Source organism: Camarhynchus parvulus, chromosome Z (assembly GCF_901933205.1).
Source record: "Camarhynchus parvulus chromosome Z, STF_HiC, whole genome shotgun sequence".
NCBI lineage: Eukaryota > Metazoa > Chordata > Aves > Passeriformes > Thraupidae > Camarhynchus > Camarhynchus parvulus.
In genome coordinates, this window is record NC_044601.1 from 34171688 (window position 1) to 34243776 (window position 72089).

At 38.3% G+C, this 72089-nt stretch overlaps 1 protein-coding gene across 2 annotated transcripts; it reads left to right on the forward strand.

The window, feature by feature from the left end:
- Window positions 1–16771: 16771 nt before the first annotated feature.
- Window positions 16772–46873, forward strand: LOC115915567 (hippocampus abundant transcript-like protein 1). 2 transcript variants are annotated; one of them, XM_030969058.1, is made up of 12 exons: window positions 16772–17014; window positions 28660–28755; window positions 31834–31896; window positions 34127–34254; window positions 35117–35231; window positions 36195–36413; window positions 37488–37601; window positions 38165–38236; window positions 40742–40854; window positions 41744–41841; window positions 43613–43770; window positions 45293–46873. In XM_030969058.1, the coding sequence occupies exons 1-12, from the start codon at window positions 16826–16828 to the stop codon at window positions 45494–45496; spliced, it is 1569 nt and encodes a 522-aa protein (XP_030824918.1). In that variant the 5' UTR covers window positions 16772–16825; the 3' UTR covers window positions 45497–46873. The 2 variants fall into 2 exon arrangements, with proteins under 2 accessions (XP_030824918.1, XP_030824919.1); XM_030969059.1 differs by having other exon boundaries at window positions 40814–40854.
- The last annotated feature ends 25216 nt before the right edge of the window (window positions 46874–72089 follow it).

Sequence of the window (72089 nt, forward strand, 5' to 3'; positions counted from 1 at the left end):
CAAGAGACCTGAGCACTTCTTTGTGTCATACATGTAAACAAAAAGTTATTACTGTATTAAAGCGCATTTTATCTCAACATTAGGAGCAACTAAGTGTACAATTTAACTACAACAACAACAAAACAAACAAACACACAAAAGGTGACAGTTGGTCTGGCATGCAAGAGGATACTCACAGCAATCATTAACTCCCAACTTTCCTTCAGGGCAGTTGCTGTTTCTCTGATTGCAATATTTTTATAGATTATCTTCTCCTGCCTTACTATTAACCTTTGATTTATAGAAAAGTGATAAATAACACCACAGATGTACTAATGAGCTTCCTGTGAGAGAAAGAAAATACAGATAGCATCTGGAGTCAGGTGAGAGTGGGGAGAGGGATTTAAGCCTGTTGGAGGGATAAGGGTACAGGAGACAATTATAAACAAAATGTGTTTGCTTAAGGGAGGTCCATACTGGTGTCCTGCAGTCACTGAGTTGTTCAGCTGACAGCACTAAGCCTCCACAGTTTTCAGGACATGTTGGCTTGTGCTTCCACCAAGAGGAAGAATTAGTGTCCTCAGGGGAATTCCTGAGGCTGCAGCCTATAAATCATATTAGTTTGTACAAAATGCCAGGTTCAGTTCTTGGGATTCTTAGGGATCTTGGAGGCAAGTCAGGTCTACCGTGACATAAAGTGTACATTGTGACATACAGCATACATCTGCCATGTTAGCAGAGAGAGCGCACACTTGAAATATCTATGTAGAAAGGGTATTCTTTGTAATTTTTTGTGCCAAATGGTACCAGACTCCCTGACTCTATTTATAAAAGCAGCTTCTGTAATGTTGTTCCTTTTTTGCTTCCTTTTTTGGAAGGCAATAAGTCATAAATGTTATCACTTTGGGTATAGACTGCTTCTTCATTTGCTGCTTGAAAATGGTTACAAATGCCTGGTTTTGTTTGCTCCCCTGCATTTCTTGCTATGGAAGACTGTGAAGAAGAATACTTAGAAATAAACCCTTGAAACAGCAGTTTTATTCCTGGAAAAAAGCATTACCATTATTCATTTGTTATTTGAAGAGGAAGCAGCATGGAGCAAACCTGAGCTGCTGTATCATTTATTACATGACTCTGTGAACTGCAAGTGGGGAAGGGGAACGTGTGCAAAATGTCTGCTTTTTCCTTTCTCTTTCGTTATACCTGTGCAAAATTAGAGAGGACTCAAATTCTGTGCAGGCATGAAAATGCTTCTGAACTGACTCTAAAATATACACATACTTAAGCAGTTCTGTGACTGCTTTGGTTTTTGTCCTTTCTCAAGCTCAGAAGACAAGACCCAAGACTGCATATTCAAAATAACAAAAACTCCAAAAGAGTGTGAAAGAGAAACAAATATTCATACAAGGGGGAATTCTGAGATCTGATATAGGTGTAAATACACCTGCAAGGGAAATAACTGACTCCACCAAAGCTTAACATTATCTGTACTGGAGGCACATATTCTCAACTACAGTGTTTCTCAGAAAGTGCTATAATAGGTTATACCACTAGAATTCACAATTTCCCTGTACCTGGAACTTATATAGCTATACTTGATAAGTGTGCTGTGAATTTACCCATCAATTTTTATTAATTACATTGATTCTTTAGAATGCTACTTGTTAATCACTGTCTGCTAGTGGTAATTTTTGTCTGGTGAGTATTTTCAGAGCAATTTTCTTCCAAGTGAAAGAGTGATTTCAAAATAATCAGTAATTTAAAGAATGGTATTAAAATGCCTGAAAAAGTTTGAAAAGCTGAAGATGTGCTATTGCAACGTATTTATAGGATCATGAACTAGAAACTGAAAACTGGAGCCAGTTATTTTCTGAACAGGATGTTGGAGTGAAGGGGTGAGCAGCAGTAGCTGCTATGATAATTCCTCTTGTGGAAAGCTACCAAACACTGTTCTACAGTGCCTGGGTATATATGAATCTGACATTCAAAGTAGAATGCTGTAAATGCTTCAACCTCTAGGCCTTTACAAAGAAATTAAATGCCTGTTATAGATAATATTTCATTATTTTAGTAAAAAGGATAAAAGGTGAGAATTTAATTATTCTTTTTAATCAATTACATATATGAAGGGTCGGGGATATACACAAGTCAAAACATTAACAATGGCTTTTCTACTACTCATATTAAGTAGAGAGAAACAAAAGTTTCTCTCTACTTAATATGAGTAGAAGAAACTTTTGCTTCACACCAGAGAAGCAGAGGAACAGCAGTGTCATCAAAAGATCCAGTTAAGTGGCTAAGAGTAATGCCAGCTGAAATTTCAATAGAGGAAATATCTGGTATGCAGTTGTATACATTGGAATTTTGATATTCACAATTTCTGTTTCTTGAACAAAGTCAGGCTTAAGTAAATATGTTCTGCCATCTTGGCATTTTTCATTTACTTCAAATTGACTGTCCTATATTCTTTAGTTATCTGTTACATTGTACAAGCTGCTGCAAACTGTTAAACTCCTATAATATAAAGCAAGCAAGTAACACCCACTACAGTTATGGTTGATCTTTGATTTCCAACCCCCACATGTAGCCAGTAAATGAATCTAAAATTATTTAACTCAACTTAAATGAAGTAGGGTCTGTGTTGATAAAGGTCAAACACCATCTCCCTTTTTCTGTTTAAGTTTGAAGTCTTGCATTTGAGTTTTTAGCACTGGCACCATAACTAACCTGCCATTTTCTGCTGACAAGGATTCTTCAGCATTTTAATCTGGTAGCATTTTTTAATAATATATTTCTACTACTAAATGTCATAAACAACACAGGAGAGAAGCATGTATTTAGTAGAAATACTTTTAAAATATAGAACAACAAAAATTAAAACTGTTCCATATTTGTTGCAAACTGGATCTCACTTGGTGAAGTCATATTTTAATAATGCAATTTTCATTACAATTCTTGTCCTTTGACTACCAACTCTTCCTGAGATCTAAACTCTAGCACACTGATATATGTGTCTTTAAAATATGGCATCAATGTTGACCTCACTGCATGCCTGAAGCATCACTGAATGTGTTTTTCCCTTGCAGACTAAGCAGAGAAACAAGAACTTAGAAAAACTTCTTACTAACTCATTTCCCATCAGAAATCAGCTAAGTGACCTTCTGAACATCTAAATAGTGGCTCTATTTTTTTTAAGTACTGCTGTGAGCCAGCAAGGTTTCCCACGTGGCCACTGTATGGGTTCTCCTCGATGGCAACATCCCTCTTCAGACTGAAAGCATATACCATTTTGATATACAAATGGGTTTACTGGTTCCCTTAATCCTCCTCATTAATTAGTCTGACACTATTATAAAGATAATTTTCAATATTGTCCCACAGATTGGCAGACTGTAGACTATGATCTGAATCAATCTGATTAATTTATCTGATCAGTTCATTAATAATAGGAATATTCAGCTAATCCTTGCATTTTGTGATTAAATGAATTATTTGTGACTTTGCAGCAAGTAACTACTGTTTTAATTAAATCAGTAAAAGGATGGTTGGAATTATTAATGGTTTAATTGGATAATGTCTCTATCAGTGACAGAGAAAGGATGATCAAGTTTACCCTCAGCAAATTTGCAGATGATACTGAGTGTGGTGCAGTTGCCACTACTGAGGAATGAGAAGCCATCCAGAGGGACCTGGAGAAGCTTGAGAAATGAGTCCATAAAGAAACTCACAAGATTTAACAATACCACATTCAAGGTGCTGCACCTGGGTCAGGGCAACTCTCGGTATCGGCAGAGGCTGGGGAATGAACAGACCAAGAGCAGCCCTGAGGAGGATTTGGGGGTGCTGGCGGGTGAGAGGCTGGACATGACCCAGCTACCAAGCTAGAAACCTCTTTTGCTGGAGAAAAAGACAGGGTTCAAATACTGAGAGTCAGTGAGGCAAAAGTGAAGTAAAAAACCTCGCACTCTGTTATTTCTTCTTTTTTCATCCCATAGTCTTCTCATTTGTCACACCTGTTGTTTACACTCCTGTTGTAGCGACTGACTAACCATGGGTTCAATATAAAGTCAGAAATTCCATTCTCAGAATTTGAACTAAATTAAAACTCATACCATGTCTAAGGAAGGAAGATGTTACATCACTTCCAAAAATAGAGTTTTGGTAAGTTTTAGATCATTTTTAAAGATGCTTGATTTTCCAATGCCCCTTACTGGAATTCGCAACATTTCATATTAGCAATAGGTTACTCTTAATTTCCCTGCATTTCTGTCCTTGCCCATTTCCCCCCTTTTTTTTTTTTCCTTCCAGTGGTTTTAAAAGATAAATTTCATTTGTCATCTTTTGCATCAAAAATTGTAGCTAGAAATTATTTAGTATTAATCTAATTCAATTAAATTCATTAGAACAAGGATAACCCTTGACATTCCTATCATCATTCTTAAAATGTAAAATGCAAGGCATTTCTATAAATACTAATTAAACTGATGTAGGAATTAAAGTGTTCTAAGCATAACAAAACCAAATATATGGTACAAGAACATTGATGTAAATTTTTAAATAATCATAAACCAGACAGCATCAAAAATTAATTTTGTCTTTTACCTTCAGTTTATTTTCACTAGATTTTTGTGCATGCATTTTTTCTCTTGGTTATTACTATATTTGATGAATACTCATTTGAGAAACTTCTCTTAAAACTGAATAGTAAAAAGGATTTAAGAACAATTATTAGAATATTATTACTTATATTCAATGTAATTATTTAGTATTGACTTCAGGAGAATTCAAACCCAATTATATTCAGTATCCCCATGATAACCAGTTTTCTTTCACAAAAATTAATAAATAAACACATCTCTGTTCCAAACATTTCATAGATTACAGCACCAATGACATTCCTAATGCCAAATTAAGATTATTTGTGGTATTTTTTTTCTTCTGTAACTGCTGTACAGCAGCAGATAAAATGCTAATGAAGTAGTGTTAAGGACAGAAAAGAAACAAACAAATTTCAGCCACTTAAAGATACGAACAGTGGCAACACTGCCCCAAACACATCAATAATTTACTCATATAAAGCTACTATAGTTTGTGCTGAGTGTAGAAATGGTCAAAAAATCTATCGGTGAACTGAAAACAAAAGACAATACATTCTAAGTTTACAAGATTATGATGCCAATTTGAACAATTAGGAAGCAAAAAAAAATTGCTCCTCCTCAAACTAGATGAGAAAATAGTCTTCCTCTGAAGCTATAACCCCATCTAGTGGGACTTCTTTTTAATAGCTGATAGGATTCGATCTTTTCATTACTCTGAATATTTTGTGTTAGTAAGGACTACCAAATGAAAGTGGGAGATTCTCAGGTTTTGTCTTCTCAAGATTTCTCCTTAAAGGATTCTGTCTTTGCTATTTTTATGATTACCTCATCAATTACAAAGGGTTGGCACAGGAAGGAAGCTATCTACTGTATTATTTGGATAAGCTCTAAAAAAAACTTAGTGCAAGACTGTGGAAAAAACATGGTTTATGAGATATTTGATTAAAAGTAGAAAAGTACAATGTAGACATAGTGTTGGTCAATGGTCCTCAGAGTACCTTGCCTGCATGAATTTCACAGTTGTCTTCCCTCATTGAAATGAATAAACCGCAAGGGGACCCAAGAGCATAAAAGAACATAATGGTACTGCAGTGAATGTTGGGGACTAGGATATGATGAATTTAACCAAAACAGTAACGAATTCTTGCAGCATTCACAGCTAAATTGCAGCATGAACATATTCTATGGGTTTTGCTCCTTGTCTTTAATGACACAAAGAAATTGAGGAGTGAGATGGCTCATAGGCTCTAAACTCTTCTCTCCCTGGGAACGATGACTATAGAGAAGGAAGAGAGTGGAGGGTGTTTCTGGTCCCTAGTACTTATAGTTTACCACATTACTGTAATATATAGCTCAGACTCAGGGCAGAAACCATGACAAGTGCCTGTGCTGTAGAATAAGCTGGCCCAACTCTTGCACACTATTTTGCCATTGATAGATGCCTTCCTGTTGCTTTATTGACAGCTCACTAAGTAAGGCTATCTTCATCAGCACCCTGCCAAGACAGAGAACTCTCACAAGCTGCAGGGATTGCTTTCACAAACTCTGCTGACCCAACAACATCATCTTCTGCATTCAAATGATTCTGTAATCTTTGGTATTCATTTGATCAGTAATTATGGTTATCAGCACTGACATATAATTTCTCACCAATTTTCATAAGAGCACATCCAGTGAAACAAATGGGGCAATTATACTTTACTCAGACCAGCCACTGCATACTTGGAAAGTTGGTCAGACAGTGGAATTGTAGTTTCTGTTTCAAAGGCTCTGAGTCTGTAAGACTGTCAAGACTTGAGACTTAAAACTGAAGAGCAGATATGTAGAGCTACATCAAACTTCCACTTATCCTTCTTCAGAGACAGCATGTACTTATGCAAATAATGGAAAACACAATCAACAGCAAAGGGACTCTGACAAACTCCCCCACCTTTCTGCAGCCAACAGCTTGGAAAACTTTGTGCTGATTAATAGTTCTTGAAAGAGTTTTACTCCATCAACTTGTATAATTATCTTTTAAACAGTTTGTAGTTTTTTAACCAAAATATCCTGTGCAATTTGACTAGAAAAACACTTGCTTCTGTTGGTTTTAACTTGTTTCTTGATAATCCCATTTAATGCCTCCTTTTCCTTCCTAACATTCCTTCATTCCAAACAGAATATCAAGCAATGACAGCACTTTCTCCATGACAGTCAGGATTTTATAACTGCTGTTGCATCATTCCCTTCCCTCTGTTATCTCTCATATATGAAAGCCATTCCCTGACTCTTTTGTTAATTACTTCTTTTTTGAGATGAGGATACAACAGCATAAAGACTTCATGGATTCATTACATACTGTAGTATTTTCACCTTCTTTCTTATCTAGCTAATTCCTATTATTTTAAAAAGGTAATTTTCATTTTCAAACACTGTTGAGCACAGAATCATGAAATTGTTACGGTTGGAAGTGACCTTTGGAGGCCATCTAGTCCAAATGCCCTGAGGCAGGGTCACCTAGAGAAGGTTACAGAGGAATACGTCCAAGTATTCCTTGTATTTGGAATATTTCCAGAGAGGGAGACTATGATCTTTTGGGCAGCTTGTTCCAAGTGCTCTGCCAGCTTCAATGTAAATAATTTCTTCCTCATGTTGACATAACACTTCTTGGATTTTTTGTCTAAGGCCTTACCTATGAGGATGTGTTGTGGTGTGTTGCCATTTTCCTAATTTCAATTGTACTGGTTTAGTTCTTTGTATTGTTATTTGGTCTCTCCTAACCCCCTGTTTTGAGAGTGGTTCTACCCAGGTTGCCCCTCCCCAGGCGCTCCAAGTTGCTCTCGGTCAGCTGGCTCTCTCACCCTGATCCCTCCAATCCCAGTTTCAAGTTGTATTGTCTATTATGTTGTTCTCCTCCCCTTCCGGTCTGCCCATCACTCTCCAGTCCAGCCCCACTTCCAGAGAATTCTCCCCTGGCTGGGGAATGATTGCTGCCAGAGCTGCAGACCCTCCTTCACCCCTCCTACTGTGTACTCCCATTGGTCTCATGCCGTGCCCATTGTTTTGCCTGTCCAATCCTTGCTGCACCCTCAGACTCCTCCCCTTCCCTATTTAAGCTGGCTGTGCCCAGCAATCCTTGCCAGATGCTCTCTGCTGTCCCAGTTGTTGTGCTCTACCTGTTGGATTAAACCTCTGACTTCTGCTACATAGAGCGTCTGCTCGCTTCCTTCGCATCCGTCAGCCTCGTTGGTCGGCCTTGTTTTCCCTCCGCCCGAGGGTCAGGGTGTGAAGCTCCTCACCTCTGCCGTGGGGAGTCACAGCCCTAGGCGGCAGTCTTGCTGAGCCTGCCTCTGTACCAGAGCTGCTGCTCTCTGCTACGGACTGCCGTCCCTGAGGAGTGCTGGTTGTGTGCTGTCTTCCTAGCCGGGATTTCAAGTGGCAACTCCAGCAAGGATGTTATAGGAGACACTGTAAAAAGCTTTGTTGAAGTCAAGGCAGATTATATCCACTGCTTTCCCCTTGTCAACCGATCTGTCATGTTGTCATAGAAGACTATCAGATTTGGGCAAACATAATTTCCCCTCAGTGATCCATGCAGTTCTTAGATTCCTAATAACACAACTGTAAATCTGTATATTTATGACTACTCTGCAATATTAAAAAAAAACAACAACCAAACTGTACTTGAAAATTCTAACCCAAGAGCAAACCACAGACACAGGCATGTCAGCTTCCAGCCTGCAAGAGTTCACTGGCTGTGCCCTTGCTGACTATAAGCTCGTCTTACACAGGACACCCCAAACAGCAGTAAAAGCCATGCACAGCCTCCTGGGATAGAAGGGATGGGATGGGATGGGATGGGATGGGATGGGATGGGATGGGATGGGATGGGATGGGATGGGATGGGATGGGATGGGATGGGATGGGATGGGATGGGATGAATCAGCAGCTCTGAAGCAGCACAGCTCACCCAGTTGCCATAGCATCATTGCCTCACCTACCCACAAGGTGTTTCCCAGTGATGCTGAAATCAGCCAGACAGAAAATTTTCAATACAGTTTTAAGTATTAGAAAGCAAGAATTCTTTATTGCAGCATGTTGCTCACCTGGGGGATCCTTCCTCCATTCAAGTGTTGGATGAGCAGAGATTTTATCATACAGACTGATTACATATTCATTAGCTATTCCCACTTCCTTGACTTTATTTGACATAGTCAGACCTATTATTGGATGTTCTTATATGATTCTCTGGGATCTGTCTTCAACATCCAGTATCCTTCTCAGGTGGCTGTTCCTCTACCACCTGCTTTTAAGCACATGCTTTGTTTTGCCTAACTTCTACTTTGTCAGACTTACAGACATGAGCTGGCATCCTCCTAGCATTTTGCATGACTTCTGTTTCCCTAAGTTACATCCATTCTTTATTTCTCCAACGCTAAACAGTTGTGTTCTGGGGTCCTTGATAAGAGTAAAGGTTGTACTGTTTTACTATTCTTATTGAGTGAGTAAAATGTTGTTCTAATGTCCTTATCAGGAGGAGAGAGGTCAATCTGACCTGGTGCTTGTGCTGCCCTTGCTTTATTCTCTCTGTCCGTGCTTAGACATTTCACAGGTTGAAGGCAGCAACTTTACTTTGATCCCTGTGTAACACCGCTAGATCTCTGAAAGCAGACTAAGATATTGCAAGCAGTTTCCTGTGTAAATGTAAAAACTGAATTGTAAGGGAGATTTCTTTCTCTTTTCTGTATTAAAATAAGAGGAAAGATGTGTGACAACAAACAAATGTCCAAATACAGGTATTAAACTTCTGTAAACTCTTCCATGAATATTATACATGACATAACACCAACAAAGTTTTAGAAACATGTCATTAAAATAATAAAAAAGTCATATTTCTCTTTACATAAAAGCATTGTGCTCTACATGACAGTTACCAGTTTCTACCTCCAAAAAAATACTACTTTCAAGTGGAGAATATTTGATCTGAATCTCCTTTTAACCTCAGAAAAACAATTGCAGTGAATCCAATCACAGTGCAACTTTATGTCTGCCTAACCCAGGCACATAGCTCTCAATGAATGCCAAAAGAATTGGACATGCTTAGTTACAAGGCCATACTCAGCATCTTCAACTTGGCTATGACCACAGTTGCACTGTGCACCTCAAACAAGCATGAAAATCTTTGAGAGAGCAAGGCTTATTTTACATGGGCTCTAATTTCTACTAATCACAGGTAAATCAGTTTTCCTGTCCTTCTTCAAAGAGCCCAAGGTCTGCAGATTTCTATTTCTTGTCTGCTCACTTGTGCAGCTACATATATGTTAATTTTTTTCTGAAACCAAAGCCATTCAGTGCCTAAAACGAATGTTCTTCATGATTAATATATGCAAGAATGGAGGATTTCATTACAAACACTCCAACCTTTTTAAAAAGTGCTTCAAATAAGGTTGGTAAAACCCCTCCATAAAGTAAGATGGCAGCAGTCAAGTTTCCCAGCAGCCAATTTGCACAGCTGCTGTACTCCACTGCAAAAGGTCATGTTAACCTTGATCCTCTGTACTTCTAAAAGTAGCTGGCAGCATGATTTCCTATTCAAGATGGCATTATCTCCCATACTGTGAAAATGACAAATGTGTAACTTTGGTGGTTTTGATGTGCTTGTGGATTGAGTGCTGTGGCAACTGTTATCAGACACCATGTCTGAGATTTAGTGCCACTGAACACCTGAACTGGGAGTGGCTGCTGGGGTCAGCTGCCAGGGCTCTGTAATGCCCAGAGACCACTGTGATGCTCTAGGGCCTTGACCTGGCTTGTGAGGGCATTGAAGGAACCCAGAGCCCTTGGATGCCCACTCTTGGGAGAGCAGCTCCTTCAAGAGACAGCATCTTCCCTGGATGCCCCTGGCAGGTCTGTGGCAGCACATGCCAAAGACATCAATGGAGATTCTTTTGGAAACAAGAACACCAGTTTCCAGCCTCCCAGAGGGTCGCCCAGCCTGCAGATGAAGGCTCTGCAGAGGAGCAGCTGGGCCTGGCCCAGGCAGAGTGCTCAGTGGAGCAAAGTTACCCTGCAGTGGCAGCAGGACAGTCTGGAGAAGGAGCTCCTACAGCAGGAGGGTGAGGACAGCTTGCCTCCCTGACACAGTCTTGGTAGCTCAATGACAGACCCAGGCAGGTGAGTGCCAAGGATAAGATGGGATGGCATGGGAAAGGATTTTTTCTGGAAACCCGTCTGAGATCAGCACTTCCAGCAGTCCTCAGGGGTGACAGCCTGTAGGTTGAGCTGCGGCTCTAATGTGGAGACTGGCTCCCAAGGCTGTTGCCTAAGGCGGTGACTCCCCACGGCCAGGGTGGGAGAGTTTCACTGCCTTGTCCCTCGGATGAGGGAATTCCAGCCACCCAACGAAGGCCGACGGAGAGAAAGGAGGCAGCAGACACTCTCTGCAGAAAACGTTGGAGGTTTATTCCAACAAGGGGGAGGTGAACACGGAGCAGCAGAGAGCATCTGCCAAAGGCCGCTGGGTGCAGCCAGTTTAAATAATAAAGGGGAGGAGTTGAAGGGTACAGCTACATTGGATGAGGAAAACAATGGGCAGAGCATGGGACAAATGGGGACACACAGGGGGAGGGAGGAAGGTGGGGCTGTGGTCCTGGCACCAATCACTTCCCAGCCAGAGAAGAACCTTCTGGAACTTGGGCTGGATTGGGGAGTGATGGGCAGTCCACAGAGGGAGGAGTGCAGCATAACAGACAACATAAACTGAGCTAGGGATTGGAGGAACAGGGGAGAGAGAGGGAACTGACAGGGAGAAACTTGAGCACCTGGGGAGGGGCAACTTGGGGCAGAACCATTCAAAAATAAGGGGGGTTGGAACATACCACATAATGATACAAAGAACTGAACCTGTACAATTGAAATTAGAAAAAAGGCAACGCGCTGCAACAATGAGCCTTTCAATTCCTGGGGCCAGCTGCAGTGCCATGTGGCTGCAGTCCCATCATCTCTTGTCCCAGAGGCTGCCACTGCCATGTCCCCAGCAGACATTAGCTGGCGGAAGCTAGGCAAACCATACAAATCATAGAATCACAGAATAGTTGGAAATGACCTCTGGAGGTCAACTAGTCCAACTGCCCTGCAAAGGCAGGGCCACCTAGAGAAAGTGACAAAGGAATGTATACAGGTGGATTTGGAATGTCTCCTGAGAGGGAGACTCTATGACCTCTGTGGGCAGCCTATTACAAGTGCTTGTCCAGCCTCAATGGAAAGAACATCAGGAAGAACTCTTTGAGAATTCCTCCCTCTGTTGCTTCTCATCTACCAGGTGAATACATTTCTTGACCTTCGGCAGCTGGAGCTGACAGGCCTGGAGGGGACAGAGACCATCCAGAGCATGCAGAAGGTGCTCAAGCATGTTGAAGCCCATGTCTCTAAGTGAGCCAGGGACCTTGGCTGAGGAGGAGGATTTGGAATGCAATATTGACAAAGAGCTGTCCTATGAGAGGTCTGAAGAGAACCAAGAATGTCCAGTGCCCTTGAAGAGGTGGGAAGACTACAGCAAAAGCCAGGTGTCCTGAGATGTGTTGGAAGACCACAGTGGCCAAGACCTGTTTCAACATGAAGATGATGAGGGCACAGAAGCCTTAGGAGGGAATTATAAGTGCTGCGGAAGGCAAGGGCAACCCAAGTTCTTGTTAGAAGATTCTTTGTGGTGAAACACCACTGAATAATTAGTGTTTGTAAATATGCACACGTAGAGTTTATTACAGAATGTGAGAAATGATACTCACTGTTAAAATTTCAAAGGTTTATTAAACCCTAACACCACGAGACCAGCAGCCACGTGCTCATTGACAAAATTGATGTTCTGCTTTTTATACCCTCCCAAAGTCTTGTCAGTCAACTCCTTCTCTGCTGTCCATTGGTGGAGATCACTTTCTTACAACTTGATTGGAGGTCAGGTGTTGGCACCCCGTGCCTCCAATAACAAGCTCTCCCTCCTCTAAATGCCCCGACTAGTGACAAAAATACAAGGTGGGAAGGGAAAGAGGACTGTGGGGAGAACATATACAGATAACATAACCATCATCTATAAAACTTTTTTTAACATACACATAATATTAATCTCTTAATTGTGAGAGTGAACCATTTCATTACCTATTTATAACATAGAGCAATTTGGTTGCAAAGGAAAACAGCTTTGTAGCAGTTTTGGTTAGCATTATCTCTAGTAATATGACAAGGAAGCATTGCAATATGAAAATGTGGCGTCACCCAAGGACATGCACAAGAGAAAAGAAAGAGAAAGCACAAGAATGTGAAGAACAAAACAAAACAAAAAAAACGGGACAGCATAAGAGTGTGAAGCTCTCACCGCCCATAGGCCCTTCACCAAGACTTGGTTGCTGAGCAATCTCAGTCAAAGTGGTGGTTGCAGAACTGATCTGTTGTGTGCTGGGAGAAGTACCAAAAAACCAGTAAGGAAAAATCCGCAGGAAAATCTGCTGAACATAAAATCGATTTGGTTTATAGTCAGGTTCAGGTGGGAACCTCCAGGTGCCCAGGTGCCTGCCTCCAGGGCAGGGAGCTTCATGTCATTTTGTGGATCACTGGACACTTAGGAGCCTTTGACACCTTCAGAAAAAACTCAGCTGCCCAAGACAACATGGGCGTCCAAGACTGCACAGTTTCCCTGCCAGTGCAGTTGTGCCAATTATGGCCCATTACAGCCCATCAGCCATATGACCCTTAGGCCACATATGAATGTCCCTGGTACTTGGGGAGGTATGGGTGCGGGTGCTGAGAGAGGAAGGAGGGGAGGGGAAAGTAAGAGGAGAGGCAGGGGGCATGGGGGGGGATGGTGGTTTTTGCAAGGGAGGACAGCTTAGCATGACAAGAGGCCCCATCCCTGATAGGATTATTTCCTATCTCACTCACAGCCTATCAGTCACTCTCAGTCTTATCACATCAGAGCTTAGCTACTACAGAGTCAAAAGCTCAACTCTTACATCTTTAAGCTGGGCTTCAACAAAGCTCCCTGGTTTCCACAAGTGGGGAATGTTTTGAGCCATTATCCAGTAGCCTCAATTAAGTTCTGTCTCCCACGGAGAGGCAGTAGCAACCCTCAGAGCATATCCCTGCTGTGGATGGTCACAAGGACGCAAAGGATGACTCAGCCGCATCCAAGAATTGAGCATTGCCCCAGCAAGGGCAGGCCTGGCCCAGCTGTCCCACAGAGCAGCATCCAGCTCAGGGCAGCAGCATCACACACACCAATGCTGGCCATACACCGTATCTACCACTCCTTGGGAAGAGCCCTTAGTGCCATCCAGCCCCTCCGCATTACAGCCCTGCTGCCATGACAGCAGCAGCGCTCCCTGTTCAGGAGGGCACTCGGGACTGTGTGCAGGGTGTCTGTTGGCACCTGAGGTCCATGAGAGCAGCAGTGCCTGGCTGCCAGCACTGTGCCAGAGCCTGGAGATGACTGCTCCGAGCACCAGCAGCGCCAGTCTGAGAGAGCAGCACAGGGCAGCATGGCATGGCTGAATGTAGGGACAGCACCTCGGGCATCCAGCCATCCCAAGGGCATCCTCCTTGGCATACTCTTGGCCATGATTTATTGTGATCAACATATGATTCATCTTCAGACAATTTTGTTAATCTGGGACTTCATTCTTTTGGTTAAAAATACTTTGTTCAAAGAGTGTTGCAGGTGTTTCACACTTCACAAAACCTCACTAAACTATGTGAAAAAAACCCATTAAATCTGGTTCATATTTTTCCATGAATATTTTGTTAACATTTTACACTTTTTCTTCAGTAAAACAGGCAATTTAACTCCATTAACTCAAAAAAATGGATTAAAATACAAAAAAACCTTGCAGGTACATAAGCTGAGATAAAGTATAGTTTTAAATTTCAGAGAATATTTTTTTTTTCTCTTAGCAAGCAACTAGCTACTGCCAGATATAAGAATTATCTCAGAAAATTATCTATGCAGTTTCTAGTATCTTTTTGAAGTAGAAGTAGACTTAGAAGTCTACAAAACGAATGACTAATCAGAATTCTTTACCCCTGGATGACCTGTCTTCACTTACCAACACTTTCAGCTGACATTTCAACAGTCACTCAAGTTCATTGTATTTTTACAACTCTTTATAGTTTTGATTAAGCTGAATAGCATTCTCTAATAAACTCTGTCTTTATTATTAATGACTCCTCCAGATAGCTTAAAAATATTGCTAAGAATACTCTAAAAAGCATAGGGCACAGCACTGGGAGTGTTATAAATGATCAAATCGGTAGCCAAATTTATAAAAAATTAACAAAGATTTATTAGATCGATAGCAAAAAAATAGAATTTTGAAAGAGCACCACAGCCTCAGGCAGTGTCAAACCCGGGTTTCGGTGCTGGGTGAACCAGGATCCGACTGACAAAGTGACAGCGTTTCCCCAGTGGTTCACCCCGAGTGCTTCAAGCAGCTAGCTTATATACAGCTTACTCGGCCTGAGGCAGGGATGACCACACGTTTCTTTGCGTCTCTTCACATGTAGAACTGAATCCATACATGTGCAGGAACAGACAAAGGTAGGTCCAGGGGTCCAGACGAATGTCTGAGCATCTAGGCAGAGTCTGTATTCCTATGTAGCAGAGTGACACCAGTTCCTGAGCACAGTAGATATAATCTTCCCAGGTGCAGACCTGGTGAGTAGCTAGCAGTCATGGTCCAGGAAGGCTTAGATGTAATCTTCCCAGGTCCAGATGCCAGGGAAGTCAGCAATCATGGCCAGAACGGTCTCATTCATATGTTAACAGACCCGATATTATCTCAAGGTTGTCCAGGAACTGACTGAATAAAAATAGGACTCTGCTCCCAGCCAGAGTGGTCAAAGATATAACTTTGGACTTTTATAATATTTTATACATATATAGCATGAGTTATCTCTGCCGTATACTACAGGAGGAATTGTACTAGTAACATCTCTTCATAAACTCAGTATTTATTCTTTTGCCTTTTTTCCACTTATTTGGATAACCAGCTCCTAATAAGGATTATGTATGTAGCTCAGCATGTGAAAAAAACTGTTCTAACTTTAAATTCTGTATGCAATAAGGACATAAAGTAGTTGACGGGTCAGTTGAGCCCAGATCAAGTCATTACACCTGATCATTTAATAGTGGTTTGTATATAAAGTGGATTCAATACTTCACTGATATATGTAAATATTTTAATGGTGAAATTTTTAAAATACAATGATGAATTTAAGTAATACATGGTAGACAGGTTTCTTGCTGATACATCAAGCTTATAAATTCATACCTTTCTGACTGAGGAATCTGTTTGAATTTAAAAAGTTCTCATCCCTTGGAAGCCTCAATACAAAAACCAAAACAAACCAACAACAAAAACCAACACTGAAAACTGTAAAGGGTAAAGTCCCTTGCCTTTCAAGTCAGTAGAAAAATGGTTAAGTCTTGAAAAGAGCAAAAATATTGTTATATTTCATGGTGACTATTTTTGAAGAAATGAAAAGTTTTGTAAGAGCTTCTAGGCTACTAAAACAAACAAAAAAATGTAGAAAGCAAGCATGAAATTCTACACGCAGTTGGCTTGGTCTGGCAAGGAAATGTAAAGAAAATATGTTGATTTACTAATCCCTGTATAATAAGAAAAACAATTTTGTGCATCCATTTAGTTCGCAGTAACTTGTTACTGGCTGAGCGAGCTGTGGGTGTTTAGCCTGGAGAAAAGGAGGCTCAGGGGTGACCGTATCACTCTCCATAACCACCTGGAAGGAGCATGTAGCCAGGCGGGGCTCGGCCTCTTTCCCCCAGCAGCCTGTGACAGGTCAAGAGGACACGGACTTAAGGTGTGCCGGGACATTTAGGCTGGACATTAGGAAGAATTCTTCACAGAAAAGGGTGACTGGACATTGGAATGGGCTGCCCAGGGAAGTGGTGGAGTCACGGACCCTGAGGGGGTTTAAGGGAAGACTGGATGTGGCACTCAGTGCCATGGTCTAGGTGACAAGATGGAGTTCGGTCGTGGCTTGGACTCGATGACCTCCGGGACCCCTTCCAGCCTCGCCGACCCCGATTCCTGAAGGGAAGCTGGCTGCCGCGCGCGCCGCCGTTCGAACCCGCCTCAGGGCCGGGGGCGGTTCGGCGCGAGGGGGCGGGGCGCGCGGTCACGTGAGCCCGGCGGAGGCGGCCGCTGCAGCCGCCGCCGGCCCGGCCCGGCTGCTCCGGGAGGGGCCATGGTGGGAGCGACATGAGCCCCGAGCCGGAGCCGGAGCCGCCGCCAGCCCGGGACCGGGCGGCAAAGAAGGAGGAGGAGGAGCCGCCGCCACTGGCGTCGTCGTCGCAGCCGCCGTCGTGGGAGGGCGGCGACGGCGCCAGGTGGGGCGGCTGCATCATGCTGGGCAAGAGGGTCGGCCTGACGGCGGGCGGCTGCGGCGCGGTGAGTGCACGGTGGGAGCGGGGGCTCCGCCGCGGCGGCGGCGGCTGCGTGCGGTTCCTGCCGGCCCTGAGGGCGGCCGTGCGTTGCGGGCTGGGCCGGGCGGCCCGTGGGTATCAGCGCCCGGCCCGGCCGTGAGGGGCGGCTCCCCCTCACCTGCCTGCCGAGATGTTTCCGGGAGCGTCCTCCCCCTGGATGCCTTATGGAAGTTGAGGTGCGGCGGGTTCTTCGAGTCGGCCCTGCCCGACCCTGACAGCCACGCTACATTCTTAACGAGTTTTGTCCCGGGCGGAGTAACTTGAGTAACAGCACCTGTGAGCAGGTGGCTGGAAATAAGTTTTCTTTTAAAATGTATGAATCCGAGGTGCCAGGAACGTAAAACTTAAGTTTTCCTTAAGAGCTCTTGGAGATGCTCCGTATTGAACCTTACCACGGGGTTACCGTATGCAGTTTCTATAAGTGGGCGTGCTTTCTGTTTCGTTTCTTCACACTAAGCGCTGAGATCTTATGCAAAAAGAGGAGCTGGACGGGAGTGAGTGATCCGTGCCCTCGGTGCAAAGTTGCGTTTGTAAATGTGGTAGTCGTGCCTAATTGCTTTCTGAAGAAAAAGGCTTAAGCCTTTCTCTCTGTACGTCAGTGTGCTCACAAGGTGCCTTTAAACCAGCTCAGAGGTCACGTTCCTTGAGCTTTCTGCAGTAGATGACAGGTGACTTGTTTCAGGCAGGATGGTACTGGCTGAGGCGATACCACCCATCCTGTTTTGTTGGAGTTAACCCAGCGGTCAAGATGGAGTAGAAGAACCCAGGGGAAGTCACAAAGTAATAAAACAGGTGATTCTGTCACGAACAGTTTTTGAAAGGGTACCGGTGCAAAACAAGGCAATGCCTTACCATGCTGAATCTTTTTCAGCAAATTGAAATCACATACTTTTTTTTTTTTTGCATATGAATTGCAAGCTGTTAAGAACTTTTTTTGAGGTATATTTATGTTCATGTGTACCTGAATAATTTAGTATTAGTTTGCTCACAAAGTTGAGTGTGCTGAAAGCTTTGCATGTGCCAAAAGTTATAAAACAGTGTTAGGTTTGTGTCAGGGAGTCAGCATCTCCTTTGTGTGTTACCTGTCCTCCCACAGATAAACATCTGTGCTGTCAGAGAGAAGATAGTGGGCTGTTTTATGTGAAGGTGAAGAAGTATTTTTTGCTGTTATATTTAGTACATTAACAATGTAGCATTAATGTGGAATCATGGTTAGAACTGAAGAATATTAAAAAAATTCTTGAAACCATCTGTTTGATAGACATACATTCTTTCTGCCTTACTTGTATTTAATGAAGATCTTAAGGTATTTTTAGTAGGTGATTAATGCAGAGAAGATGTAGAAAAATGTTCTGTGGAATTCATTAGTAAAGTAATTTCTTTTATGTAAGTTAATTCCAAAATGACAGCTTCACACTTCTTATGGTGTATCTCTTCTGTATTTGAGTCTTTCAGTTGTCTTTTAGAAATGGTATGCCCTTCAAAAAGCAGGTTGGACTCTTCAAGAAGTGCAGCTGGTTATCTGCTGTATGGTAGAATTGCTGTTCAGGTTTGTGTGCAGTATCTCCCATTAAAGAGTAGTTTATATGGAATCTGAAGTCAGACTACACTCTGAAAGAGTTTTGAAAAGTTAATGTTTTAGTTAAGAAACAGAAAGTTTCAGTTTTATCAGCTCAGAAGATGTGGTGAAAGAAACAGAGGATAAATCTCCTAATTATATAGAAGAAAAATAGTTGAATTTTTTGATGTATGAACAGAGGCTAGGAAATGGAAGGTACAGGTAGGGAAATTTAAAAAGAAATCAAATAACTGATTTCTTTCTCTAACTTTGAAAGGTAAAACTCAAATGGAAATTAAATCTATAACTGACAAAGGTGCTAACCCATTTTTTTATTAATGGATGGGTCTGATAAAGTTGGATTAAGTGTTAAAAATGCTTTTGAGTACTTATTATATGTTCTTCTGTAAGTTTGAAAATTTATCTTCAAAATGACATACATTCTTAATTTGGTAAAATGATCTGAGGTTTGGTTTTCTGAGTGTATTTTTTGTCCTTTCCCTCTTAGTTGTGCCCTTGGAGGACTTTGTGGTCCTCTAAAGCATCTCATGGGCTCTAGCCTTATCTCGGTAGTGCAGTTATATCATGTTAGGGTCTGCGTCTGTTCTTGACTGAACAGTCTGTTCTGTAATTGCAGTTCCTGCACCTCCCTGTGATTCTCACATGGTTGTCATATTGCTACAACTCTCTCTAGCCTAGACTCTATTGAAAGAGCTTATTCACAGTAAAATATGAGGGACTGGATCATGGCTTTAGATGTAGTTGCAGAGATCTGCTTGATTTCAGTGGGAGTGCATCCCAGGCATTTGGAAGAGGAAGCTTGCTGCTTGGACTGCTGCTGAAGAAATAAATACAGAAGTGAATTTTTTGTGAGCTGCTTCTTTGGTCTCTGAAGAATGTCTTAATTTTGCATTTTTATTTTTACTGTTTTTTTGTATCAGATCAGTAAGACAAAGTGGAAGAGTATGACCAAGTCTGTCAGGTTGTGCAAGGTTTTCTCCTTTTACCCCTCCAACTTGGGTGTAAGAAGCTTCTGGTTTTGGATGTAGCTGTAACTAACCTCACCTTGCTGAATGCATTGGCTTCACTGAATTGAAGAGCTGAAATACAAATGCTGAACAAATGACTTATGAATTGAGTTACTACCCCAAAATTAATAATATTTAAACAATAGTATGTTTAACTAAATTCCAACGGAATTAAATAATTTTTCTTGGCTGTGTTACCATGACTTCAGTGAGCCTCAGAAATTTAAGGAAATGATGCCATGGGACATTTTGTTAGCTCTTGTGCAATCTTGTTACATCTGAATTATGAATGCTGGTAGTATAAAGCTTAGCATGACATTCAGAATAATTGCACTGCACACTTCATTTCTGGGTAATGTATTGTCGGTAAAATGTCACACTAAGGAAACTGTTCAGCAAAATAGTGTCATACTGTCTAAATAAAGTGCTTTTGGGAGAAATCCTAAACAGAGTGTGAAATAAAAAGTCACACATCTGTACCTCTTTGAGAATTAATCAGATGTTAGTTTCATGTTCTTGGACACTGCAAAATGTCACAGCTATTATGAAGCCCAAGACCTTTATATATTTTGGAAAGATAATATAAACATTCTGAACTGTACATCTCAGAATTTTGCCAGCCTTTATTATTTAAATTTTATGTTGCTTTACATAGTGAAGCACAACTATATGTGCCCAAAGAATTACATATTCTTGCCCTTAGTGCTAGCAGTTTTCTTTTTTATACTCCATAAAAAATACAGCACAGTAAAACTAAGGCAGCATGATTTAATATTATGAGACTTTACTGAAAGAGGTCTGAACTCAGTAAGCTGGTTTCTTAAATTTCTTGCTTGTAGAATTTAAATTATATTGCTGGTGGTAAAAACATAGTTTTAGTAGTTCATTTGTCAGTTTGGATGTTAAGTCCTTTGTGGAGCACTGTTTTCTCCCACACAGGTTATTTTTACTGTTAAATCTGAATAATTAGAGATGAACGATATTACATTCTCAAGATTGCCAGTGTAATTCTGAGTCTTCCCATCCTTTTAGATTGACATTAAGTCAGAACTGTTACCAGGAATGTTTAGCTGTTCTGTTTAAAAACAAATCATTCTGGTTTATATTTTTGCTGAGACGGCACTTCTGCTGTTACAAGTCTACTGTTACTGATGCTCTGGTTTGTATCAGTGTGAATGTTGTTGCATTCCAAGAGAAGCACTGTAGGCTAGATCAGTAAAAAGTTAAATTATCAAGTCATAGATATATAATTAGTCATGAAGATCCTAACCTAGCCTGTTCGACAAGGAGTTTGAGTAACTATCTGCACAATGGAGAAGCTTGTGAATTAACTAAACAGCTAGGGCTTTTTAGGGGAATTTCTCAGTGTTGTACATATTTCTAAGTTTTACAAAGAAAACTTAAACAGATAAATTGGCTTCCAACTTGCTGAAGTGTAATATGCTGGTTATATGTTACTTCTGTATGAAGTATTTTAATGAAGCAATGAGGTACTGTCTAGAGTGGAGCTTTCAGAATGTGGCAGGATGTATGGCAGTTGTTTTCTTGGGTGGTCTTCCTACCTCAGTGGCTTCAGCAATGAGGACTGAACCAGAAATGATCTTCATGCTTTACGTGCCTTAAAATATACCTGCTTCTAAACTTGTCCAGCCTAAACTGAAACAGAAATGTGTTCCCGGCAGGAAATACAGTATGGCATGACATTTTAGACCTTAAGAATAGATTGTGTAAAGTGCCACTTACTTGCTTGTATTTTAGTGTAAGGAGGTGGTGGTGAATTTTTTTTAACACCCTTTGTGTCATGTCACTCCCAGTTCAATGAATCCCATTTGTACCTTTCTGCAAATATTTTTATTGCAGTTTGGAGGAAGCTGCTTCAGTGTTCCACCATATCTTTGGTAGTGTTCTTTTTCTTTCTATGGGCCTCTTGTGCTTCTGTAAAATAGATTATTCAACAATGAATATTGCTTAAAGCTTCTGAATGAAACAGTCATGGGATAAGAGGAGGATCTTTATGTAGAGCTAATATAAATGGTCAGAACATCAGAGAAGAGGATTAGCTAGGCAGACACATCACATGTTAATGCAGTAATATACTGATAATCTTTTTCCTAACAGGGGAAGTTCTTTTGAACATGTGTTAGTAAGCCAATGCTGAATGCTAGACTCATTTCTTTCAATGAACTCTCTGTTTCCAGGATCACATTCCTATGTTGTAATCATCTTATGTGTGGAATTAAAATTGTTTCTTCTTGCTTGCATTGCTTAAACTAATATACATTAATTTCCATCTGCCATTTAATTTGTTCTATACATTCCACAAACTTTTATTGTTCTTTGCCATTGCCCTCATTGCCCTATAAATCTTCCGAAGTGAATTGCTTTTTGTCATCAGTGAGCTTCGTCACTTCACTTTCATCCTTTTTTACAGCTCACTTCTGAATGCGTTGAACAACATAGGCACTAGGACAGAGCAGTAGGAGTCATCTGGTAATGTCGCTGTGCTGTATGAACAGATTGCAGTTGGTTTATTTTTTTTTTCAATTGTCCTGGGGTTTTTTTTGTATGTGTTTTGGGATTTTTTGTGGTTTGAGGTTTTTTTTTTGTTTGTTTGTTTTCCCTATGTGTGTGTGTGTTCGCTTTTCTTTTCTTTTCGATTCCTGTGGAAAGTTTGCCTGCTTTAAGAGCCTTTAGTGAATATCTTTGAGTGTGTTTACTGAATTTTTGAAAAGCTTATTGATGTGATCTGCCTTATTTATACATGTGCTTTTGAGAACTCCAGGAACTTTTTAAGGCACAGTTTCTCTTTGCAAAATCTTCACTGGCTTTTCCATTTTGAATGAATTGTTGTTCTGATACTCTAGACCTGTGCAATATGATTTAGCCTAGCTTTCTGTTGAGAAAGTCTGTTATGATCTTCCAGTCTAGATACAGATCTGCTTAAGGTGTTTGTTTTGCAACTGAAATACGAGTTTGGACAGTGTATAATCTGAATTAGTTATGATTTATATTGCAGCTCACGAGACATACCTAAAATGCTGTACTGGATTGGAAAGCACATTCATTTGTGTTCTATGTATTTTTGCGTTGAATTTTTGCTAGCAAAAATTCGAGGAAGTAGAGCATTTGTGGCGAACAGTTGGAATTAAGGTGGATCCAAAATGCTTGTGTGTGAAAATGAAAGGAAATAGTCACTAGAAAGAGACAAACATGCAGTATCCCCAGAAAACTACCTGGGTAACATGTGGAAGAAAGAGAATCCATCATGAAGTGAGATGGATTGATGGCATAATACTTGTTCAAGAATAAGCTAAAATTATTAAATAGTCTTGTAGTGAGACGTACCAGGAGAAGTTTGCATTTGAAATGGTTGTATTTTGGGGGAAGCTAATGAAATAGTAATGAAGATAAGTGTGTAAAGGGAATGAATAATTTTATGATTTGTCATGAACTTCAGAATCTGAATGATTTATACATGAAAGCATGTTTCTTGGAGTGTTTTACTGATTCTGTTAATTCAGTTCTTTTTTCTTGAAAATACCAAAATTGACATAGCGGACTGCAGTGCAGGTGGTAGTATGAAAAATGACTATTTGAATCAGTTAATTTTTGTAGTGGAAAATATTTCTGTAGGGGCTTAGAAAAAAAATTAATTAAACTCATACTAATTAATTTGAATGTTGTTTTACATGTTGTAGGACAGTGAGTGCTCTTTGCAAAGGTATTCTGTACTGCAAGTAGAACAAGCAACTAGCAGAATCTCTTGAGGGACCCTAGTGCTTGGTGGGAAGGAATTTCCCAGGGGATGGTGTAGGGGGACAAAAGCAAGTTCTGGTGGTTTTCAATTCAGAAGTTAAGTTTGAGTTTGATTGTTACCTGCCTGAAAGATAATAGGACTATGTTACTGAAAAGGTACTTTAGGGAGATACCTTCCTCTTCAGGACAGGATCAGCAGTGAGGCCTGAGCAGGTTGCCCAGGGCTTTTCCAGGTGTATATTGAAACAAACCTTTCATGTCCAGCTCTACTGCTTCACCTTATGGGAGGAAAAAAAGCCTATTTATCCAGTTGAATCTTTTGCTTAATTTGCCTAGCAGGACTGTGTGGCCCTCATCAAAACAGAACAAATTTGAAAAGGGGCTCTGGATGACTTCAGAATTTGAACAGTGAAAAGTGATTTTGTTCTGAAAAAAAGCATATTTCGTCAGAAAAATAAGCAGGCATTCTTGAAATTGATGTTAAGGTACTTTTGCAGGCATTCAAACAATTTTAATTATTACATTATAGATTTGAATTAACAGATAACTAGTTATCTAAAAACTGTATGAATAATAAATACTGCCTGTTCTTAGTTTGTTCTGCAGATCTAGGACTGGCTATAAGCTTGCATTTTGCTGCAGAGTATTTTAGGGTGAATTGTATTAGCTGTTCTTCAGAATCTCTTAGATAAGGTATTGTTACTAATACTAGAATGCATTTCCCTCCTCCTTTTCTGTGAGCAATTATTACCGACTGGATTTATCATTTTGACATTCTTTCATGGATTTATGAATGTTCAACAGCTGTTTCGCTTTGAAAAAATGTTGTACTGCTTCCCAGTAGTTATCCCAACTTCCTTCAAATTAAGTTTCGGATTTACTCTGACTCCAAGAAAGGCAGAAGAAAAAAATGATTTTTTAGAATTGGGCAGTGGAAAGAGGCATTGAAGGAGCAAAATGTAAAACTGGAGAAATAACAGATGTTTGGTTAGAACTTTTAGGGCTTCAGATTTTACAATGATGGCCCAAAACTTGTATTGTTAAGCATTTGAGATGAAGTAATGTTCTGCTCATTAATGATTGTGCAAGTATAAAACCTTGACGAACAGCTGCATTTGAAGGCTGTTTTAGTAATGTTCATACATAGTTTCACAGCCCACACACAGTTCTATCATGTTAAGTAGAAAAGTATTTTTTACTCATGTGAGTAGAAAATAAGCCCTTAACAATTTTAAGGCTTTTCTGAGGATACTTAAAACACTTTCAGTTTTGAGGGCAGTAAATGAGGCACGCAACTTCTGTGTTGACCCTATCTGCATTATTTCTCAAATCCTTTAAAAATCTTTTTAATCATAAGGAGTTCAGTAGGTTGTTCCAATACTGTTTATTCAAGAAGCCTAAAGGTCCTTGTACTTCAAGGTTTATAACCATTTTTTACTTAGTCAAAAGTTCTTTGTGTAAATTTCATGAAGTTTTGTTGCAGGGTGTTTTCTCAATTCAGAAATGAACCTCACCCAATAGTTTTGATACAGCTTTATGAAAAAGGCAAGTGTGAAATGTTTTAGAAAACTCTTTGATTTTGAACTGAGTAAAGAGTTTTCATTGAATATTTTTTTTAAAATCTGTGGACCAGGCTGTGTACATGATCAATCATAAACTATTTCGGTTTCTTAAAAAATAGTTTGATGCTTGATTAAAAATTGGAAGCTTCTGTGGTAGAGTTTTTGGGAGCTACAGTAAAGATGAACATTCAGAAGTAACTGTCTTCATCAGTCCATTTGATAATGTCAGTAAACTTTCCTGGTTTCATGATCTTAATTTTCCAATGCAGCCCTTAGCACAAGATTTTTAATTAATCTATGTATTTAGGACACTGTAAAGAAAATGGAAAGAAAATAATCAACTATAGTCAAAGTGGATCATTTATTGGTAGTACTAGTATATTTGACATAGAATGCTTGTCTTAGTTTTAACAGGTACACATTCCTTTCAAGATCTGAATTTTAGTTTTCCAGGTCATGACTTGAATCCAAAAGGCTGTGATGTTTTCTGTTTTTTTAGTAGGTCAGTGCAGCTAACTGTAAGCTGCATGCTGCTGCCAGAAATGATTAGCAGACTGTTTTAATCTCTTGTCTTTGAGTGTGTATGTCCATAATTTTTCTGCTAAACTATAAAGGTCTCAGATCAAATTTGCATGTAATAAAAACATTATTAAAAAACTCCAAACGCTCCAAAACTTCATTTTTCATGGCGTTAAAAATGTTTGCCAAATGCAGACCAGATATTTATGATGCGGCAAGATACATAGCAGTATAAAGTTGTGAGGGAAGTAAAGTGGAGGCAGGGGTGTCCCTTACCTACTTTGCTGTAAAATTTGCTTTTTTCAGAGGAAACTGCTGTGGAAGGGGTCTTCAGACTTCAGTGTAATTAGTGTTAAGTGCTAGTCTGACTGACAGACATCTTGGCAAAAAAAATATTCATAAAATTGTTATCTTATTACCTTTTATAGAAGTACTTGCAGACTTATATGAGGAGGATATTTTCTTTTACCCCCATAGCCTTTGGAATCTTTGCTATTTAGAAATTAAAAATTGCATGTTAATAACTCTTGAAAGCTTTCCAGAGATAATCTTTGATCTATGATATTGCTTCCCAGGAGAAAGAGAATTATTTTCTTCAATTTGTCATGCTTGGAAGCAAGCTGCAATGTAGAAAATACATTGAATCTTACTAACTAGAATACACTGCTGCTGCAGGTTTTGATAAACTGATGGATCTAAAAATTATTACAGATCTATGCATTTACTGTTTAAACACTAGGAATTTCTTCACAGTTTTTACTATAGACAGTTAGGTTAAATCAATCTTGTAATGCAAGCATTTTCAAAATGTGTGATTTCTACCAATTTGATCAAAAGTTTTTGAGCAGGGGAGAAACACCAAAGGTGTCCGTACTCTACCTTCATCGTAGGTTATCTTGACTTTTTTTTGTGTTCAGTGGGACATCCTGAGTTTCATGCTCGCCCTGGTGTCCACTTGCTGAAATGAGTCAGATTTTTATTAGATATTATCAGATTTTATTTGATATTTATCACTGGGTAGTGTCCCTTTAACTGAATTCTGCATTATTAAATTGCACTCTTCTCTTGGAGTGAAGTGGCCTTGGATTGGCTGGAAACACTGAAAAACAGTCTTCTGCCGGACAGTTTCTAGGACAAAGGCAAAGAGTAATTTTGGAACACAAAAGCTATGTAAAACAGTTACTGTGCCAGGGGGTAGTCAGAAATTAAAACATCATGAATGTTTTTGATTGGAAGGAACCCCGAAGATCATTTAATTCCAACCGCTCCACCAGTGGAAAAGATTCCATCCACTAGGGAAGTTGCTCAGGGCCCCATCCAGCTAGCCTTTAACACTTCCGAGAACTTGATGCAGTGCCTCACTGTTGAGTGAAGAATTTCTTCCTCATACCTAGTCTAAATATCTCCTTTTTTTCTTTTTAAGCCATCCCCCTTCTCCTATCACATTCTCCCCCCAAAAAAGTCACTGTTCCTTTTTTAAAAGTCACTTTTTTTCAAAAGACCCCTTCAAGCAGTGAGAGGCCACAGAGGTCTCCCTGAGCCTTCTCTTCTCTTCTTGGAGGGTGAGCAACCCCAGCACTCACAGCCTGTCTTCATAGGAGAGATGCTCCAGCCTTCTGGTAACTTTGTGGCCTCCTCTGGACCCACTGTAACAGATCCATGTCCTTCCTGTATTGATGGCTCCAGAGCTGGACACAGTGTCACAGGTGGGGTCTCATGAGGGCAGAGTAGAGGGTCAAAAATCCTCTCCCTTCACTTGCTGGCTACTCGTGTTTTAATGCAGCCCAGGATGTGGTTGGCCTTCTAGGCTGTGAGTGCATATTGCTGGCTTATGTCCAACTTTTCATCCACACTAGCCCCCAAGTTCTCCTCAGGGCTGCTCTCTCATTCTTCTCCCAGTCTTTGTTCTTGTCTGGGATTGCCCTGACCCAGGTGCAGCACGTGGCACCCAGACCTGTTTTACTTCATGAGATTCTTGTGGGCCCAATTCTGAAGTTCGTCCCACTCTCTGTGGATGACAGCCTGTCTTTCCATTGTCTCAGCTGTACTGCACAGCTTTGTGTCATCTGCAGTCTTGCTGAAGCTGCGCTCTATCCCACTGTCTGTGTCAGAAGTGAAGATGTTGAAGACCATTGGTCCCACATTAGAGCCCTGAGGGACACCACATGTCACCAGCCTCCACCTGAACACAGAGCCACAACTCTTTGGCTGCATCCATCTAGCCAGTTCCTTATCCACAAAATGGTTCACACTTCAAATCCATGTGTCTCCTATTTGGAGGTCAGGTTGTCACATGGAGCTGTCTTGAAGGCTTTACAGACTCTAGCTAAATGATGTCTCTCAGTCTCCTCTTGTCCACAATTGCTGTCACTGCAGTGAAGCCCACTCAATTGTTCAGCATCTCTGCTTAAATCTCTTTCAGGAAGAAAGCAAGCAAGCAGCAGTTCTGGTTAAATGCACCTTTCCCAAGAGTTCTGTCCATTTAATCTAAATAAAAAGATTTCATTAATCTCATCTAGGATTAAATCCTTTGATCTTGAATGGCAGCAGTTTCACAGAATCATGAGTACTTTGATAGTTTGCTAATTCTTTCTGGAACTGCTTGTTGACCAGTAGAATAGTTCCTCAGTCTGAAATCTGTATTTGCAGACACAAGCATAGAATCAGGCGGTCAGCAATCAATAGGAAACGGTTGTACAGATGACATAAGCAGCTCCTTATTTTCTCATACTTTGGCATTTTCGAATACAAAAATTGTTGCTCTTCTGATTATGTACATTGTCATGGTTTTGTTGAAGCCGTGCTGTGATCTTAATTAAGTGAATGTGTCTTGTCACTTGTGGAGGAAGCATGGAGAGGTATACCATTTGTCACCTTGTTGTGGAAGGGTTGTGAATAATGCTCAAGTGGGAGAAAGCCTAAAGGCATGTTGGAGGTGAGAGCAGTACAGGACAATGTCAGGAATAGGGCCAGTAATTCTTTTCAGTCAGCAGGTGTTCAAGGGAACAAACTTGAAGTTCCCTAGAGATCTTTAATTGTTTTGTAATACAAAACAATTTCTCCTCCCTTGTTTGGCTTATTTTTGTCATGCTGAAAAGTGGTTATGCTCAAAACATGTTTGTAAGAGATATTTGCACGTGTAGTGAACTGGATGTGTACAACCACTGCATTTGTTTTTCTTTCTTAGCAACAAAGTATTGGTCGGCCGAGTGTATACCATGCAGTGGTGGTCATATTTCTGGAATTCTTTGCCTGGGGGCTCTTGACAACTCCAATGCTAGCGGTAAGTATCATTCATCAGCTGTTGTCATGGTATTGACAAATGTTAATTTGCTAATTTCTAGGCATTTTGGGTTTAATTTCCTTTATATTAATGCATATCTCATTACCTCAATTCCAGAAGTCTAAGCAGCTGAGATCTGGACTGCTGAAAGACTGGAAGATAAAGAAAAATAAATTAATTCTGCTGTACTGCTCTTTAGCTCTTATTTGCCTTTTAGACTAACACCAGTTTAGTCTATTGATTAAAGTATCTCTGGAAATTCTGGCTTTTTCAAGACTTCATAGTTCAATTAATCTTCCTGTTGTAACAACTGAATAAACTATGCAAGCCTTCATTAACTATGTATACTCCCATGGGCTGACTGTTTTGTCAGCATTTAACTTAAAGTGCAAAGGCATTCATGTAAGAAATTGATTTCATAAGTATTTATTATGTTCTGGTTATTTTCTAGATGAATAGATAATTTGAGTGTTTGGTAATAGGATATGAAGCATTTAATTTGAAGGCTTGGATCTCGTTCATTTTAGTGGGGCCTGCCTGTGGGCAATTGCAGGAGGTCTACTAGTCCAGGTTTTCATTGCCTTATACTTGAGACCACTTTGAATGCATGGCAAGCAAAGTTTTGTATGATTGAAGGAGTTAATTTTTTTCCTTCTCCGAACTCCAAGTAAGATGACGTACATAACTCTTGGAATGTGTTTGCCTAAGTTTTCTAAAGACAGTCGCTGAGCTTCTTAACTTAGTAATAAAGAAGTTCACATAAACAGTTGACACATTTCCATAAAGCAGTTGTCTCACAAAATGACTGTCCTCTCATCCTGTCTTGCTGGTGTCAAAATATAGGGAAGCTTACTGGGTGGTCTTTCTAGTATTTTCTTTTTCTTTGCTTTTTTGTCTTAACCAAGTGCTCAATTTCAACTTGCCCAAGTTTGACACTTCTCATTTAAAAGGATAAATATGGAAATCATGATTCTTACAGATTTGTTAACCCCCACCAATTTTAATAAAACTGTGTATTATAGGTGGGTTCTTCAATAGTTGCCCAGTAGTATACTCCAATTGAAATAGGTCCATAGTTGAGGGTAATCATCTTTATTTGTAATCGGCTTTGTAAGCACTGAATGGCTGCTGCGTGGCTTATATAATTTCAAGTCTGGATTGATACTTTGCACCTGTCTTGTGACGTACCTCTGGTAGCTTACATTGGCCTGCTTGTGAGCTAGCAGTACTAGATGTCATGTAGAGAGAGATATCTTATTGGCGAGGTTCAGCCTTTGATCTGCCAGCTGCCTACTTCTGCTCAAGCAGGTTTGTCAGGTAGGAAGGGCAGAAACAGTAATGTCTGGCCTGTTGATCAAAGCTCATGGTTACTCAATTTTTTGGTTTTTTTTTTTTCATGATTCTGTAGGTCATTGTTCACTTTCAGGCTAATTAAAATGTTGCATACTATGAAAATAAATTGTTTGATGGCTGAGATTATTTAAGGTTAAATTTTTAAATTGTTTTTTTCACTTCTTTCGACGTCTGTCAGCAAAACTGTTACTGTTTGTTACATGACACTATACTTGGAGAAGAAAAGATTTAAAGCGTTTATAAAGCACACAAAGACTATTCTAGTCAAAGACTGCCCCGAGGTTATGGACATTTTTTTTTTATTTATGGACTTGTAACCAGTGTTAGTAAGTTACCATAAGCAATATTAATTACTTAATGACATGTTCTCTCTTCAATATATATATAATTTTTGAATACATGTATCTATTGGTAGAACTTGAGTAAAGCAGCTCCCTCTACAAGTTTGTCAACTTGCATTTCTCTTGTCTACAAAGTAACAAAGTAATATCAAAAAACTTGAACTTAGTATCAGCAGGGGTTGCCTCTTAGGAAAAAATACTAGGAAACAGCTCACAGGTATTTAGATTTGACTCTCTGAGTTTCCTATTTTTGTTTGTTTTGTTTTGTTTTTCTTTAACTTAGAAGACATCTACTTGTAGATCTGTAATTTGAATTCTGGTCTTTCTTTTCCTCAGTTCTTAAGATCAGTGTTCTAACAGGTGAAGAATTGTTTTAAATACCTAATCAAAGGATGATGCCAGGCAGGAAAAGTGATGTAAATAAGGAGAATTATCTGACCAGTAATTAGTAAGAGAACCACCACTTTGATTAAACCTATGATTTGAGAATCTGAGTCTTCCTATAAAAATGATGCTGATACTTTTCAGTGACACTTTCTCAGTATACATATAAGTAATTTTTGCAATTGGTGGCACTTATCTATAAATATCAGGTGCAAATGAATGTGAGTTTTGTTTGAATCTGAATTTTTGCACATATGTGTTTTGAACATCACAATAATATTTTTTTAGTCAATGTGGTAGCACCTGTGAGGCCCCTTAATTCTCTTACATATTTATGGTAAATCTGTTTAGCATAGATTAACGTTCTTGCCCTTGAATTAGGACTGCTGATAAAGCACCTTACATGAATGCGTAGCTGTATTTAAACACTCAGAACTCTTGCTGGTATTTATAAGTATCTACTTACTAATTGGAAGTTTTTCTAATTGTATGGCTATTTAATAGCTGCTATGTGTTCAGTTGTGAATATAGCACTATTTTTTTTGTCAATATAATTTAGCAGAATCTCATTTTAGCTCTTAAATATTGACAGTGTTTAGTCAACCTTTTAAATGAAGTAGCTACATAAAAATTTTGTAATTTGTACTGCCTGGAGATGGTTTGTTCTTACATTGATCCTCTTTTTGAGCAGTGTCCCAAACCAACTATCTCTGCATTACAGTGTTTGCCAGCATAGGAACTTATGCCAATAAATAGATATTGAATCTTGTTTACATTTTCTTGTGATGACAAAAAAGAGGTAGAAGATACTTTGATTCTCGTTGTTCCAGGGTTTTTGTTTTTGTTTTTTTTTTCTTTTAGTTTTTATTTTGGGATAGGATCCTTTTTTTCTAACAAGTTCTCATAGAGCTATCCTGTTTTACAAATCAAATTAAACTTGGAATCAGCTCTCTCCTGTCTCTCATTATTAAAATAGTGCTTTTTTTTCCCCCTCCTTCAGGTCTTACATGAAACATTTCCCAATCATACATTTTTAATGAATGGTCTTATTCAAGGTGTTAAGGTAAGATGTTTTTTAAACCTCTGACCTAAATATTCTGTGTGTTTTCATATTTTGACTTGTCTCAACTACATTTTCCATAAGAACATAACAAAACACTGAGAATGTAGTTAATTCTTAAACCATTTTTTTACTGTAGTGGTTGTTTCTTGGGCTGAATTCAAGTTTTACTGCGTAAGTGGCAGTATCTTGAGACAAGTGGAATGTTTCTTAGAAATTTAAATTCCTGTCATTTGAATAGGTTCCCGTTGTAGCTATTAACAATTTTGATAAGGATCTGTCTGAAAATAAAGCTAGGTTTTTGTTGTCTGCTTCCTGACGTTAAATGATTTATATCAGAGGAAAAATAATGCAGTTGTGATGATAACCATTAAGATAGAAAATGAAGCATTTAATCACTGTGATTTTGTCTTAAAATGTGGCATAAGAGCTAATTTTCATCAGGTTAGTTTATTTCCTGGTCCTATTTTTTAATCAACTCTTGAACATTCTGTGATATTCAAGATCTTCAGGGCAATTTGTAGCTTACTTAGACCACTGCATTCACACCGTGGTTATGCTGAATTGTGGCCACAAAAAAGCTTGCAAGAGTTTTATAGCATAACTAATGTAAACTCTTTTCTTTGATAACTCTTGTGCTGAGAGGCTGCAAAGCCCTTGCTGAAACTTATGACTAAGATAATTTATAGCGCTCAGAAATTATTTTTCTCTATGTCACATAACAAATCTAAAGCATTGCTTTTAGCTGTAAGAACATAACATCCTTAGGATCAACTTGCTGTCTTGCTGTCTTTCATGGTGAGCTGGCAGAACACAGTGCACTTGGGATGTTTTGTCTCGGACTGAAAGAGGAGGTTATGTTCTCATTGTTCTCATAGAAAAACAAAGCTCATGTTCCCCTTCCTGTTTTAAGTTTTTCTCTTGCACCGCAGTGTAACTGTGTATTAAAAGTAGTAAATAGAGGGTTCCCCATAAATTTTGTGCAGAGCATGCCTGTAGGAAAGTGCAGTACTGTAAGAATATTTGTATTGCTCTAAGAGGTCTAATAAACTTGGGATCAAAGACCAGAGAGATCTTGTACTTCTGTGTCTTTTTTCTTTAAAACTTTGTTTGTGAAACATTGGAAATGTTTTTGACAGCAAAACACGTTAGTTTGTGTGGCACTGAAATCTGATTCTAAGGAACAGAAACAATAATTTCAACTGAGTAAGACATGTAACTTCCTAAGGATCTGGTAGTCTGGCTTTACAGCTTTTGCTCTGTCTACTTACTGAAAATGTTGAAAATCAGGTTTGTTTGTAAGGATTTGACAGAACAGTTATTTAGTACAGCAAGTCTGTAGGCATGTGTTAAACTTGTGATTACATTTGAATACAAGAGGTAAGCTAAAGTTAGCCAGAGTAGGCTTGCGGGGTATTAAGGTGCTTACCAGAACCATGCATTTACTAATGTTTGGACTTACGGCACAATTGGATTGATAAATGAAGAATGTACTAATTAGGAGAAACTGTTCCCCAGTTAACAAACCTGAGAAATCCTTTCCTATTTTAATTCTCCTATGTAATAAAACGGATATCAGGCCTAGATTCTAGGACTTCATGAAATTCTGGAAAAATCTAGTATTTGATGCCTAGTTAATTTTTTCTGTTTTTACTGTACATGTGAGTCTGACCTTTGCCACAGTAATCTCATGGTGTCCCATGATCTCAAGTTGCCAGGCCTGCTTAGATGATCTTAATAGTTCTTGCTTTTTACAGACGTACTGTACGGGATGAATATATAGTATAAGGCAGTAAGTGTTTAATTTCATTTAAACTGTTAAATTTGTTTCAGAGAGCAGTTATGTTACCCAAAGCTCTCTCCTAGCACAGTCCAAATTAGAGGGCAACTTGGGTTTGAAATCTAGCGCTGAGTCTCTTCATAGAGGCTAAGATAATGTCTTTTGTGGAACTAGACTGTATTTTGGAGATGTTAAAGATTTTGCAGTCTGTGTTACTTCTATATTGGATCAAATGGCACTTGAAACAACGTATGCTGTTTCTTTTTTTAAAATATTTTTTAAATTCACTCAAGTTTAATTGATTTGAAACATAGAACATCAGAATCGCAGAAAACTAGACTGTAGAACAAATTGTCTAAATTTTCAGTTATCTATTTTATTCTTTTCTTATATTGTAAAGTGAGCCTTGGAAATGTAGCTGCAGACATACTAATTGTTTTTCTTCTGTCACAGGGTTTTTTGTCATTTCTCAGTGCTCCACTAATAGGTGCTCTCTCAGATGCTTGGGGAAGAAAATATTTTCTTCTTCTTACAGTTTTCTTCACCTGTGTCCCAATTCCATTAATGCGAATAAGCCCATGGTAAGTGGTACAAACCGCAGTAGCAGTCTTGTCAGGAGAGCAGATATTCAGAGGGGATGTTTGGGGAAATGGGAGAGGGTCAATAAGACAAGAAGAAAGCAGCTTTCCTTTCAAGACATGATTGCATTATTCTGGAGATTTTCTGTTCAAGATGTATTCAAACTGTGTCCTAAAAGTAGAAATAATGGAATATGAATGATATTCATACAAGTAAAGCAGTTCTTTTAAGGATTTGACAATCCCATCTAACTCTATTTTAAGATCAACTGTTAATTTTTTCCCTTAATGACTGACAGTAATAAATTTGTTTTTAAAACTAAATGAACCTTATCATTTATTTGCTAAAGAAAAGTATAATTGTTGCAAGTGAGATCTTTTACCTCTTTGATTAGGACTTTGAAACCAAGTCAGTTCTGCTCAGTTAAGACTTCAGTTGCATTTACATTAATTGTGAAACTTGGAAGAATTACAAAAGAATTTTGTGTACAGTCTGAATGCATTCAGAGTTCAGCATTATATGTATGATAGTTTATTCCTTAACTGGCTGATGAAATAACTTCTAAGATAGTTAATTTTTCATAACTTGAACTCGAGAGGGTAAAACTCTATGGGTACCGTGTCCTCAAAGGACCACTTCTTCTTTTAGGCTTATGTATAGTAAACAGAAGAATATAAAAGAATTTAAATGCTGTTTTTCAGTATTTAAGTGAGACTGTACAGTCATTCATTCATCTCCAGTAAAGTTCTGTGTTAGTTCTCAAGGAACCCTCCTCCTAGGCTTAAACAGAAACTTGCTTATTAGTAAGACAAATAGCAAGAGATCTTAGTTCAAATTTTCTAATTGTTGCTTTTAAATTATTAGGTGGTACTTCGCTATGATTTCAGTATGTGGAATATTTTCTGTTACCTTTTCTGTAATATTTGCTTATGTAGCTGATGTAACACAAGAACATGAAAGAGCTACAGCCTATGGACTGGTAAGATGTGCTCAATTTGGGGAAAAAGGTCAGATTATGACCTTCATATTGAATTTGTGTTTTGATGTACAGATTGTTCCCTGATTAAAGAGTTTGATAAAGAAGTGTACCATGGCTCAAGACACTGGATTAGTATTCACACAGTGAATGGAGTGCTGCATGCTCATGGGAGCAGAATTAATATTTGACAACTTGCATAGAGGGCATGTGTAAAAAAGAATGTCTTTAAGTTTTGCAAACAGAACATTAAATGTTAAAGACAATGCAAGTTATATAATCTAGCAATAGTTTTCCATCACCTCTAAGTTGCACATCTAGTTCATAGTTCTTGTTCTTTGTGGTATAAAATGGCCTTTTCTAATGTCAGAATGGTAAGTAAGGATGAAAATGCATAAACCAGTATTTTTAATAACTTAGACATGATCTTTCTTAATGATCAAAAGATAAGGAAAATAACTTAATTAGTACAAACTAGTCCATTCAGAGGTAATATAATTCCTGCTTAGTTTGCTTTCCTAATATCTGTATTACTTTAAGTTTTGGAAGTCCATTGATAGATGTCCTTAGCTTTTAAACTTCTTTTAGGCAGGCATTTAAATGTACTGACAACTTTTTCAGTGAAATCACTTGAAATTCATAATTAGAAAACAAAATAACGATTTTAGTCTATTTGAAAGTAAGAGCCATTTTTCTTTGAGCCAAACCTGATCTTGGAGCGCAAATCCTGTCTAGTATGGTGTGCTGTTGAGAAGGCTGTAGAAACTGTATTTGGGACCCATACTTACTGTTGTAAATAGTATGTGGTTTATTTACTTTTTTGTATGGAAGGGTTTTTTAGTTGAATTTTTACTGGGGTGTTTTTTAAATTACACTTGTAGGGAGAGGTGGTGAGCAAGTTACTTCCTTTTTCTGTAATGGGAGAATAACCACTTTGATGAGTATGTAAACTGTTGTTGTGCATAGGTATCTGCCACCTTTGCAGCAAGTTTGGTGACTAGTCCTGCCATTGGAGCATACCTGTCTGCCAGCTACGGGGATAGTCTGGTTGTACTGGTGGCCACGTTGGTGGCTGTCATGGACATCTTTTTCATCCTGCTAGCTGTACCAGAATCTCTGCCGGAAAAAATAAGACCTGCTTCATGGGGATCTTCTATATCGTGGGAACAGGCAGATCCTTTTGCAGTAAGATGCACTTCAATAAGTTGTTATTAAATATTTGGTGATTGATAAGTAATAATTATTAGCTGCAGTTTGTAAGCTTGAGAAGTCTTCAGCCTTACTGGTAGCTTGACTGTTGAGTATACCATAGTCTCCATTCTCTGCTCTTGCCCATAAAGATCTAACTACATTTGAAAAACAAAGTCAAACAAAACTTTGTGGATTAAATAATTCTAGATTTGAGAATAATGTTTTGTGTGAAATCCAAAGGTACAATACTTTAATTTTCTAACTTAGGTGCTCTATTTTATTGCAAACAGAAATGCTGAATTCTTGTGCCTCAAAAGCCAATATTTTATGGTTTTACATACTCACTTTATGACTGTACTTTTGGCAGTATCTCTCTGCACTCTTGATTTCCACTTTTGTTTATATATGATTTATTTCTAATAGAGAATGGATCTGTAAAGCCTGATCTTTTTATAGGCATATATAGGAAGGGCTAAAGCATACCATGCAGTCTTTGTAGTAACTTGTTCACTCACTCACATGTACTCAGTTATTTTAAGTTTTCATTGCACCTTGGTATCTTAAGAAAGGAAGAAGTGATTTTTCTTCATGAGTTCTGTCCTCCTGGGCACTGGTTGTGAATATTGAGAGATGAATGGCATGCTTGAAAGACTGCAGTTACATAATTTGTTTTCCACAATTTATTTGTTCCTTAAAGTAATTAATATTATTGGTGAACAAGTGTAAGAAAGGTATATTATTTGCTAGTATCTTTCAAAACAAATAATTACTATGGAGGTCCATTAGAAGACATTAGGTATTGCAATTATATAATGCCTTTTTTGGGGAATAGTTTTGACTTGGTACTGAACAGTAGCCAAAAAACTTGATGGAAACTTTACTGAAGAATTGAGTTCCCCAAACTGTATATAAAGAGATTGTTTGTGACTTAAGGTTCAGCTTAACAGTGTCCATGTGTAATTGTTTTGATGCATATGCGTGCAAAAAAGGGGAATCTACCTTCTTTCTTTATGCTTTCATAGACTTTGTACAGTGTTTTAATACTTGCCTTGTTCTTTTGTTTTACAGTCTCTGAAGAAGGTTAGAAAAGATCCTACAGTTCTCCCAATCTGCATAACAGTGTTGTTCTCATATCTGCCGGAGGCTGGCCAGTATTCTAGTTTCTTTCTGTACTTGAGACAGGTAAATGTTGGTCTCTTCACATGTTGCTAAGGATGTTTAAATAAGTATTCCCTATGACCATACTCTTTGTTGTTTTAGGCTTTGCTTAGAGGCCTGCTTTCTGACAAAGTAAAACTTTAAAATTAAAGGCAGGGTGATTTGGTAAGCCAAAAACTGAGTAACACTTGACTCCTGATGCGTAAACCCTGCAACATCTTAAGCACGTGTTTACCTTAAGCAGGCCTTTGCTCTCATTCAGTACAGCAGTTTCTGAGTCTGTCTTGAAGTGGGATCTTGCCTATCAAAGACCTCTTGTGTTTGGGGGAGGGATAGAGAACTTCAGTTTCCAGATCCATGACTTCTTCTGTCTCCTTTTTTTAAGGCAGTTTTTTTTTCCCTTTACACTTTTCTTGGCAAAGAGTCAAGTTAGGGATTGTTCTTGAAAGTGGACACTTCCTGAATGGATCCTGTATAAATCCAGAGTATAAGCAGGAATGAGGTTTTCATTGAGAAGATATTCACTGGTAGTAATTGTCCTGGATTGTGTTTGGCATTTGTTTCACACAATTTCTGCTTCTCTACAGGTTATAGGCTTTGGATCTGCTAGCATTGCGGCATTTATAGCTGTGGTGGGTGTTCTGTCCATAATAGCTCAGGTAAGCTTTGTTTCTTAATGCTTCATTTAAGCTCATCTGAAAAATTTTACATGCTCTAATATGTCAATGTATCTTGCATTCACTAAATGTTGTATTCGTGATACTGTCTGTGTAAATTTCTTACTTTGTATAAGCTTTCTTTAGTAATATTGGATTTGGACATCAGAAAGATAAAATTTGCTAAACTCAGATCAGTAAATTCATTGGAACTCTGACTTAAAGTTATTAAAACAATACAGGAAATTTGTTACTAAATGCAAGGCATTCTGAAAGGGAAATGCCTTATTTTAAATAAAAGTCATGCTACTTCACCTCTTCAGTTGGTTTGTGCTGTCAAACTTACATACAGGCAGTCTTTCCAGGGTTACTTAGGCTCAGCTTGGAGGCTGAGGAGCTGCGAGGCCTTGGTATCTTCTTGTCATATTTCTTAATTGGCAACAGTGAGCTGATTTTTCCTTTATGTCTTTTGTAAATCTGAGTTTTTATTATGTGATCTTCAGTATCTTTATGGATACAGTTTGTCTTCCTGTTCTGATGATAAGAGGAGGAATGGCATACAAAGTATGTTGTACCCTTGCTGCCATTCTTAGCAGAACGAAGGTCTTACTGTTTTGATGTAAACAACACATGCATCAATGTTTACAGGTTTTCCTGGTGTTAGTTGTGGCCTTCATTAGCAATTCAAGAAATTATTTTAATCTTTGTGCTGTGGTTTGTTCTGAGGCTATTGTGTGCGCTCACATCTGCCAGTCATACTTTATGCAGACCAGTATTTTTGCTAAAAATCTCTAAGATGGCTTTCTTTCTGGTTTATAATTTTCAGTGTTAAAATGAGGAAAATCTTTTGATTTTTTGAGCTTTTTGAAGAGTACAGTTTACTGAAGTAATCTAGGCTTATTGACATAATCTTTACTTCATAAGTACTGATTTGTGTTGGCATGTTGGGTAAGAAAGAACTGAACGCATGAAGGTAGAATTACTGTATTTTTCTATGTAGCATTCAAACTAGAAATGAGAAACAAGAAAGTTAGGGTGAGCAGTTGTCCTTGGCTGGATGACAAGTGCCCACCAATCTGCTCCAGCACTCCCCTTCCCAGACAGACAGGGAAGAAAAATTAAGGTAAAAAACAACTCTTAGGAGATAAGGCAGCTTATTAAAGCAAAAGTTTTGGCATGCACAAACAGGGGGAAAAAAAGGTTTATTTTCTGCCTCCCATGAGCTAGCAGTGTTGAGCCACTTCCGGGGAAGCAGGACTTCCACACATGTAGCAGTCGCCCTGAAAGGTAAACATTGTAAATAATAAATGCCCCATTCCTCCTCCTTTCCTTTGCTTTTATATCTGAGCTGATACCATATGGGATGAGTTATCCCTTTGGTCAGTTTGGGTCAGCTGGCCAAGTTTTGTCCCCTCCCAGGTTCTTACCCATTCCCAGTCTGCTGATGTGGGGGGAATGTTGAGAGACAGTGCTGATGCTCTGCCAGCACTGCTCAGCAGTATCCAAAGCACTGGTGTGTTAACAACACCTTTTAAGCTACCCACAGACCAGTGAGAGCTGCTGTGGGAAAATTAACTCCATCTCAGCCAAACTCAATACAATCAGGAAGAGAAGAGAGGAAGTGTATTCTGCTCTGCAGTCCTGGTTCCTTTTCTCTGTATTTTTACTGAAACATTGCTGAGTTTCTCCTGTTAAAGAAAAGTGTGTGGTCCATTAACTGAATCAAGTTGTCCATGTGGACTTTGCTTTGCTAGAAAGTGTCTGCTTCTTGCCCTGAGTGTCTTGTATCTGAATTGGGATCTCCCTTCCCCTCAGCAGTAACAATTCTAAAAAATGGAAATACTGATCTTTGGTTAGGATTAGCTTTCATGTGCAAATGAAAAGGTCATATCAATTGTGTAAAGTGTCAGTAGAAAATGTAATTAATGGTGCCTAGGAATTGGCCAAATTTCAGTGTATGTGATGAAGGTGACAAAGCAGCAGGATTTACTTGTAAGTTTAAATGTAAATTTGCAAAATAATTTAGCTGACCTAAGGAGTTTACTTTCTTCTGAGCTAGCAGTCTTTTTTTCTCTAGTATTTGTAGATACTGGTAAATTCAAGTCGTGTCCAGCCTGCACTGTCTTTGCTCGGTAGCAGCTTTTATTTTGTGGAGTGCTCTATTCTGTAATACAATAGGCTTGTAGAGGTGAAAATGAAAGCCTGTTTGCATTGGAAATAGACACTGTCATCTAATATACATAGAGAAGGCAGTACATATGCTTCTGGATGTCCCAATGTAGTAACCCTTTAAGTGTTAAGAATATCTGTACATTAAATGTTGAAATTACTTGTTGAAATTAAATGTTGAATCTGTATTTTGGGCTTAATACAGGAGGAGAAAGAGGACAAATGGTTTGAATTTTCTCATAATTTGAAAGGTCCTCTGAATTACTTTGCATGGGAGAAATTACTTTAGCAAGTCTGACTTTTTAAAACAACTTTTGGTTGAACTAATTTCTCTTGCAGACTTTGTTTCTCAGTATCTTGATGAGATCTATAGGGGACAAAAACACAGTTCTCCTTGGTCTTGGCTTTCAGATCTTTCAGCTGGCTTGGTATGGTTTTGGATCTCAGTCTTGGTAAGCATACCTTTTGCTATGTAGACGCTTGCTAAGGAACTGAAAGGATTTTTTTTCCCCCCAAGAAATTCTACTACTAATTCTGTTGTTATGGGTATTTGAGTGTTCTGTGAATTAAATATTCCCATTTTCATTACACTACCAAAATTTGGTATATGTAGGAATGATAGAATTTTGTGTACTTACAGCCCTTTTGAAAAGGGAGTCTTTGCAACATTTTGTTCCACTGAGTATTAAGTCTATGAATTTGGTTAAAGCTTTTTCTTAAACTCACAAGCTAATAAGTAGCATGTTCTCTCTAGTAATTCCACTAGATCTATTTTAGCTATTAGGTATTGGACCTATACTTGTTTTTGTAACATATTCTCTTACTCCAACTATCATCAGTCTTAGGAACTATCTACAGTTTCTTTTGTTGGAAACTATCTAGAGTTTCTTCTGTTTTTAAGTAGAGACAATTGGAACCATAAGCTAGAAAAACTTACTCTACAAAGTGTGTCCTACTGAGAGGGAGGAGTGCTTGTCATTTATCAAGAGTACTTCCTAGTCAATTGTAGAAGCTAGAGAATTGTGTCACTAGGACACCATGGGAAGTTGTTCCTTCGCACAATGTTAGGAGAGGAAAGCCCACTTCCCTCTCATTCCCGTTTTTTTCTCTGCTAGGATAGAATCAAATCAAATGTGCTTCTCTTCCAGCAAGTTAAGAATAATATATGGGAAGGGAGCAGAAAGATCACCAGATAATTTCCAGTTCTTTAGGTGTTTTAATATGTATATTTTGAAAGGGAATGAAATGGTAAATAAGGGTGCCCTTGTAGCTCTTGTGGGAGTGTGGGGAGTAATTATAAGAGCAGTCTCATTTTTAATTCGAATTACGTATTTAACACAGGATGATGTGGGCAGCGGGAGCTGTAGCAGCAATGTCAAGCATTACATTCCCAGCAATTAGTGCTCTGATTTCACGAAATGCAGAGGCAGATCAACAAGGTGAGTACTGGATAAATTGCTGTTTATGCATCAGACTGCTTTTTTGTCTAGAAAGCAGAAGAGTTATCTTTTCAAGATATCTTTGTGTGTTTTCATTTGGTAGTACCTGTGGAAGTCTGCTAGTCTATGTAGAGAGGAAGGAAGTGCACAAATTTATTATATTTGCATTGTAAAAGACATAATTTCTGATTAGCTACTTCTTGTCTTTCTTTCTGTAAAAGTACTATGAAGGCAACAAAAACATTCTCTTTTTTTCTCTTCCTTTTATTATATGCAGTATTCTCTAAGTAGACAGTGAGGATTAATGTAACAATACCTTTTTAATTACACATTTTACCAGATTGAAATAAATGTAGGACAGAAGCTTTATTTTTTTTTTGTAGAAAAGTTGGCCCTATTTGATACAATACTTCAGATTTTCAAGGAATAGAAAAGGATGCCAAAGTAACCAGTTAATCTGAGAAAACACAGAATTTACTGGTTTTGATGTGAAAGCAATGTACAGGCAGATATTACTCCTCCTTTAAAGTGAAATGAGATGTCATCACAAATTAAAACAGTGGTGAAAAGACTTAGTATTGTTCTCGAATTGAACTTGAATTTAGTATTCTCTTTAAAAAAATGCTGTACATATAAATTTTAAGTATCAGTTATACTTTAGCATTGTACAACATGAAGTAGGTAAATGCAGGTAATCTGAGAAGTACCAAGGAGATACTGTTCCAGGAGGTGGATTTCTGTTAAAAGATGCAAAAGATAGTATTTTACATGGGTTTTTGTAATTATTCCCCTCTCCCCCATTTTTTCAAGACATTTTAAAGATTTTTAAAGACTTGTTTTCTGTTTACATCAGGAAATTACTAGTTTAGTTAAGCTGACAGAAGCCATTGAACTTTGATTTTACATAGAGGAAACTGGTGTTAATAGCTAAGGCTTTCAAGACTGAGGTTTTGCCACCTAGTGGCATGAAGATTTTAAACTTTCATATCATCAATCTATGAAGTAAAAACTTTTTTTGCATGTTTTCTTTTCCTCCCAATTTACAAGTTACTGCCTTAAGAATGAAGCAGATTATTAATATTGTAGAGTAGCATTTTTAGACTCTTATTATGTGAAGTTTATATCATCAAATCACTTTTTGCACTGCTGTCACAATTACTTAATGAAGTTGGAACAGAAATGTACCTATAGCACTTTGATCAATCAAGCTTTAAAAAGAATCCATTATAAAAGTGCAGTCAGTCAAGTATTGTGAATTTACTGCTGTATACTTAATTTACTGCCCTGAGTAGTTTACTTGGTATTTAAATAAATACTGGTCACAATTTGTGTATATTTTCCCAATGACAATTCTTAACACTTAGGTGCATTACTCTAAATTTCACTTGAAAATAAATTGAATGGGAACCACATTTAAACTCTGCAATCTTTGCTGTCTTCATTGCAGGCTTTGGGTGAGAGTGGAAGAACTCTAATATTAAAAATTAAACCTGCACATAATTTTTTTAATCTTAATAATGAAGTATTATCCAATAATAAACATAATAATTCTTCCAGTAATCTGCAAGTATAGTGACAGAACTGTGCTGTGCAGAGGATTATTTTAATCCAACAGATTTGTCTTCAATAAACTTCTTACATATTAGAATGTAGAAATAACTATAATATGCTCTATTTTGGGACAATTATTAGAATACACTCAGAGCTCTTGGCTCTGAGCATTTCTTCCTTGCTTAAAAAAAAAATCCTACTTTTTTTTTTTCCTCATTAGGTGTTGTCCAAGGAATAATAACTGGAATAAGAGGACTGTGCAATGGCCTGGGGCCAGCACTGTATGGCTTTATTTTCTTTGTCTTCCATGTGGAACTCAATGGATTGCTACCTGATAACACTTCTGAAATTGAAACAAAGCAGAATCCCAGTGCTAAGGTTAGTTCAAAATTTGGTGTGGAGTTTGCTGTGTGGAATTCATAGTGCCAGAAATCTGTTTTTTTGGTTGATTAAAATCATCATATCTTGTTCTTAAACGACTTAATTCTCACTTTTCAGTTTTCTTAAATAATTAAGATTAAGATAATTTAAATGTGATAGTAAATAGATTTACAGTAATAGCAGTATTGGTTTCAGTATTTTAACAGTACCAGGTAGCTTCTTTTGATGTAAATGTACTGGAACTAAAGTTTGAGTGAGATTGCATCATTATGATTATCCGCAGGAAACCCTTACAGCAAACAGAGGAGTTGTAAGCTGTGTTGGAGAGTAATAATAACACTTGGCAATACAATGACAAAGGGCAGCTTTTGAAAGATTTTTACTCCTCTCAGTGAAACCACAATTATGTGGTTAATACTCAAAAGCTGCTCACATGAATTAGCTGTTAATACTGCAGATGAGGATGTATTAATTTGTGGAAGTTCATTTCTTCTTTGAGTATTTGTGTATGTAGCACCTTGTGAAGATTTAATATCATCAAAATATATTTTTGATATGTTTATATTCTTTATATGTGCAGACCATCAGCTGAAAATTTAGGCCTCTGATTGTAACAAGAATTGAGGCAAGGGAAATATCTGGTTACTGTATACTTATGTACAGGTATTTTCCCACTTTATTCGAGAATAACTTCCTACATTTCATTTGGTAGAATAAAAGTACACAGGGTTGATAAGTTTCACCTTTGGTTTTATCTAGCTTTAGTTTACACAGATACAGAAACGTTGTTAAAGATTGAAAAAGAGCTGGATTCCTGACATTTTTCTTTTGTAGAGGTTTGCCATCAAGCCTGGCTGATTTAAAATTTATGTTAAAACCTTTTTGGTGTTTGTTTTTGTATGGGGTTATGAAATGTGGGTAAATTTTGTTTTTGAACTTTAAAATAAACTGCTTAGAGGCAAGACATAATAACTCCAAATACTAAGTTATCATACATGAGTAACATCTGTCTGCAATGAGAATGGTCTCACTGTTATTTTGCTCGCTCATATATTGAGTTTTTTGGGATGCATGTTTATTTGGCTAACTTGATTCTAGATGTCTCAGCCATGGAAAAGTGAAGCTAAGGTTATTGAGTACTTGTACTTCCGGATGTTGAAATCTTATTCTATTAATGTTCAGAGGAGTCTTGTTGCTTTAACAGGCATGTTGCCTAAAGCAAAAAAAAATTACAAAAAAGCATCAAGTCAACATCTGTTTCATTAGCTAGGCAATCATACTTTCAATTGAAAATTTTATGTGTTTTTAATTTTTCAATCAGTGTGGAGATCAGGTGAGGAATTTGTGGGGATTTTAGATGTAGAAAATTCACTTTACAGTGCACATATGAACCTGTTTGCAAAAATTTTATAGTCCCCATAAATGTGTCTCTCATGATCTCCTGCCTTAGTGATGTAGTTCATAATGCAGAAGTCAATGTCTGAAACATGAATTCTTTATTATGCTTGTTTTCCTATAGAGAGCGATCATTCCTGGTCCCGCCTTCCTGATTGGAGCATGCATTGTTCTCCTGGCTTTTCTAGTTGCCTTATTTATTCCTGAGAACAACAAAGCCAGCAGTACCAAAAACCACAGCAACAGCATCAGCAGTAGTCAGAGTAACAACCTAGACCAAAGTAACGAAGAGGACATTGAACCATTGCTGCAGGATAGCACTCTATGAAGGCTAAATTCTGAGAGGCCAATGGAAAAAATTCATGCACTGAATTGTGGCTCTGGAAGCTTGGTGGGAGGTACAGAGTATCCTGTCTTTGAGGAGAAGGCAGCTGTGACAGGAGGTCACTTGCTGTATGCTACGTGAGGTTGATGTCATGCATGCAGGAGTGGTTTTTTAGAGCAGCAGATCCAAGCTGGTGCAACTCTACCCAGTATTGGACTGCAAATGCTGTGTCAAATTCTGATATTGGGTAGAAACCTGAACACAGAGACAGATTTTTTAAAAAAGTTTGAATGTTTAGTTCCCAAAATTGCAAGTTAATGCAAAATAAACAGGTTTGAGTCAGAACAATTTCAGCCATCACTAAAATAGGTTGTTTTACATTTCTTATGCCTTTTTGTCTGCATCTACGCCACATGTAGTCTTCATAGCATGGGAGGCACTGATCTCTATATATTTCGGTACCTGAAATAGTGGTTATCAATGAAATTCTCAAGTATTATTTACTAGCAAGAACTCCAGTAGTTACCAGAAAGCAGTGATGAAAGTGAGATGGCAGAATTGTGAATGTGTATGATCACACAGGATAGTTCTTATCATTAAATTAGAAGGTCATACAGAAACCTTAAACCCACATTCTGGAATAATCAGTTGTGTGCAGTTAAAACAAATCCAGATGACACCCAAGAGACAGGTTCCATTAATATTTTGCTTTTAAAAACATATTTTAATATTAAAATGAGCACTGTCAGAAATAGACAATTCTGAGTGGGTGCCAGAGTACTTTACATCAAAATATATATGTATGTAGTGCATTTTGTCACTTTATCTGCCATATAAACTATTTTTTCCTATTAATTCCTTTCACTGCTGCCTTAACTGCTTCTTAGTGTTCAGTTAGTAGTCATATTCAGCCTTCATATCACTGTCTTACCTGCTGAATATCATGGATATATTCATATCTTTTTTTTTCTAAAAGATGCTTCAAAGGAGTTATGAATTATAACAAATGTGCTAATTTTTAGAGACGTTTTATGAAGAACACAGAGATTTATATGTATTTTGCTGCAGTGTAAATGGACTATTAAACCCAATTTTGATTAAGTACTCCTATGAATGTTTTATATGTATACAATATATGTAGATATTTGTAAGGAGTTTTAATTTTTCCAGATGGGGTGCTGTGTAAATCATGTATTTATAAATGTAATGAGGGTACAGACAGTTATACAGTTTTTTAAAAGGCTTGTGTATTGACTGAACAAATTTTAAAAATATATATTTTGAAACTTGTTCCATGTTGAGCACAGATAAGAAACCTTTTGTACTATGCAGGTTGGTTTTTAAGTTAATAAGCTTCCTAATGCATAATAAATATAAATACCAAGCTTTCTAGGTTTCATGAGTAAGTGTCTGTTTTTCCAAGTTCACTGTTGTGCCTTGGCTGCTTCAGAGCAGAAGTGGGTTTATCCTAGTGTTGGATGACAGTACCTGAATTCCTGTTGTGTTGTGTTGTGTTTGTGTTATCAAGAGTGGTGACAAGCATGCTTTGCTTAGAAATTCCTTGGGTATCTGATGTGCTATCCACTGGAGTGGAGAAGTGAAGAATGAAAGTACAAAAAAACCCTGAGAATAACTTCTGATCTGAACACTACTGCAGGATTAATAGCTTTTTCTGAAGAGGGTTATGTAGCTGTTTTTCTTTGAATTTCTTGTAATTCAAGCCTAGGCTTTTATGCTGGATAATCTTTTTGCTGCAGGCCAGACTGCAATTGGGTAAGTTTTGCATGATCCCAGCTTAGAATGTCTTAAAACTTGATATATGGAATAAAATACAGATATATTAGTATTAAAAGTAGCAGTTGTCAAATTTATTACTCCTTATAGTATCCCTGCAATGGATCAGATTTTTGAAGTAGAATCTCAGAATCACAGAATGGTCGGAAGGGACCTTTAAAGGTCATGGAACAGGGACATCTTTCACTAGAGCAGGTTGCTCAGAGCCACCCTGTCCAACCTGACCTTGAACATAATCCAGGACTTCAAGGAATGGATTATCCACAGCTTCTCTGGGCAACCTGTGGCAGTGCCTCACCACCCTTTGTTGTAGAGATTTTCTTCCCTTTGTTCAATCTAAACTTTACTCTTCTCATTTTAAAACTCTTACTCTTTGTCTTGTTGCTACATACCTTGGTGAAAAGCCTCCTCCTATCCTAAAGTCTTTTTTGTATATTGAAGGGCTCATCCCAGAGCCTTCTTTTCTGCTGCCTGAACAACCCCAAAAAACCTCTCAGCATGTCTTCACAGGAGAGGTGCTTCAGTCCTTCAGTCATCTTTATGGCCTCCTCACTCCAACAGCTCTGTAGTTTCCTGTGCTGGGGAATCCAGAGCTGGATGCAAAAAAAATATTTTAAGCACACACCCTTGCTCTATATAAATCATGATATGTACTACTCTGCTAATTAAGTACACAATAAAAATGTAAAAAGGTAAGGTATAGATGAGATAAACAATTTTCAAATATTTTTATGAGTAGTGTAAAGTATTTTTCTGTTCCCGGTAGAAAATTAGTTAATGGTGCTCAGAAACACCTGATGCCTCATTATTTTTAGGCATTTTTGTTCAACACAACGGTACAGAGATTCTAGGATTTGGTTCTAAGTTCAATTTATCTTGATTTTAAACTTCAATATGTATTTAATATCTGTTTCTAGTATCTGTCATTACTGAAATAGATACCTCACAAAGATATTTAACCAAATAGAAAGTGTGTTGAAGGCTGTGCTTACTAAATCATGATCCTCGTTTTTCAGTCCTGCCCACTACTTATGCAAAGGTGTATTAATATTCAGGTTAATACTCACCTAGGAAGTTTCCCTTTTCCCTGATGTCAGTCAGTTGGATTTGCAAACTAATTGAAAGGTCTTGAATTTTTGTGTTAACAAATTTTAAAAACTTCCCTCTGGAAGATTTTTTAAAATGGGTTAGAAAGTTACTTCTCTGTAGAAGTGTACCAATAGTAGAGGTTTTTATGGCTGAGACTTCTGCACTTCTTTTTGCAACAAAATTGCATGATGATGGAAACATTTTCAAACTTCTGTTTTCAAAATGCTCCCGCCATAAAATACCTTTATTTTAAAAAGGAAATTTTTTTTGCTTATTGTTAGAACAACACCTTTATCTTGAAGAGACACATTGAATGCTTTTATTTTTCAAAGATTTTGGCATGGTACTGGCAGGCCCTTTTTGTCACAGGAGCCTTTTTGACCCTCCTTTTGGTCAGGAGATATGGAGCAACTGCTTTTCTTTCCATGAAAGAAAAATGTAAGTTTGACATGGGATGACCAGTGAACTCCTGTAGTATAAAACACTTTCATGGTAACTCCCCATCTGTTCCAAAGTACTGTAAGGATTCTTAAATTGAAAGGTCTTGTTTTTATACAGTTACCACATTGATGACAATGTAGGACTTTGTATGCTTTTGTCTCCAGTTTATTTGCCGCAGCAGCTTGCCCATGAGTGATCCAGTGAATAAATTTCACTCTTGCTGTAACCTTATCCTTAGATCCCTTTTTTCTAAGGAAATCTATTCAAAGCAGCCACATCATTTGTACAGTTTTTTCACAAAACAGAGCTTTAAATAAAGGAACAGTTTACTGTTGAGCAGCTGCCATTTCTATTACATCTTTTTAGCAGGGATTGACTAAAATGTTATTCTTTAAGTACTTAATCATGTAAAAAAATCTAGTAAGTATCTTAAACTGAGACAGGATAGGAGCACTTCTAGTTTCAGATCTCCCACAACCCATAACTTACTCTAATATTTGTTTCTTCAAGCCTTCGGCATTCTTCTTCACACTTCCGAGTGTTTTCTGTGAAATTTGTGAAATAATAGATTGAATATCACAGTACTTCAAACGTTGCTGAAAAACCTTAAAAAGGTGGTTCTTCATGTCCTGAATGTGTAATTTGTAAATGCCCTGTTAATCCTTGTGGCTCCATATGATTGTTAGCTGATGCCTAAAGGTACAATATACACTCAAAAAGAGGTTAATTGTTCGAAATAGCACTAGTAGATTTGTATTTCAAGTACTTTGATTGTTTTCATTTTTTTTGGCCAACTTTTTCTCAAATCGATGACATTGTCAGTGATATTACCATGCAAAGTGGTTGATGAAGGACTTGCACTAGGAGAAAAAGTATCACCTCTGGAACTTGTCTGTTTGTGCTTTTATCATTTGTGTTACCTTCGATCTGCATTGGTTTTTTTTCCAGACCGTTTTTGAGAGACCAGGTCATTTTGTGAGGGTGAGTTTAGTTGCAAATAGGTAATACAGTCCACAGATGTGCTTTACTGGGCACATGTAAATGTCAATACACTGAAAATGAAAGAAGGAGTGAGGGCATCACTGTCAACTCCCTTTTGCATTGTGAAGCACCCAGTATTCCTCAAGGGTACCTTGTGTTCTGTCTACCTTGAGTGTGACTGTCTGGCATACACACAGATGACAGTGCATTGTCAAGATATGTATTAGTAAAGTTGTAATTCTTAATACTTTTAGGTGGTAAATAAAATACTTTTATTTTAGGTAAAAAAATTAACAATAACAAAAGCTTTCCTCCTTGTACCCCTGAGGTGTGCTTAACCTCTGTGTAGGAGACCATTGCTGCAGAGCATGTTTTATTGCAATGTAACAACATGTAATAAGAGTTCTTCACTTCCTTGGTGTCGTAATGGGCGTGCTTCTTTGGGGCAGCTGCTGATCTCTGTATGGAGCTATGCTTCTCATCCCGAGAAACAAAGTTCTAGTTGTTCTGATAAAATTTTCCTTTCTTCGTTTTTTCTTTTTTTTTCTTTTTTTTAGAAGAAATCAAATACAGCCCCCCCCCGCCCCGAAAAAACAAACAAACAAAAACCCACACCAAAACAAAACAAAAACGAACCAAAAAAGCAGGGAAAGACATTATGAATTAACACTACAAAGATCTGGCAAACTGTATTTGGGGAACTTCTTTCCTTTTCCTCTGTCCTCAGAGATTTTGCTCTGTTGTGTACATACATCTATTGTGAAAATATGATGCTACTGTATTTTGATTATAGTATACTAGAAGATCATAATAAAACCTGTGATAAATAAACTTATTACTTAGATTGTTTTAACAGGCATGTTAAGCAATCTGATATATATACACTAGCATCATTATGTCTCCTAATCAGAAGAGTATTTGATTTTGAAAGTTGTTTAAAATTTTTGGTCATACTTTTCTGTTGTGGTCCAAAAGCTTTCACTCACTGGATCTTTCAAGCTCCGTTGGCTAACCTGAGACCCTTCCTGGTCAACTTGAGAAAGTTGGCGAACAAGATGAGTAGATCCAGAGAATAGCCTATTTTTTATGTGATTGAGGAAACTGAGCATGACTTCTAGTGCTCTGTTTAGTGGCATGCTGTCTCATGGGTTCCATTTCAGGAGCTTAGTGGTAAGATTGATCTAAGAGTAAAATCTTGAATCCAGCATGTGTAAAGAACTGAATTAAATCAGTTTTTTATTTCCTAGACATTTTTTTCTTGAAAAAGTCATACAGAAAAGAAGGTGCTGTTTGTCTTCTCCCATTGTCTAAAAATAGTAGTCTTGCTCTGTTTTCTGAAAGAACGCTGCAGTAAGAGAATAAAAGATGGGCATGGTTCAGGGTACAGTCCCAGGCCTAGCATTGCTCTGCTGCCCTTGCAGTCTATTTTCTGTTGCTGTAAAAGTGCCTTTATATATTGCATTTTCAGCACTAGCACCTTAAAGCAAATGTGTTAAATTCCTTAATTTGAAAATAAATGCTACATCACCAGCTGAATCTCTGGGAAGTACAGAGCTGTATGATTTAAGTGCAATTGACTGCATTACGTGCTAGCAGTTTAGAAGTCAATATTTTTTTATAGTCCTTTTTTCTGTTGACATGAAAAAATGGCCACTTCTGATTGCATACCCCAGTGAGAGCTTAGGCTTATGGATTTCAGAAAATTGCTTGTATCTGAAGTGTCCCTTGACTGATGCTTGATGTACACCCTAATGCTTATGTGTCAATATAATTGTGTTAAGAAACAGGCTGTAAAGAAAACTGCTGCTAGCTGCTTATCTGAATGTAGGCAAAAATCTGCTCATCAGGACCTTATTTGATGACGATGCAAGAAAAACTGTTGGTGAATAACAGACAACATTATTAATGACAAATTACTTTTCTACACATGTGGAAAGTGTTGATCTTGAAAACTTTGCACTGGTTGTCTTGTTTTGTCCAGAAAATCTGTTTTAAAGGAAGTTTTAGAGGCAATTATTTTTTTCTCTTCTCCTCCTCCTAGTTTTGATGAAGAGTATTTTTAAGCATATTTTACACTTTGAAGCAAGTCAAAATGTAGTCTTTTACTGCAGTCTTTTCTGGAAGTCCTGATGAGTTCTCTTTAAGAGAAACTTAATCATATATGGGGGTGTCTGCTTTATCATATGCATATGCCATTTTTGGTAACTTAATGCTGTTTCTCAGTGTAGTGGTTCAAACATCCTCTGAAAAGCAGTGAAGGGAAAAAAGCAAAACATGACAAAATCGTTTTAGTAACAGACTGAAGTGTTAAGCACTGAAGAAAAAAGTTAAGACATGCAGGTCTAAGCATCCTTCCATGTTGCTTAAATCCCAAAGGTAGCTTTTTGTTGATGTCTTACTTCTTTATGCCTACATAATAAATGAAATGTATGTTTTCATCATTGGCATCATCTGTAATTGGCTTATAAATAGCTGAAACATCGAACTTGCCCAGCTGCCTACTCCTATTATGCTTTGTGCTCATGCTTAAATGCATTGTGTTAATTCAGTGCATCTAGTGGTTCCAGAAAGTTCAAAACATGTATTTAAGAAGAATAGTAGCATATTTTAGGTACAATATTTAAAGATGCATTCAAAAGGTATACTTTATATATTTTTTTAACACTGAAAGAAAAATAAAACTGGAAGGGAAGATTGAGAAATATGAATATTCACTAGATTATGCCACCTAAAATGAATTGCATTCTGCATATCCTTGTCAGGAACACATGTTGACCTTGGAGAGATGTTGCAGGCCTCTGTGCAGTCCTTAGAGGAAAAAGCTGTATGCAGAGCTGATAATTTGTGACTTTAACTGAGTGGTTAAGGATTTAATCTTCTTGGACAATAGATTTCCATTTTTCCTCAAGAAGTAAACTCTCCCTACCAATGAGTTAGCTTTCATTTTTCAGACATGAAGGCATGTTTGGGAAAGCACCTTGGGAAATACAGAGCACTAGAAACTCTTAATGATCCTAGAACCAAGTAATCAAAAATAAATTCAGATTTTTTCCTTATTTTTAGTACAAATCGCAAAAGCCAGAAGATGATGCAAGATCAAGAGAAGAGCTTAATTTTTAGTGTTTAGAATAATTCTGAAATTATTTGTCTGTGTATGCAATACATCAACAGCACCACAGCTGCCCTTCCTGAAGGTGACAGGAAAGAAAAATGTGATAAAGGTCAGACTGTCAGGCAGCCTATTATGAGCAAAACACTCCTAGGATAGAGCCTCGCCAAGGGTGGGCTGGTTCCACCTTGACATTACAGCGTCTGTCAAAAGGAAAAACAACTCATGACTCCAGGTAATAACTGAAGGTAGTAAAAACAACTCATTTGCCCTATTTCTTCCATCTCTAGGGGGAAAAATACATCAAGCTACCATGTAGCAATCATATTCAAAAGTTCTGCACAGTTGCCTCAAGCAGCTGGTTGAGGTCTTTTACTTTATTACGAAATACACAAAAGAAAAAACTTATCTCTAAGTTTATGGAAGGACATCATAGTAAATACATTTGAATTTATTTGGCTTTATTCAGTGTTAAACATAGTCATATTTGGAGAAAGAGCAATAAAAATGGAACAGTGAAGATGTGTACCTTTAGAGGTAAATTTTTAAAATTCTGTTTAAATTTTTTCCCTTATTGCAAAGGCTCCAGACTCAGCTTAAGAGTTTCAGCTAATGTTATTATATTTCTTGCATGATTACCAGAAATGCCAAGCTACCTAGAGCAGAGTGCAGATAGGGTAGTTAAGTGTATTAAAAGTGCATTTGTAAAAGCATGATATTACTGAAGAAAGAGAAGGAAAGAAGACAGCATGACTTTCTAACCAACTGAATTTTCAAAACTGATAAAAAACCTCATGAGATAAACCAGGTTTATCTGTATAAATTTACATGAAAGATTAACATTGTTTGCAGAAAGTTTTGTTAATATCATTTTGATAAAAGGTGTTTTCCTTGCAGATCTCGCTTTGAATGGAAATATTTTTGACATGACACTGATCAATGATTTTGGCGAAGGTTATATCTGAAATATACCTAGATTTTTAAATTTAAACCTATGAATCAAAAGCTAATAAGAAAATCTGCACAGCAAACTTGATCTCTGAAAACTGAGAAATGGCCTTCAAAGAAGAGAATTCATCCCCATCTGACATATCCATTTTCCTCTGATACCCTGTGTGCCACAAACTTACAGGAAACAGGAAAACTTACACCTTCAGATAACTTGTTCTTTAAGATGGAAGGCTGCTTTAAGAGGGAAGATGCCACAATTCTCAGGTGTCCATTTTGCAACTGATTCCAGTAGGATACAATTTCTTAACTACAGTGCTTCAAAAATGTCTTTTATTTATTTGTTCATGATGCAATATTGTTTTCACCCTTAGATGACAATTCTTTTCTGCCCATGCAAATTTTGAGGTTTGTAGCATTTGCTATGTGACAGGTTTAGCAGCAAATACCCATGCTTTAATTGGAGTGTTCACATGCTTGTTATCAAAGGAATGTTAGTTTGGTGCTGTCTTGTGTAGCTTTTGTCCTACATAAAAAAAGACCTAAAAGTCTAAGGGAAGGCTGACACAGCAGTCCTATTTAGAGCACTGAATGTGCTGATCGCTTAAGACTTGACAGCATTGTTTCTTTACTACCTAAGGTTGTGGTGATAATGCCATTGGCAGGAGGGACTGAAAGTGTCTGTCACTGCCTGTTGCAGATGTCTAGAAAGCCTACTGTTAGCAGCAAAAAATACCAGAAAATCTTGGCTTTTGTTTTCACAGTGTCTGCTTTCACGTCATGGTCTCAAGAGTACTGTAAGGTACAGGTGTCATTGTAAAAAGATAGTACCACTTTATTCCTAAGAGAAATTAGTCATAGAAGAAAATCTTAGCTGAGGAAGTAGTACATCCATCCACAATCCCCAGAGTGGTATTTGAGTTAGAAAGTGCCTTAAGGCACTGAGCTTCAAATACTTGGGTAAAACATCATACATGCTTCTTCCATGTTAGTCTGAGACCTTGTCAGCTCTTTTAGACGATGCAACAGCAGTGTTATATCAAAAAGATACTGAACTATCTGATAAAATTATATCTGGCATCACCATTAAACTCGAAGGACCACAAAAACCTTTACCAACTGGAAGCAAACTGTGGTTCTAATGCTAAATAAGACAACCCCCAGGACAGACATACTGAGGAAGTGAAAAGTCTTTGTTGTCTCTTTGAAAGTACCTTGTTTTCTCTTTGAAAGATTGTGAAATCTGAGATCAGTTTCATTAATGCATCCTGTGGATAGATTAAAAATCCTCACCTAATAATGCACAATCTTGTATAGTCTTTGTTCAAGTATTGCAAAAATTTTAGTAAGCTTGAACAGGTGTTTTCCATTTGTGTACAGATTAACCTGGGTTTCATTAGCTTGAAAAAGAATTTAATTAAATAATATCCAAAAATACTCACCCTCTGTGCAGTAGAAATATGTTTGCTGAAACAGGTGACGGCAAGTAGAACACACTCCTGTTTTATAATTAAATGTTGTAAATATCAGAATACCTTTGGCAAGAGTCAGATGTTGTATTAAATAAACTTGCAACTGAAAGTAGTCAGGCACAGGAGGAGTCATGCCTCTGTGAGGTTAGATGGCTAGATACTTAGCACATGCCCCATTATTGAAAAACAAATGGAAACAAAGATAATTAACTTAGAGAATGTATAGATGTTTATACCAAAAATATTAAGACTGGTGTAACTGAAGCATTAACAGAAGAATATACTAAAACCTTAGAAACAGCCAAGCAAGGGTATGGTATGTGTTAATTGCTATAGAATGCTGTATATAATTTTTCATTCATATTCCTTGATAGTGTCATGCATTGACATTGGCTGGATGCCAGGTACCCACAAAAGTTGCTTGCTCACTCCCCTCTGCCACTGGGCAGGGGACAGAAGTGTAACAAAGGGTTCATGAATTGACCAGGAGAAGTCACTCATCAAATATCATCAGGGCAAAACAGGTTCAAATTAGAGATGTAAAGTGAATTTATTACTAACATAATCAGAGCAGGATAATGAGAAGTAAAAAAAGCACTTGAAAACACCTTCCCCTCACTGCTTCCTCCTTCCCAAGCCCTACCTCCTTACCCCCGTGGTGCAAGAGACCAGGGAATGGGGATTATGGTAAATTCATCAGCCATGGTTTATTCTGCTGCTCAGGGGGAGGAGTCATTCCCCAGCTGCACCATGGAGTCCCTCCCATGGGAGACAGTTCTCCATGAACTTCTCTAATGTGAGTCCCTCTCAAGAGCAACAGCTCTCTGTGACCTGCTGCAATGTGTGTCTCTCCCATGGACACACAGTCCTCCCAAAACTGCTGCAGCATGGGGCACTCTTCCACAGGGTGCAGTCCTTCAAGGGGAGGCTGCTGCAGCAGGGGAGCAGGGCCCCTCTCTCCACCGTTCTCTCACGGGGTCACAGCTTCCTGTAGCATCCACCTGCTCCAGCCTGGGGCTCCTCCACGGGCTGTGGGTGGATCTCAGCATCCCCATGGACCTTCATGGGCTGCAGGGGCACAGCTGCTTCACCATGCGCTGCACCAGGGGCTGCAGGGGAATCCCAGCTCCGTACCTGGAGCACCTCCTGCTCCTACTTCACTGACCTTGGTGTCTGCAGGGCTTTTCTTCTCACATGTTCTCACTCTGCTCTTCTTTGGCTGGAATTAAGAGTGTGCCACCACTCTTGTTTTGATTTCTCCTTAAATATATTATCACAGAGGCCTTACTACCATTTATAACTGGCTCAGCCTTGGCCAACAGCACACTCAACTTTGGAGCCACCAGGGACTGGCTCTGTTGGACATTCCAGCAGCTTCTCAAAGAAGCCACGTCTGTGGCCCCTCCTGCTACCAAAAAAACCAGACCTTACAAACCCAACACAGATAGCAAGAAGGGAAAACTTGCAATATTATTACTGGCAAATTGAGAGATCTGGAGCCATAATATGTTCCTAGAGGAAATGAAAAGAACCACAAGTCTTGGGCATTTGCTCCAGCACTGTCCACATTAAAGGATTATGTTTAGCACATGCCCCAGTCAGTGTGCAGGAGTCAATCCAAAAGAAATCAAGATGTATGAGAGTTGCATAGAGAGCAGTGTTGGTCCTCCATGGTGAGCCCAAGAGATTCTCACCAGGCTGCTTAGGTGTCATAAAATTGTAGAACCATGGAATGGCTTGAGTGGGACATTAAAAGATCATCTAGTTCCAACCTGCCTACCATGGGCAGGGACACTTTCACTGAGTGAGATTGCTCAGAGCTTCATCCAACCTGGCCTTGAACACTTCCAAGGATGGGGCATCCATATCTTCTGTGGACAACCTGTGCCAGTGCTCACTACTCCCCTAGAATTTCTTCCTAGTATCTAATCTAAACCTGCTGTCTTTCAGTTTGAAACCATTCCCCCTCGTCCTGTCACTGCATGCCCTTGTAAATAGTCCCTTTCCATCTTCCTTTTAAGGCTCCCTTCAGGTGCTGAAAGGCTGCAAGTGGGTTACTCTGAAGCCTTCTCCTCTCCAGATTGAACAATCCAAATTTTCTCAGCCTTTCCTCATAGGACAGGTGCTCCATCCCTCTGATCAACTTGATAGCCTCCTCTGGACTTGCTCCAACCAGTCCACGTCCTCCCTGTGCTGGGACCCCAGAGCTGGATGCAGGGTTCCAGGTGGGCTCTCACCAGAGCAGAGCAGAGGGGCAGAATCCCCTCCCTCCCCTGCTGCCCACGCTGCTTTGGATGCAGCCCAGGACCCGTTTGGCTCTCTGGGCTGGGAGTGCCCATGGCTGGGTCATGTCCAGCCTCTCACCCACCAGCAGCCCAAAGTCCTTCTCACAGGGCTGCTCTGCATCTGTTCTCCACCCAGCCTACAAAAGAAAAAGAGAAACCATACCTTGGTACTTCACAGAACGCAGCTGCATGCACAGTGTATTTGAGATAATTTTCTTTAATGAAATCACCTCCCTCTTCTGTAACATCTTCCATTGAGTTTTCCTACATGAACTTCCCACAAATATAGGAGTGAGTAAAAGCCTTGCCATGTCTGTTGGCATTTTAGCAGAGTGGATGATGACTGCAGAGCACTTTGCTTTGTGTTGTCAAAGGCAAGTGGTGCTACCAAGAAGGAAGTCTGTCAGAGGATCATTTCTTGCATTGCTGGCAATGCTAGTTCTGAAACAGTTTGGGTTTAGTGTCTTTCCTTCATCTCAGACAGAAGATCTAGCTGTGCAACTGCATTACAGAAGATTTGGGAATGCTGCTTTCTGCACAAAAGTGAAGTATACATCAACAAAAGTTTTAAGGATATTAAAAAAAAAATAAAGCATATATATGTGTATTGATGGTAGTAATTGCTGGAAGGAGGAGACTTTGTTGACCCAATACCTATTTTTATATCTTCATTAGGAGGTCATATGGTACATCAGAAAGGGATTGGTGTTCAGAAGCTTGTTCTGGACTTCTGGTTTTGTTTACACTTATTTTTCAGGCGATTTACTCTGAGTTACATCTACCTTGGTCCCATATGCTAAAAGTCTCCACTACACAGGTAGTTTGGAGATATCTAAAGATGAAATGTTTAAAGGCTGACTAGACTTTGTTGTGAAAGAGGGGCTACTTGGAATGCCCAAGGGGCTAATTGGAATGCCCATATCCAGTGTACAGGAAAACCATCCTGTGTAAGCAAACTATTCAGTAGAGCGAGCTAAGGGAAGGCTTCAAAACTGCTCTGAAATAGCTGGTGTGGATTTAGCTTAAAGGGAACAAATTTTCTTTTGCCTTTTTAAACCCCTCTTTCTAATTAAAAGGTGAAATTTGCTTTCTTTCCTCTTTTTAAAAACGTCTTCTAAATTAGGTCTTCCACTGTAAGTAGTGGATAATTTTAAAGGATTCTGAGTAAGGCCTCTTTGGTAGCTCTCTGCCTTTGTTGACAGATATGTTCCTCTAGGGATAGTCCTCACATGAATTTTAAAGGCAGTGCAATTTTTCATACTACTGAGGACTTGGCCCTCAAACTCAGTATCTCAGGTCACACCTCAGAATTATCCCAACTCAGAGTCATTTGCAAAGCTGCCTGCTATGCTTGTACTTATCTATGGCTAGTCCTGCTGAAGTCAGAATAAAATTAAATGGGCATGTAAATCTTTGCAGAATGAATTCCTGAGGCTGGAAGGACCTTAAATAGATGGATTTTAGGATGTGTTTGCCCAGTCCTTTACAGGCAAAACCAGATTGGTCCTGCTGATGCCTACTGCCAGTATGAGCATGGTGTGCTCTCACTCGGAGCTGTGTGGGTCCCACAACCACAGCCAGCTCTGAAATGAAATCCACACAGTAGATCTGTCTGCAGGGCAGGATGAATTAACACAGATTTCTTGCAAGGGGATGATTGCTTCCAATTCTTATCCAAGTGTGAAAAGTGCAATTTTAAAACTGGCTGCAAATGATGACATAGATTAAACTTTTAACATATTAAGACCAAAAATGGCTTAATAAGAACTCTTTGGTGATAACTGTTTACACCATCATGGGCTTGCCTTTAATTTCTTTTATAATTCCCTAAAATTTCCATTTTTTCTTATGTTAATCTGAAGGAAATGTTGTCTTCCAGAATGTATATTCTGCTCTATGACCTTTGCATACTGACACAGAAATGCCAACTGACTTAATTTTTGCAAATGTACTGTAGCTAGTGAAGCTATCTATAGAAACATTTAAGTGCATATGTTTTTGCAGGACACAACATTTATGTTAGGATCCATTCTTCCTCTCCTCTTTTTCTCTCTTACTGTGTATTATTCATTACTTGGTGTTCATGTACCTTTATATCTTCATAAAAACAGCTTGTTTGAATCTTAACCTTAGATTGCAGAGAGAATTCAGAAAAATGCGTCATTAATATTTTAAGTATAATTATTATGAATGCATGCCTTGTTATAAATGCAGGTTCCTGAATTTTCTTAGTCTCTTTTGTATCCATTACATGTTTGTTTTGCTGATGTCTGTGCCTTTGTAAGGGTTCACTTCTAATGAATAAACAGTCTTTAGCAGCAACAATTGTAAAAAACCACAAAACCATGTTATTATCCAGGTGTTAGAAGATACAGCTCAGAGATGACATAGTAAAGATAAACAACATGAATGAAAATATCATATAGTTTCCTGCACCATTGGAATCAGCGCTGGTATGAACTTAAATTTTTCATGTAATTTTATACTAGAAAACCAAACATAAATGAAGAACTAGCATATTAATGAACTAAATGTTACCTTCATGCAGAATTTTATGTTCTGATGGCTAGGGTACTGAAATACGTTTGCAATTTATTTGTCATCTCCTTAAGCTACAACTATAAAAGGTTTTATTACATTTCAAAAATATTTAAACTGTGCTAGAATTGAGTTATTGTGCTCTGAAGTCAAGTGACCACTAGCTGGCAATGTTATACAGCTCTTCCTGTTACAGATTCATTGCATAATACATCATGGTTTGACTCAAGACCTTTAATTTTAAAAATAGAAAAAGAAATTGGATTTCAGTGGGGCTGGGCACTTCTGAATATTTCACCGCTCAGGCTCCAGTGCAGATTAGCAAGAAAATAGGAAGGGCAGCGGACAGAAATAGTTTCTAAAGTAATAACCTTTGCTTGTAGGATTTCTTTTGTTTCTCCGATTCAGTGTTTTTAGTTTTAATTTTGATTTTAAATGTCTTTCACTTACCTCAGACCATCCAGGGTGTTGAAAATGAAGCTTATATAATGATCTGCAAAGAGCCTGGACATTGCTGTCAGCTCTTTGAAACTCCAGTGTAGGTGTCCTTCATTGCACTAATTTCAAGTGCCTTTCCTTCACATTCAAATGTCTTAAAACTCTTTTATTTCCTGCCTGTATACTATCCTTTGCTTCCTAAGGCATAATTTCATGTCTCCTTTGGCTATTAATCAAAGGAGACAAACAATCAAAAATGTAGTGTACTGAGGATGGCTACCAATGGCAGGACAAGCTGGCTACGTTTCTATGCTCATGCACCAGATACACCCACAGCCATTATTCACTCTACTGTTCTATTGCTGCCACATCTCTTTCTTGTAAGTAAGTGGAGTCTCACATATGTATGAAATGCAGTGGTCAGAATCTATTATTTCCTAATATGAAAAGAAAATGTAAATGAATGAAGCACTTAGGCAAATGAATTTAAAAACAAACAAACAAACAAACAAACAAACAAAACGGTCTTAGTATTTTGCACTGTAAAGTCATGTATTTTGTCCTGGAAAAGGCCAGACTGGGGAACAGAAAGGTGACATAAATGCCTGCTTTCAATTCTGAGAGGATTATAGAAGAAAAATCATGCTTGTGTCAGAAATTATTTCATGTACATTTATTGCATGAAGAGTTTTGAGATTTTTATATCTGTAAGATTTTGGAAACATATTGTCTGTCATTTGTTCAGTTAGAAAATAGTCTTGTGCAGGTCTTGTATTTGCTTTTCTTACTCTAGTCACTGCTGCCATTTGGTAACTTCAGAAATAAGCGGAGAACAAGGCCCTGGTGAAGAAAAAATTGTTAAAAGGAAAAAAAATAGAGTCATTTAAATAGAAGCATTTAGAAGGCAGAGGTGCAGAAGGAGGATGTCTTGAAGTTCAGCTTCAGCATGGAATAAGTTCAGCATAAAGAGCCAATAATTTCATGGAGTGCAATTCTTTGCTAGTCCAAAGTGGTGGCCCAGAACCCTCTTAATACAGGGGGAAATCTGGGCCACAGTGACAGAAATAATCTACTAACAGGCTCCTCTACACATGAATATTCTCTGCTTTGAGAAAATTGCTACCTTTAGAGGGAATAGATATGTGAAATGTACAGCTGTACATTAGACCTAGAAAGCTTTTATCTGAAAATAAAAAGTGACTTCCAGCCAGCGATTTGCCTAGTGGAGTTAGGCCACAATTAGAATGCTAGCAAGAAGGCTGAAGTTTTGGTATTTAATTACTTCTATATTTCTTGGGTTTTCATGCTGATTTTGATACCTGCCAACCAGTCTTTAATATGAAAACTCTTTCTTCGATCATGGACTCCCTCTGTCCTTTTATCTTTTATCTGAAACATACCTTCTCTCTCAGGAGAAACTGTTCCCTTTAGAAAGGTTAATGAAATGTTTAGGAATTAGGAAATTAGGAAACTGTTAAGTTAGTACATATCTTTCTGTGCTGAATAAATTTTTAGGTAGAGCTCACTGAGAAACAAAGGAACAAGCTGGAGCTCAAGTTGTGAAAAGTATGCTTTTCTTCCTGCATAAGCATTCATTAAGGAGGGAAGCTTTTCAGTGAAGTGATAGAAAAGCCTTCTTACTAATATAATATAAATAACTCTATTTTCTAATATTTAAAATGTACTTAACTTATAGTAATTACAAAGATTTTTCTGACACCAGGACATCTGAGGTAAAAATCTTCTCAATTTCTAGATATTGAGATTTGTTTATATTTTTTTTCTGAGTGTGTCCAAAAAAAAATCTGTGCTAATGATCTCAAACTGTAGCAGTACTTAAAACTGAGACACATACTCCAGCTTTTTTGAAGTTAAAACAGTCTGCTCTCATGGAACAGACCACGGAAGAGATCAAGCCTAAACAACATGTTGGTAAATTACATTCTTAAAGTAGTGTGCTGGGCAAAAATTGCTATTACAGGCTAGAGGAGTTTTATATCATCATAAAATGGCAAATCTAGTCATCCTTTGATACCCAATGCCTTCTAGTTTACTTCTCCTGAGATCACTGCAGCTGCAAAAAAGATTACTAATGCTAAATTAGGATTTTGAATTTCTATTTTCTCTCCTCTGCCAGGTCCCTGAGGCAGCACCTTCTCTGAAATGGTAGCATGACAGCTAATCAGAGAGTTCATGAAAAGATTTTGTTTTGAGAGGTTGCTGAAAGAATGAGGAGTTTGCCAGAAGTATCTTAGCAAAAATGACTTGATCAATTTTGGCAAAGAGCTGGGCCAACAGGCACAACAAAATGGGTGGAATTATGGTGATTAAATGTTGAATGCTGTTTCATTTATTAATGACAAGTATCTGTTACTGTTTTGACACCAATTGTAGTTCTCCAGTATTTTGTGGATGTTCATCTGGATTTCTTGAAAAAAAAAAAAGAATGGAAGTGTGACAATAAGGGATCTTTTAATTTAAAAAGTTATCAAACTTGTAGAAAGAGTATGTTGTCGATACATGCTTTTCTCAGAGAAGTCCACATTATAGCATAGTTCTATTCCTATAATATTTCTGGAATTAGTCAGGGGTTTTTAACTGTAAGGATGATGATGATGATGATTAATGATGATGTTTATTGTAGACATTGTCTTGGAAAGGCCAACAAATGGAATAAAAACAAGAAAGGCTGTTTATTTCTGAACCACTTCCCCTTTTTATCTTGTTTACTGCACCAAGAATTTAGACAGATGCAAAAATGATGTTGAATGATAGCTATCTGGATTTTAGTGTGTTGTGCAGCTATTTAACTTGATGGAGGACTCTATTCTAGCAGGACTCCTGCCATTTGCACATTTGCTTTATTGAAATACGGACCTCAACAGTGGGCATAACTTATGTAAGCAAACTGGTTCCAATGCACAAAATTATGTTAGTGGTTGTCATTTCTGTGAAATGTAATTGGTTCAGATGGTCATATCTTTTTCACACTCTGCTTGAGTGCACCTGATCAGTTTCTGAGTAGATTTTAGCAACATCAAATCTTATTTAGAAAGTTTCCTTTGCAATTAAACTGTTTGCTGTACCTGCTAAAGAAATTAGATTTTTGTTCTTGTTCTTTCTATTTTCAGCATGAAAATATGAGAATTAGAAAATGTAGTTTTCTTGGCTTGATTCAGAAAACTTACCAGCTAAAAAAAATTGGAAATTTTTAATAACGTCTTCAGATATGACTATCCAGTTTCCATTTTATTTATTTTATAATCTGTTCAACATCTAAGATTACTTAATACTTCCTCTGTTCTTTTGCATTTCTAAGGATTATTTTATTTCTCACTTGCAGCTGAGCACACATGCATGCAATAGAGCAGGTTTTTCTTCATTATTATTACAGTGCATCAGACTATCTTAAAAAGGTCGTGAGTGATATCATGTTAAAAATGGAGAACTTTTGAGAATAGCTGATTCATTCTTTCCTTAGTAAGAGTAATTCCACAAAACCCCAAAAAACTTCAAATATACCCACTCCCCCCAAAAAACCAGGCCAAGAGTCCAAAGTACTGGGATTATTTTAATTTTTTTTTCTTAGCCCATTATCTTTTCACCATTATCTGTGATACATGAAAATTAACAAGTTATTGGCTAGAGTGTAAATCATCATTTTAATACTGCCCATGAAGTACACTTTATCCTGATTCTGCCTCTTATTAGTACTGACAACTTTGATTGTATATCCCTAACTATTTGAACTAAACTGCAGTGTATATCTGCAGTTTATAACTGCAGAGATATATAAAAGGAAAACCAGAAGATATGTTGCTTTTGTATTTTGCTCTAGAGCAACTTTTTGCAGAATGTTGGATCTTTTTTGAGTGTGCAAAATTCAAAATAGAAGTTGCTAAGTCTGAGAAAATTCAGTGAAGAGCCAAGAAAAGAACAAGTTTGCTGTAAATTGAGAGATTCCAGGAATATTTGGCTAGTAAAAGAGAAAGAGAAGGAATTGTGATTTACAGGTATCTGAGAAGGGACAGATGTCTTCTAAGAAATATATGAGAAGAGGAGATTGAAGTTATAAAAGAAGACCCCAGTTTTGGGAGTTGAAATTAGATGTAGTCAGATTTAAAATGAAGACTCTCACCACTGGCAATAAAGTTGTGGAACAAGATAGTAGGTAGCACAGTATGTTTTCTGTTCAATTTGTTTGAGATTTAGGAGTTTTTTATGTCCTTTAATTAAAGTGAGCCTTAGGTTCATGGCCTGTACCATGGTAGAGACCCTAGGATCATAGCAGTAACTTTCAGTAGTTCCTTCTGCCCTTCTACTCTAAAATTTCTCATGAATAATACCACTACTCTACAGTTCTGAGATAAGATTTAATATGCCATTATCTTCTGTGTTTTTTTTTTTTTATAACACTCCCTATTAGAGCTAAATTTTAGAGGGCTGCTATTGATTGCACTTTCGAACATGCATTTCGACATAGTGCAACGTGGGATAAAGAAGAGAGCCTGTCATCTGGGCCGTGTGTGGACAGGATTTATTTTACTGAGCTGCCAGTCTTTATAGCATAGCTTAATTATAAAGCCTGTGTCAGCAGACTGAGACTGTGGACTGCACAGCCCAGGTGAACCAATTCATTATTAAATGTAAAGGACAGGATTTTCAGCACCTTTGCTGTTGTCTGAGTAATGATGAAGGCATGAGCACAAGCCTGCAGTGTGCAGGAACAGCTTCTCTTGAAGCTGTGTCCACCTAGTGTGTGGGGAACAGGGGAAACACCAGGCAACGATTTCTCTCAGGATTTGTAACATTTTGGCTTGACTCATGGGTGCTATGTGAGAGATGATAACAGCTTCTAAGAGGAGATTTTCTTCTGTGGCCTCCCTCAAGGGTAGAAAATTGCTGAATTCACAAGATCCTTTTCATTGATTGAAGTCTGGTTCCTGGGTTGGATTCTGTGGCAAGGGCATCCTATTTTAGGGGCTGATAGCCTTGCATGACACAACCCCAAAGTTAATAAAACATTAGTATATTCATGGCTTTTCTGCTGTGACAAGCTGTCTGGGGACCTGGGCTTCCTGGCCGTCCTGAGGTGAAATTCAGAAAGAACAAATGGCAGGATGAGAACTCAACATTATTTCACATAGGTAGGGTAAAGATACAATTATACATTGATAAGGATGGAAACCCTCCCTTTATCCCCCCTGGAAATGTGAACTTTGTCAGCAAAACTTTTGGAAGGCCTGGAAGGGCTTCACTTATTTCATATTTATTAGTTGTTCTCACCTGCTTAAAATTTACCTGCTTAAAATTACTGCCTAAAATTTATTTGCTGAATGTATTGAAATGATTAAAAGTAAATTAATTTATGACTGAAAATAGTTTCTTGTTTTTGTGCTTTTTTGTTGTTGTTGTTGGTGGTGGTGGTGGTTTTTTTTGTTTATTTTTTTTCTTGCACTATTGCTCTGCCAAGGATTTTCTGTAATTAGTTAAGGGTTATTGTGGAAATTGGGTTTTCAGAAGCATTTTTTTAAAATTAATATTTTGTTTTGGAAGTCAGTGGTGCTGATTGGACTGATTTCTCCGGGAGCAACTGAGGAGATATTCTGTACTTTTCATAATTCCATTTAAGTTTGTAATTGTGAAACCTTGGAAGATATGAAATTAGTGGTTACAAAATACTTGATACACTTCATGGCTTGTTTTTGAGGGTTGGCTCCTCACTGTGCCTGGAAAAATTCAGGCATGCATTCACATTTGAAATTTAATATCAGAAGTCACACCTATTTGCCTAATTATTTATTGAAGTATAAATTTCATGCAAACAATATTTTATTGAACTCTTAAACTCTCAAAGTCATTAACTTGAGTGACGGCGCGAATATATAGGAAGGGATCCTGCCGGTCAGTGTACATTTTTATCTGTTCCAGATGAAAGTTTTATATTGTTCGTTCTAATGCATGAGATGTAGAAAAATGAGAGCAATGTAGAATTCACCTTGAAATAAAAATTTTCATAGATTTGTAGGTATTGATGCATTTTGGATTTTATTATAGCTATGAATAACTGTCTGTTTTTGCAATGTAAAAGTAGTAATTGTTTTGCTTTTGATCTTGTCTTACGTATATTTTTTTGTTAGAGGGAAGATTAATTTTTTTAATATTTCTATTGGAAGATAGTTTTTATAACTGTCACATTCACCACATTCATCCCTCCTGAGAGCTTAGTGAAATCAGGAATGAATTTGATCACAGTGATGCGAATTTTAAGACATAACCTGTCCCTTTTTCCCTTGCAGTTTTTTCATTTAGACAGGAAAAATATTCTTTTCTTCCCTCTAGTGAAAAAAGATTTTTGTGTTGAATTTAGAAACTGTTCAATAATATACAAGGTAGTTTTTCTGGTAGTATTTACAATAATATACAAGGTACTTTTTCTGGTAGTATTTACAAGACATATGAGGTATTTTGTTAATCTCTAGGATGACAGAAATTGCAAAATACCTCTTTTTGTCTACATTAAGGTCTGCTTTGTTCATCCTGAGTACCATCAAAGATTAGGAGACTTAATTATTCTTTTTGCTTTTCTACTCAATCTGGGATCTTTAAAAGAATGTGAGACAAGTTAACTGAAAAGATAATAAAAATGAATGGAAATTTTCTCACACTGCTAATAGCAGTGCTAATACAAGACCTACATAGTTATTATTTTAGAGGAGTATGTTATCATAAAATCATGAAACAGTCAGCCACTGATATAAACTATTAATACAAAGCATATAAATATTTTCCATCTGTTTTCCAAGGCAGATTTTTTCTACAAGGTGCTCTTTGTATGGCATTAACTTATCTACACAATTAAGCAAAGCAGAGAAAATAACTCTTGCTGGCTGCATAGAAAGAGTGGTAATTTAACTGACTGTAAGAATGACAGTGGGATGTTTGAGATTTTTCTAGGCCCAAACATACTGTCTTCCAAAGAGACCAGTGCATTACACATAGTAATTTGCAAGATTTTCAAGCTGTACTTTTTTACTGCCTGTTTTATTCTTGAACAAGAAATAATGCACCTGTGAATAAATGTCCCACCAAACCACCAACCTACAGTATTTTCCAGACTGCAGTAGTTTTTTGTATTGATTATTTTGTGTCTGATTTCTAGAGGAATAAGTTTTTACTGTAGCTGTAAGAAACAACAAAACTGGTGTTTTCCTTTCTGCTTTGAGTAAATTCAATGTTATTTTTCTGAGAACACATACAAATCCAGAGGGAGATTTTTTAAAAATTTATTTTCCAGAATATGAGAATCCTGTTTTTCTAACAATTTAAGCCAAAAGTGAATTTTGATTAGTGTGCTCTTTCTGGAGGCCCATGAATTTGGAAAGCAGTTGGAGCTGGTTTGGGAAGTGATTAAGAAAAATCTTGCATTTTGGGCTTTGTCTAGCTTCTCTCTGTGGAGCAATTGGCATCTGCCAGATCAAGGGTTTTCCTCATGGATTGTATTGTAACTGGCCAGCTTCTCCAGCAACATCTGTCCCACTGTTGCCTTCTATGACCACAACAGAAGCCAGATACATGTTAGGGATAGATCATGATCACATGGGTCTCTGGAGACACCTACTCCAAGCAGCTGTTGGCAGAGCCTGCTTTCTTATCCATAACGTGTGTATGAATTCCAGTTCTGGCAACCAAGTACGACCTTAAGAGCAGCAGTCAGCTTTTATCTCTCATCAGAAGGGAAAAACAGGAGATCAGCCTTAATTCTTAATACCCCTATTAGTGATAATAATTTACTCCCTCCCTTCACTCCTATTAGTAAGAAAATCGGAGTGATTTCTAATTAGTGTTTTTACTTTAATTATTAGGACATACACATCTAACTTTTTTTTTTCCAACTGTGAATTTCCTTAGGCACATTGTTGTTGAATACTTCCCTTCATTTGGAAATACCATTGGTTCTCATGGTTTGGTCACACATCACCTTTGTGGAAGACTGTCAACCTGGTATCCTGGAACTGGGTTTTGTTGAGATTACAACAATCACAGAATGAGTCTTGTTCAAAGGGATCACAGTTGGACATCCGGTCCAATCTCTGCTCAAGCAAGGCCATCCTAGAGCACATGACACAGGACTGTGTCCAGACAGTTCTTGAATATCTCCAGCGAGGGGGACTTCACAACCTCTCTGGACAACCGGTTCTGGTACTTGGTAACATTCACAGTAACACTCTTCCTTGTTTCCAGGTGGAACTTCCTGTGGACCAGTTTGTGCCCATTGCCTCTCATCCTATTGCTCGGCACCACTGAGCAGAACCCAGCTCCATACTCTTCACACCCTCCATTCAGATACTCACAGACATTGATCAGCTCCCATCTCAGTTACCTCTTCTCAAGGCTGAACAGGCCCAGCTCCCTCAGTCTTTCCTCATAAGAGAGATGCTCCCTAGTCCAATAATTTATCCTCCTAGCCCTGCACTGGATCCTCTCCAGGACGTCCTTATGTCTCTTGTCCTGAGGAGCCCAGAACTGGACATAGCACTCCAGATGTGCCTCATCAGGGCTGAGCAGAGGGACAGGATCACCTCCCTCAACCTGCAGGCAATGCTGTCCCTAATGCACTCCAGGGTCCCATTGGCCTTCTTGGCCCCCAGGGCACACTGCTGGCTCATGGACAGCTTGTTGTCCACCAGGACCCCCAGGTGCTTCTCTGCAGGGCTGCTCTCCAGAGGCCTCTACTGGTGCCTCTAGGATTGTTCCTTCTCAGGTGCAGGACCCTGCATTTATCTTTGTTGTATTTCAGATAATTCTTCTCTGCCTGGCTCTCCAGCCTGTCAAGGTCCCTCTGAAGAGCTGCAAATCTCTCTGGGATATCAGTCACTACTCCCAGCTCTGTGTCATCAGGGAACTTGCTGAGATGTTACTGCATCACTTCATCCGAGTCACTGATGAATAAGTAAACAAAGCTGGGCCCACTGTGGCACCTTGTGGGACACCACTAATAACAGACCTTTTAACTAGATTCTGTGCCACTAGTTACAGCTCTCTGTGATCTGCCATCCACCTCACTGTCCACTGATCCAGCCCACTCTTCCTGAGTGTACATCTGAGGATTTTGTGGGAGACAGTGTTGAAAGTCTTGCTAAAGTCAAGGTAGAGAATATCCACAGCTCTCCACACAGGTAATTGTTTCATTTAGAAGGACTCAGGCTGGTCAAGCATGATTTACCTTTGTTGAATCCATACTGGTTGCTCCTGATCACCTTCTTGTCATCCACATGGCTAGAGAGATGGCCTCTGTAATGAGGCGCTCTGCCTCCTTTCCAGGGACTGAAGTGAGGCTGACTGGCTGGTAGTTCCTGTGGCTCCTTCTGGCTATTTTTGAAGACTGGGGTGCCATTTGCTTTCTTCCAGTCCCCAGGCACCTCTTGTGATTGCCATGACCTTTCAAAGGTGATTGTGCATGGCCTTGCTATGGTGTCCACCAGCCCTCTCAGCACTTGGGGACACAGCCCTTTAGAGCCCATGAACTTGTGGATATCAAGTTCACCAGGGGGTGGGTTCCTCCCTCACACCCTCCCCCATCATCTCCTCTGTCAGAGATTCCTGATCTCTGGTCATGTCAGTGAAGACTGATGCAAAGAAGGCATTCAGTATCTTTCCCTTCCCTGTGTCCTCTGTTACCAGGGTTGCCCCTCCATTTAGTACTGAGCCCACATTATCTTTTGTTTTCCTTTTGTTGCTGATGTGTTTGAAGAAGCTTTACTTGTTGTCTTTGATATCCTTGGCTACATTACATTCCGTATTCCTCATCTACTTTCCACTTTGCAAATTCTCTATATTCATTCCAAGTGGCCTGAGTGCTTCCATCCCCTGTGTATTTCCTGCTTAATGCTTGAGTAGTGACTGGAGTTCATCCACACAGAGCTCTTGTCCCATTTGCCCCATTTTCTTACTTGTGCAGTCAAGAATGAAATGTCTTTCTTACTTCAGTCTCTTTTCTTTTTACAGTCAGAGTCATCCATAGGGGATGGAAATGGGTGTCTTTCAGCCAAAATAGTCTTTCTAGAATCAGCCTTGAAACAGCCTTAAAAGAACTGGAAAAATAAAATAAAATTTATGTGCAGGAATGTGAATCCTGAGGAAGAAAAAATAGGAGACAAAAATATTGGTCAACTGGACTTCAGAGTTTTATTGGAAAAAACAAAATTATAGTCATCTCTAAAGAATTAAGAACTTTCATTGGCCTTTTATGGCACCTTTCATTGTCCCTTGACTTTTTTTTTTTTGTTTGTTTTGGGAATATTTTGGTGTAAATTCCAGTATAATCACACATTTGTTCTTCATGTCTGTTTTTGAGCTGTTCAACATCTGCTAATGCTCCCTCTCCTGGCTCTCAAATTTTCTTTTTAGAATTTCCAGTTTTATTTAAAGGTGGCATTATAGTTGCAAAAGATTCTCATTTAGAGCTTGAAGAAGACTTGAGGGAATGAGCATGGACTATTTCTAAGGAAATAATCTGCACTTCAGCAGTGTGTGCAGGAGATGTAGATAATTAATTTGTTTCTAAGGTTTTGACCCTAATCAGGAAAAGACCTGTAAAATCCCTTTTTACTTCTTTTCTAGGGTGATGGGTCTCTAATACCACATGGATTGCTATTTCTTAGCATGTCTTTTCAAAATCACCATGAAATACCTTATATAAGTTTCTCTCTAAGTGAAAAGTTTCAAATAGTTATCTCTCATAAGGGAATAGAGAGACTCATTCCCAGAGGACTCTTCCATATTTCTTTAGCTCCTGAAGAAGAAGCAATCAGCAAGCATACCTAAGTATGTCTGCAAGGCACTGAAGGGAAAAAAGTCTCCACATTTTTGACCCCATTTTTTAAGTGGAAAATAGAAAAGATGGAATTGCTTCAAAGGAATCAGAGAATACCTTGCTGAATACCTCAGAGTCTTTTTTTCCTCTGGTATTGTCTCTCCATGTCAAGTCTTGCTCCCATCATGCATCTTAGATACCTTTGTGAGGCACCCCTTAATGAAAGTGTGAGTTGGTTATGAGTATTTTTGACAAAATGCATTTTGACAAAACGCATTTTAATGGGGTTTTAGCAGGTGTGACTGAACTTTCAGAAAGAAAGTCCATTGGATGTAGTCTTGTATTAAAATTACAAAAAAGGAGGTAACAGTACTTCTTATACAGCACTCAAGTTCAAATCTCATCTCAATTAAATAACTAACTGTAGCAAGTGAAGTGCTTCTAACAAGAAAATATTAAATGAAACTCACTCCAGGATAGGGAGTATGTGTGAGAATTTGAAGTTGCCATGGTTTAACCCCAGCCAGCAACCCAGGCCCATGCTGCCACTCACTCACTCCCCCACCAACAAGGCTGGGGAGAAAACCAGAGGGGTAAAGGGCAGAAAACTCATGGTTGAGATAAAGACAGTTAAATAGGGGAAGCAAAAGCTCTGCACACAACCAAAGCAAAACATGGAATTAAC

Excerpts from the sequence above, each read along its gene's own strand:
- LOC115915567 (XM_030969058.1), top strand. The coding sequence starts at position 16,826 with ATGAGCCCCGAGCCGGAGCCGGAGCCGCCGCCAGCCCGGGACCGGGCG. Across the intron at positions 31,897-34,126 it reads GTCTTATTCAAGGTGTTAAG|GGTTTTTTGTCATTTCTCAG; the intron begins GTAAGATGTTTT and ends CTTCTGTCACAG. Across the intron at positions 43,771-45,292 it reads AGCAGAATCCCAGTGCTAAG|AGAGCGATCATTCCTGGTCC; the intron begins GTTAGTTCAAAA and ends GTTTTCCTATAG.